Source organism: Trachypithecus francoisi, unplaced genomic scaffold (assembly GCF_009764315.1).
Source record: "Trachypithecus francoisi isolate TF-2019V2 unplaced genomic scaffold, Tfra_2.0 Lachesis_group13, whole genome shotgun sequence".
Lineage (NCBI taxonomy): Eukaryota > Metazoa > Chordata > Mammalia > Primates > Cercopithecidae > Trachypithecus > Trachypithecus francoisi.
The window spans coordinates 98,537,124-98,609,212 of record NW_022681458.1 but is presented as its reverse complement, the minus strand read 5'-3'; positions in this window follow the sequence as shown (position 1 = coordinate 98,609,212).

The following is a 72,089-nucleotide window of genomic DNA, read 5'->3' as shown; positions in this document are numbered from 1 at the left end:
GAAATCCCTTTGGGAAGTTTCAACTTTCATTTATACAATGAAAGTAATATTTATCTTGCCCTTTAATGTTATTTTGTAAAAATCTACCTAAAAATAACACAAACAGCAAATATTTCTTCTTTAAGAGGCACTTTTTAAAGGGAGTGAAAACATAGCTGTAATGTTACTTTTGTGTGGCATGTGAAAAGAAAATCCTGGAAATACATGTTTATTTTTTTCAGTTCCTGACCACTGTGTTTGGAAAAACTGCCAAGTGTGACTTAAAACTAGCAAATACAGTAACTTGCTTTGAAATTTGGACCCATAACGTCTTGGGCTGTTTTTTTTTTTTTTTTTTTTTTGTAGAAAATGAATTGTTATGTTAACTTTGACTTCTTCTGATCACTTTGCTTCCCTGAAATCAGTCGCATGCAGATTAACAATGGATTCCAATGAATGAATACACTAAATGTAACTGACAGTCCTTAATATACAAATACTGAACGTGGGACATTATCAGTTCTCCAAAGAAGTACTCTTTATGCTTTTATTCAAGTGCTTAAGAACAGACTTTGAAAAAGGACGTTGAAAACTTGCCAGAACTTCTCTGTATTTTGAAAGCCCACACCAAGAAGGGGTAGTAAATAGTCGTTGAGTATAGGAAAAAGGAAACTATTAGCATTGTTTTCTTTTAAAGATAAAACGAGAGTCCCAAGGAAAAGCTTTATAATCTTTGAAATATTTATATGTTGTTTAATCAGTTTAAACAAATGACAGCTTAAAATTTATGCTTTTGTGTAGCTAGACAAAATAGCTCATTACCTGCTAATTTAAAAAAAAAAGGGTAACTGACTGTTTTATTGAGGGCATATTTCAGGACAACCATTTCTAATTTACGTCATATGGCAAATTGCAGGCAGAGTGAGATAGACATTAGTTTTGAATTTTCAAAGTTAAGAAAGAATATATGTATATTATATAGTCTAAATCCATCTGTTTGTTTTTCAAAATACAGTAGCTACTCTTTGAACTTTTCCTTCTCAGCTCCTTATTTTTATCTCATAGAAACTGGCCTGTTAAGTATTAACATATTAAAAGGTTTTCATCTTATTTCCAGACAGACATCACTGCTGCACATTTTTGACCAGCATGATAATATAAAAATATTTGTAAAATTCTCTGTGATACAGTAATGGCAGTCAATATGCTCAATTTCTAAAACTCAAGGGGTTGCTGATATATAGACTTTCTCTATGTAACAAGAATGAATTTTTTTAAAAAAATTATTTTTATTTTAAATTGTGGGGTACATGTACAGGATGTGCAGGTTTGTTACATAGGTAAACGTGTGCCATGGTGGTTTGCTGCACCTATTAACCCATCACCTAGGTATTAAGCCTAGCAGGCATTAGCTATTTTTTTAAATGCTCTCCTTCCCCCCACCACACCCCCTGACAGATCCCAGTACGTGTTGTTCCCTTCCCTGGTGTCCATGTGTTCTCATTGTTCAGTTCCCACTTATAAGTGAGAATATGCGGTGTTTGGTTTTCTGTTCCTGTGTTAGTTTGCTGAGAATAATGGCTTCTAGGTCCATCCATGCCCATGCAAAGACACAATCTCGTTCCTTTTCATGGCTGCATAGCATTCCACGGGGCATATATACCACATTTTCTTTATCCAGTCTATCATTGATGGGCATTTAGGTTGATTCCATGTCTTTGCCATTGTGAATAGTGCTACAAATAATGCTTCATAGTTTACTAAGGACTTTGATGTGTATTATCTCATTGGAGTTTAACAAGAGCCCATACAGGAGATGTTATTATTCCCTTTTTACAAATGAGGAAAGGAAATAAAGAAATTAAGAGAGTAGGTAGAAATTAATTCTCTCGCTCTCTCCAAGTTCCTGCTGCCTTTAACAAGCAAAACCAAAAACAAACAAACAAAAAACAAGCAAACAAACTTGTTTTTATTATTTATTTATTTTAATAGCTTTTGGGAGTACAGGTGGTTTTTGGTTACATGGATAAGTTCTTTAGTGGTGATTTCTGACATTTTAGTGCACTCGTCAGCCGAGCAGTGTACACTGTAAACAATATGTAGTCTTTTATCCGTCACCCCCTTCCCACCTATCCTCCATGAGTCCCTGAAGTCCATTGTATCATTCTTATGCCGTTGTGTCCTCATAGCTTAGCTTCCACTTCTAAGTGAGAATATATGATATTTTGTTTTCCATTCCTGAGTTACTTCACTTAGAATAATGGCCTTCAGCTCCATCCAAGTTGCTGCAAAAGACATTATTTCATTTCTACTTATGGCTGAATAGTATTCCATGGTGTATATATACCACATTTTCTTTATCCACTTATTGGCTGATGGGTACTTAGGTTGGTTTCATATCTTTGCAGTTGCTAATTGTGCTGCCATAAACATGAGTGTTCACGTGTCTTTTTCGTATAACGACTTCTTTTCCTTTGGGTAGATACCTAGTAGTGGCATTGCTGGATCAAATGGTGGTTCTATGTTTAGTTCTTTCAGGAAACTTCATACTGCAAATCCATATTTTAAATCATCACTTCTGTTCTTTCTTGGGAGAATTCAGAATGCGGAAACTGCCCTGTCTCTTCATATTACTGGCGCCTAATAATGGAAGGAACAGGGATTTGTCTGACTGCTAATACGGCAGCTCTCATACCCACTGGTCCACATATCTGTGGTGGGGTTGATGTGTTTATTTGACATGTGTTCTTGAAACTGTAAAATGCATATGGATCACCTAGGGATCTTATGAAAATGCATATTGTGATTCAGTAGGTTTGGAAGGGGGCCTGAGTTTGCAATTCTAAGAATCTCCCAGGGGCTGATGGTCTCGGTCCAAGGATGACACTTTAAGTAATGAAGTCCTAGTGTGTCTTGCCTCCTTTTCCTAGAGCTGCCCCCTTCATGCAATGTTCTACCTATTTTATCCCTGTGAAAAAGGTCTATGATTTTCTAGGTCCTCTCCCTGTGATGCTTTAGGGAGTTGGTTTCAGGGATGGGTAGTAGGAAAGAGGTAGAGTTCCCATTTTGCCGGGGATAGAAGTGGCGTTCTCTAAGGAGTTTACCAGGAAGAAAGCAAACAAACATATTAGTGCTTCTTTTGACGTCTGATCCCATTTCTCAGTTGGTTCAGAACCGGGAGGGAAGAGGGTTGGGTTATGGTCAGACCAGCAGTGCATTTCTCAAGAATCTGATTTTCTGCCCTTGTGGAGTTTACCTTCTGAAAGAGAGACATGAATAGTAAACAAATAAATAAAATACATGATACATTAGATGGGGGGTTTGAGCTTTGTTAGGGTGCATAAGGAAAATCTCACTGAGCAAGGGGTAGCTGAAGTATGTGTAAGACAATATGATCAAAAGAGGCTAGTGCCTGATGAAAAGCAGGTGCTGAAATGTAAATAGTTTTCCTTCCCTCTGCATGCCTGAAGGTGTGGCTTGTTTTTTTTTTTTTTTTTTTTTTTTTTTTAATGTTCAGGGCAGGGAGGAGACTTTCGCTGTTTGTGGGAGCTTTTGTGTGCTGTGTATCCTAGGTTATATCTTGGGAGTTCAATGGCAGTTGGGAAAAATCCTGCACTGAGACCTTACCAGGTCCCCCGGACTTTTAGTTCCTATATGACATATGAGTTTCCTTATGAGTCTGTCATCAGTGTCACCCAGAAAGAAATTCACCCATTCTGCCAAATAATTAAAAGGAAAATACATGAGGGTATATTGTTAAGCAAGTCAGGAAAAAGGCTTCCAGCTCCTTCACTGATAGACGTTCTCCTGGACTCCTCAGGTTCTCCAAGTTGAGAGAACGGGTTCTAGAGATTCGTGGATGAGTAATTTGATGGAGTGCATAGCACAGGACCCAGCACATGAAAGGTTCTTAGTAATTATTTTTGAATAAATAGAAGGGTGGATAATTGAATACCAAATAGGCATTCTCTAATGAGCTAGGCACTTAAACTTCCTCTCTCATCCTGGGCCAGTCTGGCTAAGGATGTTGTTTAGGAAAATATGGTGCTAGTGCTGCAGGAAAATGGTTTCTGATTTAAATGAGTGATATGCAGTTGTTAGGATCATCACTATCAGTATCAGTTTATTAGTATGTATACCTTGGTCTTAAGTGCAGAGCCTCTTCCCATTTTCTATAATTGTACAATAGAATTAGGCTTGTCACACTTACATGGGAGTTTCACAGAGTCATCAACTAGTCACCAAAGAACTAATTCTGAAAACCACTGTAATAGCTATTTGTTTTAGGATTGACTCTACTATTTGAATATGTCTTTCACTTTGCTTTCATTATAAATGTATTACACATATTTTTAGGTCAACATTAAAATAATGTACAACTAACTGAGCTAATTTGGCACCCTGACATATAATGTTCTAAAATGGATGCATTCTGAATTTCTTCTTCCCAGATTTGAAATGGTTTTGAACTGAATTTGAACTGAATTTGAACTAAATTTGAACTGAAATACTATTGACTTTCTCTTTGATTTCTTCATCTATAAACTGGGCATAGTGTTTTATTCTTACAGAGGAGGCTGCAACCGTCAATTAGGTATTTGTTGTAAGGGGCTTTGATAGCTTGAAAAAATGACCTTTTATAAAAACAGGATACATTGTATTTATCCTTACAGTATTTTCTTGATTTTAATTATAACTCATTTTTTTCTTCTAACCATAGGAGAATGGAAAAGGGAAAATGTGAGGACAGAAAGTGGCACTGACTTCCATCACAAAAGAGATTCTACAAAGCTATGGAGGACAGTCACATCACACATAGGATGACCCTGGGTGGAGCTTGTATTAAATTTAAATACTGCCTTGAAGTGGGACAGCAGGAACTCCTTCAGAGTCTTTCTAAAACCAGGGAAAAAAATCAACAGTTGATGTACGATTTTATATTTGTAAACAAAAATCCACAAGTTGTCATAATTAGAAGAGGCTCCATAAATCTTTTACTTTAACCTCATCCTGTCACAGATGAGAAAAAAGAGTTTTAAAAGTTTATGTAACTTGCCCCCAATTATTATTCTCCTGATCTCAGTCTAGTGATCTTCACTTTATGCATGGCAGAGTTGATAAACGTCATACTCGAAAGGCCTAATAATATTAAGATAAATTCTAGTAAGCCAGCTTGAGACTTTGTGATCTATTTTACTACAGCACGTGACTATGAGTTGTTTGGTCTGTTTCTTTCAGTGAATTTCCATCTGTCTTATCAATGCTTGGCGTCCCTGTGTCTCTCTGTGTTCTTGGATTTCAGAAATGGACTCTGGCTAACCTAAATACAAATAAACAAAAATAAATACATACATAAATGCAGCAAAGATGTTATTGGAAAGACATAATATGGCCCAAAGAAGAAAAGAGAACAAGCCAAACAACCAGGGCTCAGAAAGCTCCAGGCCAGCATAGCTACAGGAATTCGTGTAGCAGAACCAGGGGAGAGCCTGCTTATGGTCCCAGGGGTGAATGGAATAGCTCAAGCCATTTCTCCTGCATCTTGTCATCCCAGAAAAGCTTCGTATTTCAGGGCCAGAGCATCTGACTAGTCTAGCTAGGGTGACTTGACCATACCTTGGCCAGGCATAAAGCTGGGTGGATAGGGAGCAAATGGAACATTTTGATGGACAGATTACCAAGACTAGATGCATGGAGAAGTGGTTATTCCCAAAAGGGAGGAAATTGAGTCACAGTTACCAAAAAAAGGGAAGCATGAATTTAGGGCAGAAACAAGGATATGTCCTGAAACCTTTGCATTACCATAGATATGAAAGAGTTCCATGTGTACATTTTTTTACTTCATAAAATAACTTTAAAAATTCAGATATGGGCATTCAGTCTTAGTTGATACTTTTTACCTTTTCATTTCTCTAAGTCCAATTATATTTAGATTTTCATATTCCATTCAGTTCAATTAGAAAAAATACCATAACTATAATGAGGATTTTGTTCAGTTTGGTTACAAGTGTTCATTCATGCACTTGGACAATTCATTTATTCAATATATATTTTTTTAATTTAACTTTTATTTCAAGTTCAGGGTACATAGGTAAACTCGTGTCATGGGGGTCTGCTATACAGATTATTTCATCACCCAGATCATAACCCTATTACCCATTAGTTATTTTTCCTGATCCTCTCCCTCCTCCTAACTTCCACTCTCTGGTAGCCCCCAGTGTGTGTGTTGTTCCCCTCTATGTGTCCATGTGTTCTCATCATTTAGCTCCTACTTGTAAGTGAGAACAGGTGGTATTTGGTTTTCTGTTTCTGCATTAGTTTGCTGAGAATAATGGCTTCCAGGTCCATCCATGCCCCTGCAGAGGACACAATCTCATTCCTTTTCATGGCTGCATATTATTCCATGGTGTATATGTACCACATTTTCTTTAGCTAGTCTATCATTGATGGGCATTTAGGTTCATTCCATGTCTTTGCTATTGCAAATAGTGCTACAGTGGACATACAAATGCTGTGTCTTTATGATAGAATAATTTATATTCCTTTGGGTATATATTCAGTAATGGGATTGCTGGGTTAAATGGTATTTCTGCCTTTAGGTCATTGAGGAATTGCCACACTGTCTTCCACAATGATTAAACTAATTTACACTCCCACCACAGTGCATAAGTATTCTTTTTTGTTTGTAACTTTGCCACCATCTGATTTTTTTTTTCTTTTAATAACAGCCATGCTGACTGGTGTGAGATGGTATCTCATTGTGGTTTTGATTTGCATCTCTCTAATGATCAGTGATGTTGAGCCTTTTTTTCATATGCATGTTGGGCACATGTAGGTCTTCTTTTAAAAACTGTCTGTTCATGTCCTTTGCCCACTTTTTTATGGGGTTGTTTTTTCTCATAAATTTGCTTAACTTTCTGATAGATGCTGGATCTTAGACCTTTGTCAGATGCATAGTTTGCAAAAATTTTCTCCCACTCTGCAGGCTGTCTATTTACTCTTTTGATAGTTTCTTTTGCTGTGCAGAAGCTCTTTAATTTAATTAGATCCCATTTGTCAATTTTTGCTTTTGTTGCAATTGCTTTATGCATCTTCATCATGAAATCTTTGCCCATTCCTATTTCCAGAAGGGATTGCCTAGGTTTTCTTCCAGAGTTTTTATAGTTTTGGGCTTTACATTTAAATCTTTAATTCATCTCGAGTTAATTTTTGTATATGGTGTAAGGGAGGGTCCCAGTTTCAATCTTTTGCATATGGCTAGCCAGTTATCCCAGCAGCATTTATTGAATATGGAGTACTTTTCCCATTGTTAATTTTTGTGAGGTTTGTGGAAGATTAGATAGTTGTAGGTGTGTGGCCTTATTTCTGGGTTCTCTGTTCTGTTTTATTGGTCTATGTGTCTGTTCTTGTACTAGAACCATGCTGTTTTGGTAACTGTAGCCCTGTATATAGTTTGAAGTTGGGTAGTGTGATGCCTCCAGCTTTGTTCTTTTTGCTTAGGATTGCCTTGGCTATTCGAGCTCTTTTTGGTTCCATATGAATTTTAAAATAGTTTTTTCTAGTTCTGTCAACACATATTTAAAATTGACTTTCTCACAGTATAGAGTTCAATTTATGACACTGAGTTGGCAGAAGGGAGAAGTAGAGATTTTCTTTTTATTAAAATACATATTTACATGACAGAGTAAACCATTGGCTTTTAAACAGTGCTCTAGAGTGGCTGAGAGTTTCCAGTGGTCTTTGTCAGAGTGGGTAGGGACTTAGTGGCTGGACTTCAGTTCCTTTGTGCTTCTGCCCCTTCTCACCTGCTTTTCCCTATCTCTCACCTCACCATCTCCAGCTACTTCAATCAGAAGAGCTTCACTTTTATTTGTGGGGTTTCTCTGCAAGATTCCCTTTTATGAAAAAAAAGTTTGAAAATTACTGGCTTCAACAACATGTAAATGTTATATTAACTGTTAGCACACCTGTTTGATTTATTACACCAGCATCTTCTTAGTCCAAACCCCAAATAATGGAACATCTAGGCAATCTCATCTTCTTGATTAAAAAAAAGTTTGGACCAATCTGGAATAAACAAATAGAGAATGCTCACTGTGGATGAGGCTCTGTATGCTACATTGTTTCAGGGAATAATAAAACAGATAAAATACAGCTCCTTAGCTTCACTTAGTTGGAAAGATAAAACAAACATATACAATAATGAAAAGTCAACAGAAGAACTGTTTCACTAGGCAGTATCCAATAATTGTGAACTAGATCACTGCATGCCAGTCCAGAGGGAGTTAGAGGAGAGAAAGCTCACGTCTGATCCACCCTCTAGAAGGCAGAGAGGGCCTTCTAGCTGACGGCACATTATGTTTAGGTTTCAAGTTCTATGAGTCTAAGGATTAAAAAAAAAGCCGGAAAGTCCTTTTATGTTATGAATTATTTCTGCATCTTTGAATTATCCAAATTCCTAAGTGCCTTTGGAGACCTTTTGGGAAAATACAAAAAAAGTTTTAATAATGATCTCATATTCTTTTTCCTCCTTTAATCTGATAGCACGAGGTCTGACACGAAAAACAAAGTCACAGAATTTTATTTTTGCATATAGAGGGTGAAATGTTTTTATTTGGACTGTTGCACTAAGCAGATGCACTGTTAAATTAATACATAAGAAATTGCACAGAAAACTGGAGTTTTTGTGTCTACATGTTTTACTTTGATTTTGGTCCCTGTCATTGCCTGTTAGGTGAAGTTTGATTCTGTTTTTTTCATTATGTCTGGGTTTGAAGGCCTTAGTACTATTCTAACTTCATTTAAAACACTCTTAAAGCCATTTTTCAGTGAAATCCCACCTGGTGAACTGACTCACATCAAAAGGAATTCCAGAAATAAGAATAGTCATACCCTTTCTGTCATTGATGTAATGGTGTTTTTCAGCATCCTTTAATAATCATGAGTGGTGTTTTGGAAATCCTAGATATCTGAGTGCGTTACTGACCGCTACCTTCTAAGGGGGACTCAGGGGAAAGAATATCATTTTAGGAATATTATTTACTTTTTAACTTGAGAATGTTATTTGTTACCACAATGGTAATTTAAAAAGTATAGGATTTTTAAAAGAGTGTTTCTGAGGAATATAACAAAATATATTCAACACACTCGTTCTAAAACATACAGATTCCTTAAAGTAGACTGGTATAAGCATTTTGATAACTCTTCCGCTTGTTTTTTCAGTAGCTTAAAATTGTGGGATTATTAACATAGTTACCATCTAAAGTGGCAGTGTTAACGTAAAGATTTACATTTACAAATTCGCCTTGCTTTTATGTATTTTTTTCTAGAAATTATTTCTTCCCACCAATTGAGCTAAAACTCTTAATTTTGTTTTGTTTCATATTACAGACGATTTGTATAGCTCTCCCTGTCTTCATTTTGCATATTTTGGAATTCTTCCTAGGAACTCTTTTGATCTAGATGTTTCTTCTAGGTAACATGAAACTAAATATCTTAGGTTATAAGCTTACCTATGTTCAGCTCAGTTAATTAACTTAGCTTCTTCCTTAGGCAAAAACTGTCTCTTGGCCTAGAAGTTCAATAAGCTTCACACGTGGTTGCACGTGAATTGGGTTTGTGTAAAACCAGATTGTTTTAGTTAAAGTAATCAGTGTACTCAATGTTCTACCTGGATGTTTGGCAGAATCGGCAAGACGATCACCAGCATTCCATTCAGAGGCAGTGTCTATGAAGCTGTCAGGTTTTGTTTTGTTTTGTTTTGCCTCTTTGCCTTTGTCACAGTTCTAAATTTCTCTTCACTATTAGGAAATCAACTCTAGTCTTGTAGTTTCATATTTTATTCTAGTTTTAGTTTTAAAATTAGTATTTTTTGGAAAGTTTTTTTTTTTTTAAGAGAAACAGGCATTAATTATAACTATGGTTTAATTACAATTGGTTAAAAGTTGAATAATCCCATTTTTGGTCAGTGTCTAAGCCAAAGTGCTCTACATATTTTATCAGCTATAAAAACTGAAATACTTACCCTAGAGACAGGCAGCAAGTATCTGACCAAGAGCTAAAAGATAGTAATCATCTTAACAGTAATTACCATAAGGAATGTTAAACGACCTGAAAATAGTCCATTGTCTTGATCAAAAACAAATTACAAGCTTGTTCATAATAGGTCATTGTCAGCTGTTTTTACTGGAGCACAGTGTTTAAAAGTAGAAACTCTGGAGGCAGAAAATTCTGGATCAAATCTCATACTGCCCCTGACTGGCCATGTGATACTGAAATAGTTACTTCAGCTCTTAAAAACCCCAGCTTCCTCATCTAAAATATAATGATAGCCTGCTTCATAGATGGATTAAAGTATTTAGTATTATACCTGGTTCAAATCAGAGTTCATTAAATATCAGCTCTTATTATGACTACATTCAGTTTATTTTGCATTATTATATAAATGTATTTCACAATTTAAAAACCTTTTGTTCAAAAATGCGTTGTCTAACGATCACATCAGTTAAGAACATGGTGGCCATTGCCAGCTGAATATTTTGATATATTAGGAGTTACCTGTAAAATGGGCTTCTAATTCTGTAATCAGAACTAATTTCATTAACATATTTGCAAATTTCATTTTATTTTTTTCTATGACTATATTATGGATTTATTGTTTGAAGAGGGCGGCTTATATTGTGTATCTACCTTTTAGTTTTCAGTGTTATGTTGTGAAAATGATTTCCTAAAATGGCCTTCAAAAACACAATTTTAAGTGACTAAATAATGTTCTATTATATAGAATAATAAGAATGTAACTGATTTAAATATTTCCCTATTGTTGGATATTTAAATTGCTTGTAATTTTATTCATCATGAATAACATTGCCATGAACATCCTTCTACATACGTATTTAAAAGTATAATAAATACATTCTAATATATGAATATTTTAAAGGAATTTGACATATCCTAAGTGCTTTGCTGGAAATCTGTAGCAATTCACCTGCCCTTTAGTATTGCCTCATAGATTTGTGAACCCCAAATGAAGACTTTCTTTTTTTCTTTTTCATTTCGATTTGTTACTCCTACATAATAAATGAGTGAATTTTTGCTAATTTTCCCGAGTTAATGCACACACAAAATCTGCCCTAGCTTGTTTGACATTTAGCTGCATATCTTGAATCATGTGGAAGTTTCAATAGTTATAATTCATTTCTGAAGGAATTTTAAGTGCAACAGAAAAAGGCATTGAGAAGAGAATTATATTACTGAATCTAAGAGATACAGGAATTTTAACATGGCTAATCATTACAAAGAACAGAAAGGCCGGGCTACAGTTATGTGTATTTTCTGTCCCAGTTTCAAAGGTGAAAGGCAACCAGAATGAGAAAATGGGTCATTATTGGTCCAACTGCTTTGTCCTTTGTGTGAGGTATATTTTCTTTGCATCATAATTCAAAACTATCTTTTCAGCCAAAGATGTTTACTGGATGTCAGATTTAATGGGCATATGGCCAGTGGAGTTTATATGAGAGTGCACATCACACATATAGCCTGAGTATGGGATTCAATCATTCATTCTTCAAATATTCACTAGCACCAACTGGGTTCTGGGCCCCACTGTGAGCACGTCCATGAGATGAAAAGAAAAAACCTTTGTCCCCCTGGAATTTATATTTTGGTGGGAGAAGACAATAATACACAAAATAAATACATTCTATAATACGTTTGGAGGTAATAAGTGCCACAGAGTGAACTAAGACAGAGAAGAGCAATAAGAATCTTGGGGTAAGAGTGAGGGTTAACACTGTTGAATGAGTGGTCAGAAAAGGCTTCCCTGACAAGGTGGTTTTTTGAGCTAAACTCGATGGAGGTGAGGAAATGAGCTATGCAGATGCCTGGGGCACGTGTTTCCACTGTGTTCACTACTGGGGATTCAGGCATGTTTGGTTGGCTGGGGTATTGGCTTCACAAAAACCTTTTCAAAGCAGGTCCAAGAAATCTGAAAGAAAATGGATGTTAAGAGAAGAAATCTTTACATAAAATGAGCTTGATCCACGTGCCATTGAAGAGGTGGACAAGAAATCCTGATGGGGGCTCTTATTTAAATCTGGTTCTGGATATGTCTAGAAATAACTTTGCTGCCAATGCACCGTTAGTGCAGTGTATCACAATAGAAGAAAACCCATGTGGTACTTGAACTGTGGATACTGGGGGGCTTGATGGGTCTTGGGGGATAAGGACCACCACCAGTGAAGAACTACTTCTCTGCATGAAGAGAGATGGAGGAGCCAAGTGGTTATGGTGGCAGGAACCCTGAGCTAAAGCTAGCACATAGCAGAGCACAGTAGGCTCCAAAGGAAGGGAGGACATAGGAAATACCCTTTGGGAACTCGCAGAGATGAATGGGTGTGGGGGCTTTATAGGCATAGAGGTTCTGTCAGAGTAATTTACCTATGAAATTTACTTACATCTAATATGTCTGCAAAGGCAAATACATAGATTTATTGGATAATGTCTTAGCCTTTTTCAATGTTGAACCAACATTTCGATGTAAATACTTTTTCAATAATTTTTTCTTTCTTTAGCCCAAGGATATTGAAGACCAGCTCATCAAGTTGGCAACAGGAAAGATCAACAGTAAAAACCAGTACTAATCTCCATAGCAGAGGAGTGGTGACTAACAGCACAAATCTGTAACTTAGCAAACTCACTTAGAAAAACTGAACGTGAATGATCACAGCTCTTATACACTGACGTTTTTACCTGGTTTTTGAAGACCAGGTCATCAAGGGAGACCTAGGTCAGGGACAAAAGACTTTGTTGCTAACAACAGCAAACAGCTGGAGCATTTGCATATTTGGTGTCCTATCTCCTCACTCTTCCTGGGTCACCAGGTGATACCTGCATGTGCAATAAGCTGTGTTGCAGCATAGAAATCCTGCGCTTAGGCAACCTGAAGATTTCACACAGGACAAGAAGCATGTGGGCCCATTGTTTGAGAGAGAGACTCTATCTTCCATGACGGTTCACTACACAAACATCCCCCATGATTGCTCACTATGCAAATATCCTTGCAAAGGTAGTTTGGAACAAAAGCAGATGATGAGTCTACTTGTAAGACATGCAGAAAAGTGAGAGACAACAATATACTCCACTGATTTTAAGAAAGTAAGTCAATTGTGCACAACAAACTTTATAATTTTCTTCTTTTCAAGACTACATCTTGCCTGGAAGAAACTCTGCCACAAGAAGTTGCCACATGGCAAATTCTCAATTTGGCATGCCCTTGGGACTGTTAGCCACATATTTCAGGGCAGTGTGTCTTTTCTGCTGTGGTACTGAGAACAGCCCCTGTGAGCAAGTATTGCCAATGTTCTTCAGCTACAGTCATTATAGCTGAACAACTTGTAAAAAGTGACTCCTTGCTTATTATTTTCTCTCATGTACTCTGCTTCATATTCTGTAGGACTGAATAAGTAGATCTAGCTATCTGGTTACCCAGTGTTCTGGGGTAGAGCCTGAGATGACGAAGAAGAGATTGCTGGAAAGGGCGTCTGACACAATGGTCAAATCATAAACCATAACTCCATTATGTCCTATTTTCATATTGAATAGGCAATGAAATTGTATTACCTGTCTCTACAATGGAAAGAAAAATCAATATTTGCTGTTTTTTTCATTTAATGAATGTCCTTCTTGATCTGTCCTGCTGATGCTACCCCCAACACTTTACATTAATATGATAGGAAACAGTGAAAATTATGAGATGGGCCTGTGTCTTTAGAAGGTGATTTCTCATATAAGTCAGTGAATATCGTTTTTAAACAAGTCATTTGTCATTATGGCAAAAAAAAAAAAGTGCATCATCAGGATAAAGCAACATTATGTTATTGAGCAAATATTTCTTCTACCGCCTCCTAGATTTCTGGGAATTGTAGTTAAGTGTGTATTGTGTAATGGAAAAAGTGCTAGATCTGGAATTCACTTCAGCTCCGCACGACTTACTTATGTGGTCTTGATTAAGCCACTTAATGTCTCTGACTGGCAGATGTTGATATTTTAAATAAGGAGAATAATCTTTGTTCTATTCACCTCACAAGTTCATAATGATTGTTAAAATGAACAATGTACTATATACATAAGAAGGTGCTTTGATAATCAAGTCTGATATAACTGTAAAATGGTGTTACAATTACAGTCATATTTAAACAAAGTAGGACCTTTTCTTAATATTGATATTGAGGAACAGGTTTAATATGTCCTCAAATTTTAGTCTTTTGCAACATAGGAAGCATAATCTGATCCATAAAAGACAAAATCCATGTAAGAATGAGTAACATTCTAGAGTATGTTAGGAGAATCTAAGTAACAACTGGACAACGTTGCTCTCACTTTTCAATAACATGTTTTTCTTAGTTGCATAATCCCCAAATGTAACCAAGAGTGGTGACTGGGTAGTCTATTCAAATTTCCTGGAATGTCCTCTACAGTCTCTTCATCTGAACCTTCTGAGATAATATCACCCCTCAGTTTATGACTCCAATCATAACACTAATGTTTTTTTTTTCTTCTTAACAATTGGAAAAGCTTAATAGGAATCAACAAATATACTTGGGGTGGGTTGTAGAAAAAAGAGCTTTGTCTCTCTACAAGCAACTAGAACAATTCATGGAAACCATGACCTACAAAGCAACCTACAATATCTGCTTTTGTTTTAAACTTAAAGATAAAACATACATCCACAGTTGATTCCTTGGATTCTAGTGACTTAACACAGAGAACTGGTACTATATACACAAGTACTGACTTTTAAAAAGTAATTAATTCACCACTTATGTAAGTTCTCATCTTGAAACTAGTGATGGCTGACACAGAAATATTTCTAGGATCAAAACTGAAAGCAGGTAGATGCCGTGGTTGTGTAACTAAGAATATCAAATCTGTTTGAGTTGAAGATGTGTTGAGGTTGCTGAGATTTGGTTCATTGAACAACTGGCTGAAGTAAATGTCATAGTTTAGATATGACTGCACACTTGGAATTTCTTTTAGCAGCTCAATAGGTGCTGTGTGTGTGTGTGTGTGTGCACGCATGTGCGCATGCTTAATTTATAACTCAGGTGTTAGTTCTTTCCTTGGACACCAGGAACCAGTGGTCTCACTAGAATAGTATTAACTAAATTTGAAGGAACAAATGAGAATGATACAGAAGGTAAAAGGAAGCTCAGTGAAGCAAATATATTCAGTCCTGTTTCCTGGATAAACTTAGATTAGTCAAAGCATCTCAGCATATCTGGAATGCTGTCTAATACCCAACTTGGGGAGGTCAGAGTCACCTTTTGGACATTGTTCAATGCCTAGACTAAGTATTCCCAAGGTCACTGGCTTTCCTGAGTGATGCAAACTCATGATAGAACAGGCATAACTCATTTTATCATACTCTGATTTATCGTGTGCCTCACAGATACTGCTTTTTCAAAAAAAACAAATTGAAGGTTTGTGGCAACCCTATGTCATGCAAGTCTATTGGTGCCATTTTCCCAATACACACGCTCAGTTTATGTCTCTGTCACATTTTGGTAACTCTCACACCATTTCAAACTTTTCCATTATTATCGTATCTATTATAGTGATCTGTAATCAGTGATTTTTGATGTTACTATTTTAATCATTTTGGAGTGCCAAAAATCACAAACTGAATTGATAAATTCAGACAGCAAACTGAATTGATAAATTTTGTATATGTTCTGATTGCTTCACTGACTGGTTGTTCCCCTATTTTACTCCCTCCCTTTGGGCCTCCCTTTTCCCTGAGACACAACAATTTTGAACTTAGATCAATTAATAACCCTACAATGTCCTTCAGGTATTCAAGTAAAAGCAAGAGTTGTAAGTCTCTCACTTTAAATCAAAAGCTAAAAATGATTAAGCTCAATGAGGAAGGCATGTCAAAAGCCAAGATAGGCCAAAAGCTAGGGCTCTAGCAGTAAACAGACAAGTTGTAAATGTAAAGGATAAGTTCTTTAAGGATATTAAAAGTCCTACCCAAGTGAACACACAAATGATAAGAAAGTGAAACAGTCTTCTTGCTGATATGGAGAAAGTCTGCGTGGTCTGGATAGAAGATCAAACCAGCCACAACATCCCCTTAAGCCAAAGCCTAATCCAGAGCAAAGTCCTAATGCTCTTCAATTCTATGAATGCTGAGAGAGGAAAGGAAGATTCAGAAGAAAAGCTGAAAGCTAGCAGAGGTTGGTTCATGAGGTTTAAGGAATGAAACCATTTCCCTAACATAAAAGTATAAGGTCAAGCAGCAGGTGCTAATGTAGAAGCTTCAGAAAATTTTCAAGAAGACTTAGCTAAGATAATTGATGAAAGTGGCTACACTAAGCAATAGATTTTCAGTGTAGCCAAAACAGCCTTCTGTTGGAAGAAGAGGCCCTTTAGAACTTCCACAGCTAGAGAAGAGGCTTCAAAGCTTCAAAGGACAGGCTGACTCTTTTGCTAGGGACTAATACAGCTGGAGCCAATGCTCATTTACCACTTTAAAAATCTTAGGGCCCTTAAGAATTATGCTAAATCTACTCTGTCTGTACTGTGTGAATGGAGCAACAAGGCCTGGATGACAGATCATCTGATTACAGCATGGTTTACTGAATATTTTAAGCCTGCTGTAGAGACCTACTGCTCAGGAAAAAAAGACTCCTTTGAAAATATTACAGCTCATTGACGATGTACCTAGTCACCCAAGAGCTCTGATGAAGAAATACAGGAGATTAAAGTTGATTTTTGTGCCTAACACAGCATCCATTTTGCAGCCGATGAATCAAAGATGAATTTGAATTCCAAGTCTTATTTAAGAAATATTAATACATTTCATAAGGCTATACCTGCCATTGATATTGGTTCTTCTCATGGATCTGGGCAGAGTAAATTGGAAACCTTTTGGAAAAAATTTGCCATTCTGGTTGCCATTAAGAATATTTGTGATTCATGAAATGAAGTCAAAATAGCAACATTAATGAGAGTTTTTGAAAGAAGTTAATTCCAATCCTCATGCATGACTTTGAGGGATTCAAAACTCCATTGGAGTTTTGAAAACTTGAAAAGGTAAGGAGTTGCTACTTATGGATGAGAAAATAAAGTGGTTTCTTGAGATGGAAATTACTCCTGGTGATGATGTTGTGAACATTGTTGAAGCGACAAGAAAGGATTTGGAATAGTATATCAACTTAGTTGGTAAAGCAGTGGCAGGATTTGGGAGGACTGACTCTAATTTTGAAAGAAGTTCTACTGTAGGTAAAATGCTATCAAACAGCGTCATGTGCTACAGAGAAATCTTACATAAAAGGAAGAGTCAATCAATGTTGCAAACCTCATTGTTGTCTTATTTTAAGAAATTGCCACAACCACTCCAAACTTCAGCAAGCACCACCCTGCCCAGTAGCCATCAGCATCCAAGGAAGACCCTCCACTAATAAGCTTATGTTTTGCTAATAGCATTTCTTTTTTTTTTTTTTTTTTTTTTTTTTTTTTTTTTTTTTTAGCAACAAAGCATTTTCTTTCTTCTTTTTTTTAAATTAGAAAGAAAGGTGTTTGCTGCACCCATCAACCCATCATCTACATTAGGCATATCTCCTAATACTATCCCTCTTCTAGCCCCCAACCTTGTGATAGGCCCAAGTGTGTGATGTTCCCCTCCCTGTGTCCGTGTGTTCTCACTGTTCAGCTCCCCCTTATGAGTGAGAACATGTGGTGTTTGGTTTTCTGTCCCTGTGTTAGTTTGCTGAGAATGATGGTTTCCAGCTTCATCCATGTCCCTGCAAAGGACATGAACTAATCCTTTTTTTTTGGCTGCATAGTATTCCATGGTGTATATGTGCCATATTTTCTTTAGCCAGTCTGTCATTGATGGGCATTTGGGTTGGTTCCAAGTCTTTGCTATTGTGAATAGTGCTACAATAAACATACGTGTGCATGTGTCTTTATAGTAGAATAATTTATAATCCTTTGGGTATATACCCAGTAATGGGAGGCTGGGTCCAATGGTATTTCTGGTTCTAGATCTTTGAGGAATCGCCACACTGTCTTCCACAATGGCTGAACTAATTTACACTTCCACCAACAACATAAAAGCGTTCCTATTTCTCCACATCCTCTCCAGCAACTGTTACTTTCTGACTTTTTAATGATCACCATTCTAACTGGCATGAGTTGATATCTCATTGTGGTTTTGATTTGCATTTCTCTAATGACTGGTGATGATGAACTGTTGTTCATATGTTTGTTGGCCACATAAATGTCTTCTTTTGAGAAGCATCTGTTCATATCCTTCACCCACTTTTTGATGGGGTTTTTGTTTTTTTCTTGTAAATTTGCTTAAGTTCCTTATAGATTCTGGGTATTAGCTATTTGTCAGATGGACAGATTACAAAAATTTTCTCCCATTCTGTAGGTTACCTGTTCACTCTAATGACAGTTTCTTTTGCTGTGCAGAAGCTCTTTAATTAGATCCCATTTGTCTATTTTGGCTTTTGTTGCCATTGCTTTTGGTGTTTTAGACATAAAGTCTCTGCCCATGCCTATGTCCTGAATGGTATCACCTAGGTTTTCTTCTAGGGTGTTATAGTTTTAGGTCTTATGTTTAAGTTTTTAATCCATCTTGAGTTAATTTTTGTATAAGGTGTGAGGAAGGGGTCCAGTTTCAGTTTTCTGCATATATCTAGCCAGTTTTCCAAACGCCATTTATTAAACAGGGAATCCTTCCCCCATGGCTTGTTTTTGTCAGGTTTGTCAAAGATCAGATGGTTGTAGATGTAAGGAGGTTTTGGGCTAAGACGATGGGGTTTTCTTCCAATACAATGTTGAAAAGGAGTGGTGAGAGAGGGCATCCTTGTCTTGGGCTGGTTTTCAAAGGGAATGCTTCCAGCTTTTACCCATTCAGTATGATATTGGCTGTGGGTTTGTCATGAATAGCTCTTATTATGTTGAGATACATTCCAACAATACCTAGTTTATTGAGAGTTTTTAGCATGTAGGGGTGTCGAATTTTATTGAAGGCCTTTTCTGCATCTATTGAGATAATCATGTGGTTTTTGTCATTGGTTCTGTTTATGTGATGGATTATGTTTATTGATTTGCGTATGTTGAACCAGTCTTGCATCCCAGGGATGAAGCTGACTTGATTGTGGTGGAAAAGCTTTTTGATGTGCTACTGGATTCAGTTTGCCAGTAATTTATTGAGGATTTTCGCATTGATGTTCATCAGGGATATTGGCCTGAAATTTTTGTTGTTGTTGTTGTGTCTCTGGCACAACAACAGGTATCAGGATGATGCTGACCTCATAAAATGAGTTAGAGAGGATTCCCTCTTTTTCTGTTGTTTGGAATAGTTTCAGAAGGAATGGTACCAGCTCCTCTTTGTACCTCTGGTAGAATTTGTCTATGAATCTGTCTGATCCTGGGCTTTTTTTGGTTGGTAGGCTATTAATTAATGCCTCAATGTCAGAACTTGTTATTGGTCTATTCAGGGATTGGACTTCTTCCTGGTTTAGTCTTGGGAGGGTGTATGTGTCCAGGAATTTATCGTTTTCTTCTAGATGTTATAGTTTATTTGCATAGAGGTGTTCATAGTATTCTCTGAGGGTAGTTTATATCTCTGTCATTTTTTATTGTGTCTATTTGATTCTTCTCTCTTTTCTTCTTTATTAGTCTGGCTAGTGGTCTATGCATTTTGTTAATCTTTTAAAAAAATCAGCTCCTGGATTCATTGATTTTTTGAAGGGTTTTTCGTGTCTCTATCTCCTTCAGTTCTGCTCTTATCTTAGTTATTTCTTGTCTTCTGTTAGCTTTTGAATTTGTTTACCCTTGCTTCTCTAGTTCTTTTATTGTGATGTTAGGGTATTGAATTTAGATCTTTCCTGCTTTCTGCTGTGGGCACTTAGTGCTATAAGTTTCCCTCTAAACATTGTTTTAGCTGTGTCTCACAGATTCTGGTACATTTTATATTTGTTCTCATTGGTTTCAAATAACTCACTTATTTCTGCCTTAATTTCATTATTTACCCAGTAGTCATTCAGGAGCAGGTTGTTCAGTTTCCATGTAGTTGTACAGTTTTGATTGCGTTTCTTAATCCTGAGTTCTATTCGATTGCACTGTGATCTGAGAGAATGTTTGTTATGATTTCTGTCCTTTGCATTTGCTGAGAAATGTTTCATTTCCAATTATGTGGTCAATTTTAGAACAAGTGCAATGTGGTGCTGAGAAGAATGTATATTCTGTTGATTTGGGGTGGAGAGTTCCGTAGGTGTCTATTAGGTCTGCTTGGTCAAAGACTGAGTTCAAGTCCTGAATATCTTTGTTAATTTTCTGTCTCATTGATCTGTCTAATATTGACAGTTGGGTGTTAAAGTCTCCCACTGTTATTGTGTAGGAATCTAAGTCTCTTTGCAGGTCTCTAAGAACTTGCTTTATGAATCTGGGTGCTCCCATAGTGGGTGCATATATATTTAGGATAGTTAGCTCTTCTTGTTGATCCTTTTACCATTATATAATGCCCTTCTTTGTCTTCTTTGATCTTTGTTGGTTTAAAGTCTGTTTTTATCAGAGACTAGGATTGCAACCCCTGCTTTTTTTTTTTTCATTTCATTTGCCTGGTAAATATTCCTCCATCCCTTTATTTCAAGCCTATGTGTGTCTTTGCATATGAGATGGATCTGCTGAATATAGCACACTGATGGGTCTTGACTCTTTATCTGGGCTGTGTCTTTTAATTGGGGCATTTAGCCCATTTACGTTCAAGGTTAATATTGTTATGTGTGAATTTGATCCTGTCATTATGATGCTAGCTGGCTATTTTGCCCATTAGTTGATGCAGTTTCTTCATAGTGTCAATGGGCTTTAGAATTTGGTATGTTTTTGCAGTAGTTGGTACTGGTTTTTCCTTTCCATATTTATTACTTCCTTTAGGAGCTTTTGTAAGACAGGCGTTGTGGTGACAAAATCTCTCAGCATTTGCTTGTCTATAAAGGATTTTATTTCTCCTCCACTTATGAAGCTTAGTTTGGCTGGATATGAAATTCTGGGTTGAAAATTCTTTTCTTTAAGAATGTTGAATATTGGCCCCCACTGTCTTCTGTGAGAGAAGAGAGGCTTGAGGGTTTCCACTGTTAGTCTGATGGGTTTCCCTTTGTGGGTAACCTGACCTTTCTCTCCGGCTGCCCTTACCATTTTTTTCCTTCATTTCAACCTTGGTGAATCTGACAATTATGTGTCTTAGGGTTGCTCTTCTCGAGGTGTATCTTTGTAGTGTTCTCTGTATTTCCTGAGTTTGAATGTTGGCTTGTCTTGCTAGGTTGGGGACGTTCTCCTGGAGAACATTCTTCTCCTGAAGAGTGTTTTCCAACTTGGTTCCATTCTCCCCGTGACTTTCAGTTATACCAATCAAATGTAGGTTTGGTCTTTTCATATATTCCCATATTTCTTGGGGCCTTTGTTTGTTCCTTTTCATTCTTTTTCCTCTAATCTTGTCTTCGTGCTTTATTTCATTAAGTTGTTCTTCAATCTCTGATATCTTTTCTTCCATTTGATTGATTCAGTTATTTGTACTTGTGTATGCTTCATGAAGTTCTCATGCTGTGTTTTTCAGCTCCATCAGGCCATTTATGTTCTTCTCTAAATTGGTTATTCTAGTTAGCAATTCCTCTAACTTTTTATCAATGTCCTTATCTTCTTCACATTGGCTTAGAACATGCTTCTTTAGCTCGGAGGAGTTTGTTATTACCCACCTTCTGAAGCCTACTTACTTCTGTCAATTCATCAAACTTGTTCTCTGTCCAGTTTCGTTCCCTTGCTGGCAAGGAGTTATGATCCTTGGAGGAGAAGAGGCATTCTGGGTTTTGGAATATTCATCCTTTTTTTGTTGGTTTTTCCTCATCTTCCTGTAATTGTCTACCTTTGGTCTTTGATGTTGGTAACCTTTGGATGGGGTTGTTGCATGGATGTTCTTTTTGTTGATGTTGATGCTATTCCTTTCTGTTTGTTAGTTTTCCTTCTAACAGTCAGGCCCCTCTGCTGCAGTTCTGCTGGAGTTTGCTGGAGGTCCACTCCAGACCTTGTTTGCCTGGGTATCACCAGTGGAAACTGCAGAATAGCAAAGATTGCTGCCTATTCCTTCCTCTGGAAGTTTTGCCCCAGAGGGGCACCTGCTAGATGCCAGCCGGACCTCTTTTGTATGAAGTGTCTGTCGACTCCTGCTGGGTGGTGTCTCCCAGTGAGGAGTCATGGGGTTCAGGGACCCACCTGAGGAGGCAGTCTGTCTCTTAGTAGAGCTCAAGTGTTGTGCTGGGAGATTCCCTGCTCTTTTCAGAGCCAGCAGGAAGGATTGTTTAAGTCTGTTGACGCTGTGCCCACAGCCACCCCTTCCCCCAGGTGCTCTGTCCCAGGGAGATGGGAGTTGTATCTATAGGCCCCTGACAGGGTCTGCTGTCTTTCTTTCAGAGATGCCCTGCCCAGAGAGGAGGAATCTACAGAGGCGGTCTGGCTACAGTGGCTTTGTCAAGCTGTGGTGTGCTCCACCCAGTCTGAGCTTCCCCTCGGCTTTGTTTACACTGTGAGGGGAAAACCACCCAGTCAAGCCTCAGTAATGGTGGACGCCCCTCCCTCCACCACCTTGAGCATCCCAGATCAACTTCAGACTGCTGTCCCCTGGCAGTGAGAATTTCAAGCCAGTGGATCTTAACTTGCTGGACTCTGTGGGGGTGGGATCTACTGAGCTAGACCATTTGACTTCCTGGCTTCAGCCCCCTTTCCAGGAGAGTGAACGGTTCTGTCTCACTGGCATTCCAGGTGCCACTGGGGTATGAAAAAATAAACTCCTGCAGCTAGCTCTGTGTCTGCCCGAACAGCCATCCAGTTTTGTGCTTGAAACCATGGGTCCTGGTGGTATAAGCACTAGAGGGAACCTCCTAGTCTGCGGGTTGTGAATACCATGGGAAAAGCATAGTATCTGGGCTAGAATGCACTGTTCCTCAAGGCACAGTCCCTCATGGCTTTCCTTGTCTAGGGGTGGGAATTCCCCGACCCCTTGTGCTTCTTGGGTGAGGCAATGCCCCACCCTCCTTCTGCTTGCACGGCACCCACTGTCTAACCAGCCTCAATGAGATAAGCTGGTACCTCAGTTGGCAATGCCTTCTGTGTTGATCTTGATGAGAGCTGCAGACCAGAGCTGTTCCTATTTGCCCATCTTACCAGCCACTCCAGCATTTTCAATTTTACTTTTAATTTGTTCATTTTTAGATAATGGTATGAGTATTTTTTTTTCACTTTTAATGAAACACAATTTATATAGAGTAAAATTCACCCATTTTGATATACAGACCTGCAAGTTTTGGCAAAGGTATACAGTTGTTTAACCACTGCCACTGTGTACAAGATATAGAACAGTTCCATCACCCCAAAATATTTCTCATGCCCCTCTTTGTAGTCAGTCCTTCCTCCCAACCCTAGACCCCAGATAACAACTGATCTGTTTTCTGCTTCAGTAGTTTTAACTTTTCCAGAATGCCATATGAATGAATTTACTCAGTATACATAGCCTTTTGCATATAACATCTTTCACTTAACATGATGCATCTGAGATTCTGTTGCATGTATCAGCAATTGCTTTCTTTCTGTTCCTGAACAGAATTTCACTGAATGGAGGTGCCGTAATATTTCTGTTCATTCCTCAGTTAAAGGACATATGATTTTTTTTCCCAGATTTTAGCTATTTTGAATAAAGGTATATTTTCTTTAGTATAAGTGAATAAAGTGAATAAAGACAAATATTCACTTATAGGTTTTTGTGTGAACATAAAGTTTCATTTAACACAGATAAATATCTAGGAGTTGAATTGCTGGGTCATATGGTTAGTTCATGTTTAATTTTACAAGAAGCTTCCAAACACCTTCCAGTGAGATTTATCAATTTGCATTCTCACCAATAATGGATGAAGGATTCTAGTTTCTCTGCATTCTCACCAGCAACTGGTAATGTTAGTTTTTTAAGAAGTCATTTTAATGCCTGTAATCCCAACACTTTGGGAGGCCAAGGTGGGTGGATCACTTGGGGTCAGGAGTTTGAGACCACCCTGGCCAACATGGTACAACTCTGTCTCCACCAAAAAATTACAAAAAATTAGCTGGGCATGGTGGTGCATGTCTGTAGTCCCAGCTACCTGGGAAGCTGAGACAGGAGAATTGCTTGAACCTGGGAGGCAGAGGTTGCAGTGAGCTGAGATCACTCCATTGCACTCCAGCCTGAGCAACAGAGCAAGACTCTGTCTCAAAAAAAAAAAAAAGCCTTTTTAACAGGTGTGTAGTAGTATCTCATTATACGAGAACTAGACATTGCAACAAAGTATTTTAAAAGTAAAGTATGTACATTATTGTTTTAGACAAAATACTATTGCATACTTAATAGACCATAGTATAGTGTGACCATAAGTCTTACATACACCAGAAAACCAAAAACCAAACCAAAATAAACTACAAAACTGCATGACTCTCTTTATTGCATTGGTCTAGATTAGAACCTGCAATATCTCTGAGGTAGGCCTGTATATGTGAATGTTCTGATTTAGCATGCATTAGAACCACCTGGAGAGGCTTTAAAACACAGATTGCTTGGCCCATCTGAAGATTTTCTGTTCAGAAGGTCAGGGGCAGAGCCTGAGAATTTGTAGGTCTAACAGATTCCCAGGTGATGCACATATTGCTGATTGGGGATCACACTTTGAGATGGAGAGCCCTGAGGCAGAAGTTGGTTGGAGTGGGGAGAGGGAACCAAAATCTCTCTTTCGTTGTATGCGTATTTTGAAACATTTATTTGACATACAAGTGGAGACATCAAGTAACAGTTGAGTCTAGAATTGTGGGGAATGATCAGGTTTAGGAGAGAGATTTCGGATTTGTTAGCATTTGGATGGTGCTCTCTATCCAACAGTGGATGAGCTCACTAGTGAGAGGGCTTAGATAGAGAAGAGGGCCAGGAATGAGCTGGGCACTACCAGGTTTGGAAGCCTGTTAAAAGGAAGAGTCAGCAAAGGAGAGTGAACATAGGACATGACAGTCTGGTGTTAGAGAAGCAAAGAGGGGTGTTTTGAAAAAAAAAGCAAAGAGGGGTGTTTTGAAAATTCAGCACAAGCAGTTGTGCTGAATGGTTCTGAGAGGTTGAGAAAGATAGGAATAGAGAAGAGAATATTGAATCTGACAACATGGAAGTCAGCAGTGACTGGCCAAAGCAGTATCAAAATGTTGGGAATGGATGCCTTTAAGAGTAGAGAGAGGATTTTGAGGTGTGTACAGACAATGCTTGCAGACAAATTTTTCAGCTTCTGGGAGGTAATATAGTTTGGCTTATTTGATTTGTGCTCAGAAACCAATGACCTCTCTGGATTTCTCCTTCTGCCATTATCAAATTCTTAACTCTGTCCTTCCAGATACTTGGAGTACAAAGTTCCTAGCTCCTAGCCATTGTCTTCGAGAAGCTCATAATCTAATGACAAATGCACATAAATAATTATAATGTTCTGATAACTCTGTATTAGAATTACAGGGGATTATAGATTGAGAAGAGAGTTAACATTTTTTGCTTATGTTATGCTAGGCACATTGCGTATGCTATTTGAGGTACTCCTCATTGCATTCCTGAGGTTATCCCAATTTTTCTGATGGAGAAATGGAAGCTCAGGACTCGTTGTTGTGTCGAAACTACTAAATAATGAAGCTAGAATTTGATCCCATGTTTGCTGACCCCTGTGCCATACTCTTCACAATACCATAACGTTGCTTTTCATGGTTGAAGAGGGGATAAAAATTATGCTTACTAGACTGTGAGTGATCCTTCACAAATTGCAATATAATTCCTTACTGTATTAATACAGTAGAGTTATATCTTATTCAGTGTTTAGATTCTAAAGCCAGTTTACAGGTGTAACATTTCAATTGGTGAAAATTATCCTAAAAATTCTGTCGTATCACTTGTACATCCCTGAGAAATTTTGATACAATTTGAGCCACGTAGGAGCTGAAGTCCAAAGAAGAAATGTCAGACTTGTGTCTCCCCTCTCATTCAAGGAAATACAATCATTGAGGGGACTCATCTGTAATACTATCATTACCATTATTTTTGCTGTGTACATATGGTTTACTCAACATATTAGATTAACAGAGCATGCAAATCTATTAATAGCTAACATCAACTGAAAACTTACCACGTATGATCAGTGTACCAGGGACATTGCATTCATGGCTTTATACAAACTTTAATCCCTACACTAACCCTGTGAGGCAGGTATTTTTATCCCCATTTTGCTGATGGGAAGACCGACTTGTCTAAGCTCACAGACCTGGTAAACTGGAGAATTGCTTTCCCAGTTCCAAATGATTCCACCGTGGGCATTGCCTTTCACTAAGTACATGGTTTTCCTGGCTTGCAATCTCAGGACCAATCAAGCAGATCCTTCCTGTTAGCTAACTCTCAGGGTTCCTTAACCCTGTGGACTGCCCATTCTTCATCATCACAGCTTTCTCCTTAATCTCTATCTCATACTTTCCCTCCTTCCTTTACTAAGGCTCCGTGAGGTTTACTTTCCTTCCTAAGACCCTGCTGGAGCTCATCAGTATCTGCGGATCAGCTAAGGAATTTGCATAACTGTTAAGTAGGAAACTAATTCCTACTTCAAAAGTCATTTAGGACCATGTGATCTGTTTTAATGTAAACACAATAAATACATATCTGTCAAAGTAAAAATTAGCTCTTCACCATTCCAAGTTGTCAGAACCACTATTATTTAAAGAGTTTCAATATTTGCAGCTACTACCTAAAATGCTCAATAAACATACTGCTTAGTTCAAGTCAGATATAATTTGACATTTTTATTAACATATGCCCCATTTAAAGGTTATTTACCACTTTTTTGTCGGGTTGTTTTCAATCCTCCTAAATGACTCTGGATAATGCCCTATTTCTGTAGATGGCTAATGGGCATTTGCTCCTGTGCCTGCTTGGATAATGCAAATCTGAGTTTTAGGGTTTTATCGATGGGATTTTCCCCACTCTTTGACTCTGGCCTGCTTTTGAATGTTAGTTCTCTCTTTCTGGAAAATGTCTTGAGCATTATGAACAACCATTGTCTTCCAAGTCTCTCTCTTGGTGGAAAAGAACAGCCTGTGATATTACTTAATTCACTTCTTTCAAGATTACAGTGTAAGACTCAAGGGAGTCAATGATGAAGAGCGAAATCAGAGTTTGGCCAGCAGTCTGGAGTGACTTCTGCATCTTCATTTGCTAGCTGGAAGAAGACAGCGATGACAATTATATATATATATATATATGAGATTTGGATTGGAAATTAATTCTTTTTTTTTTTATTTTTTTTTTTGAGACAGGGTTTTGCTTTGTCACCCCAGCTGGAGTGTAGTGGCACAATCATAGCTCACTGCAGCCTTGAACTCCTGAGTTCAAGTGATCCTCCTGCCTCAACCTCCTGAGTAGCTAGGACTATAGGCATAAGCCACCATGCCCAGCTAATTGTTTTCATTTTTTGTAGAGAGACAGGGTTTCACTATGTTGCCTAGGCTGGTCTCGAACTCCTTGCCTCAAGCGATGTCCCTGCCTTGGCCTCTTAAAGCGCTGGAATTACAGGTGTAAACTATCATTCCCCACCCTGGAAATCAATTCTGAGACATTGTATTAGATCAGATAGGCTAACTAATGTTGTACTAACAAATAACATGAAAATCTCCATGGTTAACCGAAACAGTATATTTTTAGTCATGCAAAGCTTCTGCTGGCCCAGGAATCTCTCCAGGGGTTCTCTGTGTGGGGATACAGCATTCCAGTTGCTTCCGTCTCATGGCACTTTTCTCTCAGCATGTGGCTTCAGGGTTTGTCTAAGCAGAGCAGGAGCGCATTGAGGATTACACATTGGTTCTTAAGTACTTCCTTACCAAAGTGCCCCAATTCACTGGTCAGACTTAGTCATAGTCTCACCTAACTATGAAGGGGTCTAGGAAATGTAGTTTTCTGTGTGTGTAGGAGGGGTTGGAAAACCAAGGTGGGCATTAGTAATGTCTCTTACAGACACCTTTTAAAGTGTTCCTTCCAGCCGTATGTTATTGGACATTCAGATGCCTGGGGTGCATGGTATGCGACTGGAGGTAGAGGAGTATGTAGGGAGAAAGGTGAGGCATTTGTTCCATCTTGAAGATAACAACTAATGTCTTTATCCACAAGCCTGGATGATAAACTTCAAAAATGTTGCTTGTATGCCACCTTGGCACAGAGACAACTAAAGGAAAACAGACTAATCTTCTTATAGGCCAGAGTAAATAAATACACTTTTACGAGATATTTTATAAGGTAGCCAAGGACTTTATATTAAGGGCTTAGTTAGATCTGGATCCTACTACTAGGTACAAAATAGACAAGTGAAGATTTATATATTTTGAAATTCTCCTTCATCCAAGGTTTGTTTTAGGAATTAAAAATTAAAATGGAGTTCAGGCAGCAATGATGAATCAGAAAGGGAATGTAGAAAGCTTGGACGCATATGTGATGGATAAACTATAAATCTGTGAGCCTTCTCTAAGAGACAGGAATGGAATCTTTCATTTAACAGTTTGTTATCCTAGGAGCAAGTTTGGTATCAGTTTCTCATTATAGGAATGGTGATCAGGCCCTACTGGCTTACAAACATCATATATGTATGTATACAGTCTCACCTCTAAATTTTCAAGGTAGTAGAAAGTAATCTAATTATGTGGATAATTAAAAACAACCAAAGTGCAAGTTTAAAACTTGTACTTTTATGACTGCAAAGCAGGCTATCAAAATGACAGGGTGTCTGGATGGGATCGTAGCACGCACCCAGATTAAATGAGTGCATTAGTTGATTGTTTCTGGTATGAAGATAAGCAGAGAAAAGTATAATAATGCTGGCATTTAAGTGGACCTAATTAGGCTTCAAGTTTAACACTCCATTAAGATGAATGGGAAAGGGTCACCCCCATTCAAGCTGTGGCACTGTCTTAGTGTGTCTGGATATTGCCTCTGAAGACAACAGTCTGTCAGCACACATTCTCACAGTCACCCCTGTAAAGCAGACTGGAAATTTAATTCTTTTAAAATTAAATCTCAGGTTCTGGAGGCCACAGTAAAATCCATGGGGAGATCTTAAATCCTCAAGTTCTGCAGCTGTATTAGTCAGAAACAACAACAATAATAAGAATAATACATTCCCACGTCTATAGGAACTATCAAGTACAGACTTCGGTGTTTTGTGAATATGATCTGGTGAAACTAACAACTGCCAGTTTACCACTTGAAGGTCCTTGTTCATAGAGGGTGAATGACTTGACTAAAGTTACAGAGCATGTCACTGGGAAAGCCAGAAATAACATGGAGGGGCTATTCAGTTTTTGTTGCAGTAGTCTGTCATCCGTCAGGGAAAGGGAGTAAGGAATAATGATCTCATCTACTAAACAGAGTGCACATACATTTGAAAGAAAATCCAAGAATCAAAGGCAGCACGATATAGTAGACAAGTTTGCAGAGAGATGACTGGGTAAATCCTGCCATCCTGCCATATGGAAATGTAGCTCAGCAGTGTGTGAGTGGACAAAAAAGTTTAGTTGTGGCAATGGCCAAGGTGCATGGATGTGGCCTTAAAGTTATGTGACTCTGGAACCACATTGACAATCATCACCCAAAGAGCCACAGGGTCATCCTATGCCTTTTAGGATGAGATTCAGAAACTAGATGTCTGAAGATTGCATAAGCAGACGTTTGGTGACTGCATATTGAGAAACCACAAATGGCTTGAAATGAGTGTTTGGATGATGGTTGTCATGATTTTCTGACACTTTGGAAGGTAATATGGCTACATCTCCAATTGCAGTCTTGGGACTGGTAACTTCTCCAGTTGTTTGTTTTTAAAATTAATAAGGTGAAATATGGTATGCTTATCAAAATCCTAGGTTTTGTGACTGTGTTATTCGGCAAGATTGCAGAAAGAAAGTTTTGGTGTACAACTGGTGCTGAGATAGACTCATTACTATGTCTTGTCCAACTCCTTCCTAAATAGCTCTACTTGTAAAATTGTAGAACAAATTTTAGAACTCTTTAAGTGAGTCCAGTTTTGATAAGATAATGCCAGTATTTTTCTTTATTAAAAATAGACCATGTATGAAATTACTGATCTTAGGATTTTGGAGTTAGATGGAAGAAAATGTAGTTCTTGCAGCCAACTTCCTACCAAGTGCTGGGATTCTTATTTCAGATCCCTGACTCATGACATACCATAGCTTTTTGAGCATTTCTGATAATGGAGAATTGAGAATGGGATATTCTTTCTCAGTATGGGTCATATTGGGTTGTTGTTGGTTCTTTTCATTCTGTCTTGGAATATTCTATACCAATTGATATTAAATCTTGACTCTGAGCATGGAATGTCTATTCCTTCTACTATTTGACAGCCTTCAGGTATCTTAAACAAGTGGTCATGCTAATCCCTTTATTTTCTGTTTTTCATTCATTATAGGGCATACAGAAGTTTTCAGAAACTTCACTGCTTCAAAGGCTTCCCTCAGGCTTTAAAATTATATGAGAATTCAATTTAGCTTTACAAATGTCCTGTGTCATATCATTTTTATTTACTTATTCCCACTAATTGAGAATAAATAAGTTATATTTGGAATGTGTTCCTTTTCCACAGTATATTTCACCTTTTAAATTATTTTTGTCTTAGGAAAAACTCAAATTAATTTGGGTTTATTCTAATTAACTTTAATATTTATTTATAGCTTGCTTTACTCCAGATTTAGTCATTGAATGCTACTTTCAATAATATGTTGACAAGATAAAAAATATGGAAATGGCAGAGGGAAAAAAGAGGAAGAAAAGATTAAGCTGGGCAAAGTTCATTACATAAAATACATTTATGAGGTTATTACATAGTTATTTGTGGTAAGTCTCAAATTCAATTTGAACTTGCTAGCAGCCAACTCAAAGAGAGAAACAAGATCGGTTACATGTCTAATAGCATTTAAAACATTTTTAAAACCCAATTAATTGGAAGAAATTTAATAATTTTTAATCCAGAGTCCTGAGAGCATTTTTTTCCCCTTAAGTTCTCATAGTGAGTATGCTCTATGACAAAACAAAGAATATCTTCAGTAATATTCTTTATTTAAAATTTTTTATTATTACTGGCTGGGCACGGTGGGTCATGCCTGTAATCCTAGCACTTTGGGAGGCCAAGGCGGGCAGATCACTTGAGATCAGGAGTTTAAGACCAGCCTGGCCAACATGGTGAAAGCCCGTCTCTACTAAAAATATGAAAAAAAAAAAAAATTAGTGGGTGGTGGTAGAAGCCTGTAATTCCAGCCATGCGACTGAAGCATGAAACCCTTGAATCCACGAGGCAGAGGTTGCAGTGAGCCGAGATCGTGCCATTGCACTCTAGCCTAAGCGACGGAGAGAGACTCTGTCTCAAAATAAATAAATAAATAAATAAAATTATTATTACTTACTTTTATTTTTAAAAAGTTGATAGATAAGTTCAGCAACATTCTTATAGTGAATTTCACAACAGACTTTATGGGATTTTTTTTTTTTACATGATAAAATGTCCAAGTACAAGTGGCTGATACTTTGTAAGTGCTTGCTGTGAGTTTGTGTCCTCCCAAAAGATGTTGGAGTCCTAAACCCTGGTACCTGTGAATGTGACCTAATTAGAAAATCAGGTCATTGCATATGTAATCAGGTTAAGATGAGGTCATAATGAATTAGGGCGTACCCTAATCCAATGTGACTGGTGTCTTTATAAAAAGAGGAGACACAGGCAGACACAGAGAGAAGACAGCCATGAGATGATGAAGGCAGAGATTGGAGTTATGCTGCCACATGCTAAGGAATTCCTGGGGCTATCAGAGGCTGGAAGAGACAAGAACATGTCCTCCCTTAGAGGTTTTGGAGGGAACGCAGCCCTGCCAATACACTGATTTTGAATTTCTAGCCTCTGGTAGTGTGAGAGAATACATTTCTGTCGTTTTAGGCCACTCAATTTGTGGTACTTCATTATGGCAGCCCTAGGAAACCTACATTGCTCAATAAATATCTACTAAGTGTATGGATGAATTTTATGTACCAATTGGCTGGGAGAAGGGGCTCCTCAGAAATGTACAGACAATGCTGTGATAATTCAAGAAAAAAATTGGACATAAATAATCCCACTAGATATATTTATATCCATTTCTATTTTTACTAAAGTCAGTATTTCTGTATGGAAGATTGATTTATTATGGAGTTCGTAATTACTAACCCATGATCAGGAGGTCTAGTGTGTAGATTCAGCCACTACTATGAACTATTTCCAGTGACATTCAACTCTTCTAAGAACCTAGTGTAGTAACTAACCTTTACGTGTTCAGTAAATGTTTATAGAAATAAGATATATGGTAAATTCTATTGTTACATGATTCATTTATCATGAGGGTAGGGGATGGTCCTGCCTCAAAATATCATCAGTATAAAGGGGGCACATTACTCTTGACAGATTTTAATTAGCTGTGTCACAGGACTCCCATAATCTCCCCTTGTGAATGTTACCTATGAATGTTCCTGATTCTTTTGCATGGGTCCGGTTCTCAAACGCATACCCATGACTTCAGTCCTGATCATCGGTACTCTTCTTTAATGACTCCTTGAATGTGGAGAAGAAAAGAAAACAAAAGATGAGTCAAGAGGAAAAACAATGTTCTGATTCTGCTTGGAACACAGTCTACCAACGTTGTGGCAAGACCAGTTTCAGCCTCTCCAGTACTGGCTTCCCCTCCTGCTCTATCCTCAAGGCAGTCAATTGTTAAGATAAAGGCAGCAAGTCGTGGGTTATATACCCACCACAAATTATGAAAGCCCAAAAGGTCTCCAAACAGATAAATATCATGGATGATGAGCTGGTTTGGAAAAAAAATTCATGTTCTTCTCAATAACCTAATATTTTATTTGAACTAACAAAACTTTCAAGAATCATTTAACTACTATGAATGATGATGCCTTCAATTTAAAAAAACAGAAATGAAGTCTCTCAGGTATCATTCTGGACCAGAAATGAAAAAGAAAAAGAAACCCAAACTTAAGCAAGCAAATTAAACAAACAAAAACCCCAAAGCGTGGCCAGCACTCTCTAGCAGACCCACGGAAATATGGAAGGCCTCAGTGTTCACATGTCTGCAAGAAGTTCTGCTCTATTCATCTTTCTTTCCTAGGTTCATCCCACCGGCAGTTCTACCCCTGTCAGAAATATAATGGCTCACAGTTGCGAAGCTGCCCTGTGCTTGTAGGTTCTCTCTCTCCCCAAATTTGAGCTGTGGCACTTTTCCTTTCTAAAGAGCAGCATCTGGCCTCTTCGTGCGCTCATTTGCATGCCAATACTCGATTGCTCTCCCAGCGCACAGCTATTTAATAGTGATGCTGGTGTCCGAGCTCTGAGAACAAACCAAATGGTTTGGGTGTGCTTTTGTGTGCAGTGCGGGTCGTTGCTACAGTGTGCTTATTAAGAATAGTACACATTCATTATAACAAGATTGCTCTTTTGCTCAGGGGCCATCACAGCGCATTCTGTAAATGAATTAACAGTAGCATGCATTTGTATATTATGGGCCCAGAAGATGCATTTGTTTATTAAATAAATCTGCAACACAGAAAGTATAGTTGAAAAAATATCTAGAAAATAATCAGAGTGCGCATGTACAGTAGGTAATCTTTTTTTGTTTGCTTTGAAACCTCAACGTCTTGGTGAGTTTTCCTCCTTTGTTTCTTTTAAAACAACCAGAGATCACAGGCCACACTATAGATTAACAGCCTCCAGAAACTGATGTGAAAAAAAAAAAATAGAAACTGAATTTAAGTTACAGAAGCACAAAACATTTCCAGAAGTGGTATTGTAAATAATCCCATACCTTTAAAATAATTTAATATCATGATTCTTTTGCTTTTCTTTAAATTTTTTTGTTTTTCTTAAAAATAGTTTTTCCCTAAAAACTGTTCTTATTTTTTAAATTTAATTTTTATTTTTAGCTAAAATTTAGTTTGCATCATATATGTAATTTTTTCCATTGAACTTCGTTTTCTTTTGAAATACAAGCTCTGCTTTGGGGGCATTCAGCTAATATTGATTCATTTATTTGTAACCTTTTTGTCCAGGTATGGCTAGTATAAGAATATTAATAAATGTGAGTCAGTCTTTTTATTCTAGTTAACTAATTTTTTTCTAGTTTTATTCTAGTTAACTAATGATTTTTTTTAAAGCCCAATGGCAGTTCACAAGTATACTGAGAACTGAGAACGTGTTTTTAACATGGCTATTGTCTATTTCTCTCCATTTATATTTTGTATCTTGCTGTCTTTACGTGTAATCTAATATGCTGAACACAAAGTATAATGGAAAAAAATGAAATATTTTAAAACAGGAAATGCTGAAAGAGTCTAAGGCCATACCAGGGATAGTAGGAAGTCTATTAAAATGAACCAAGGAAATAAGGAAAGAAGAAATAGCATAAAATTTTTGAAATTCTTATTTTATTAAAAGAACGAATGATTTTTAAAAAGACAAATTGATTTTGCACTTGATTTCCTGAAATCTTTCTATGAGATCCAAGGGCACTAAGTGAAATCTGCTGAAATATTTTAAAAGAGAAAACCTGGTAGAATGAGCAGATTTGGACTTCATAGATTTCTAGCTTAGAAAAGATCTATGACACTATTAAAAAGTACTCAGCTAATTAGTACATATACAATATGGAAAATATGTTGTATAAGAAACATAGCAGGACTTATAAAGATATTCCATATGCAGTAAAAGTACATAACAAATTGAAGCAGGATTACACTTTTCTCCCACATGGAATCTCAAATACTCACTGTTTTGTTTTTAAAGAAGTAATATTCAGCCTGCTATTTATTTAAAAAAATCACCATGCTACTATTGATTTAATAATTATAGAAAGGAAAATAAAATATTTAAAATCCCTTTCTTTTCTTTCATCTTTTTTTTAGTTTTTATTTTTAAAAGCTCTATTTTTCCAGAGCATTTTATTTACTCCTCTGCAGCTTTTAGAGAGGCCAGCCAATCAGAAAGTCTGTGAAGGCCCAGGCCCAGGCTCAGTGTTGAGCTCCAAATGCGATTCCAGTCCTGACAGGGGGATTATAGGAAACAGATGACTTACGCTTCTAATTTGTGGCCTTAAATTGCAAACAGAATTTCAGGAGTCGAGCAGAGTAATAAATGGCAATAGAAAAAGCCACACACAGCCAAATCAGTATGTGGTGGTTGTAGGTTAAACTAAATGGGAAGAGACAGGTTATGATGGTTCAGTGTATTACAGAGAAGAAAGTCTTAAATTACTAGCGCTGAGAGGTATTGCTCCATGGCAGACAGTATTGCATTGTGTAGTCTACGGACATCACAAGCAGAACAATAAAAAAGCAGGTTTAACATAGAACCTGTTGCTAGAGGAATTGTGTTTTTTTTTCTCTCTGTCTTTTAGAAATGGAAGCGGTGTTTTATGTTTGTTTTGACCTCTGCTGTATACTTGGCCCCTTAACATCTGTTTTCTACCGTTGCCGTTTTTCACACCAAATTAAATGTCGAGGAGTCAGATAAAATAAGTTCAAAATATGTCCAAATTATTTTTGTTGACTTCCAACAAATGTCTCAGTAACTCTTTTCACACAGAATGATACCATTTAAATGCCAACTTAGAAAATTATTTTCCCTTCAAGATTTTAAGAGCTAAAGAAAGGAATTTTGAGGTGTACTTAAACTTGGGAAATATTGTGTTGGCCTTTTTGGTAACTCATATGACTGTTTTAGACTTGCTTTAAGGCTATTCCATTATATAAAGTTATGTGTATTTGTGGGATAAAAATTCCAGAAAAATTGTTTAACAACAGTATATAAAAAAGCCATTATTCAGAGCTACATCATACCATAAATACCAGGTAGACTCAAAAGAGATCCACTGTTTATCAGGTGGGATCCAATATGTATTTCTTTTCCTTTCTAATCTTTATATGTATGTGTTTCTGTGTGCCTGAGTGTGTGTGAAACACACTGTAATTAAGAGTTAAGATGGTAATGACACAAATTTCCACTGCCATAAGAAATCTAGCCATCATAAATGTGTGGTATGAAAATTTAAACATGGCATTGCATTTTCAACTTCCTATGCAATAAATGTTTTAGTAAAAAGTCTTTCCTTGAGAAGAATACTGCCTTCTTTTAAGAGCCAACAGATTTGTGTATCTGGGATTGACAACTAATTCATGATAAAGAATGACTAAGAAATAATTACCCCATCCTGTATTATTTATTGCCAGTATATCAAAATAACACTTTCTTAGCAAATGATAGAAACAGGGCTAACTTTAGTCCAGCATGCTGTGCTTGAAGTGGGGCCATCTAGAATCTCCAGTTTTTCTTCCACTTTCTTTATGAACAAGAAGTCTCTCACACTAAAATTCAGATCTTCTAAACTACTATGTTAACTTTAAACTCAAACCTTTTGTTTTACACGCTGAGGAAAACCTATTATCTGATGGATAACGCGGGGAAAAATAAATGCTTTTCATTGTGATATTAAGCAAGTCTGTTGATAATCATTGAAGATGACTGGCCAAATAGCTTTTGATTAATCACTTGCAAAAATTATGCTTGTTAGAATCACTTTATATTCTGTGTCATGGTGATATCAATGTAGGTTGTAGCTATTCCTTTGTAGATGGTGTGTTTTTTGTTTTTAAATCACCTGGCAAAAGGAGAAAACAAACCTTAGTTGAAAGCTTTTGTCTCTAACACAGAAACCTCTTTTCATGCCTGTCTTTTTTTTTTTTTTTTTTTTAAGAAATGCTCAATTATTATTTGTGTCATAGTGGGAAGACTGGGTCTCTATAGGGCCTGAACCTTTTCAAAGAGGAGATAGCTTTTGTTTTTGTACCCCATCAACACCGATCACCTAATTAAATCTGATATCTCTGGCTGAAGCAAAATGATTTGTAATAGTTCTTTGGAGTTTACTTAATTAGTTTCGATGTCTTTTGTGTGGTAAACGTGGTGATATTTTGTAAAATGGGGCTGAAAAAAAGAGAAGGAAAAATGTAGTCTTGCAAGGGATGGGAGAGAGGAGAGGTGACAGGGAGGCCAAACCAGTTTGACCAAACCTTAAAGCAAGGTGTAGTTCCAACACCAAGGGTTTGCAGACCGGAGTCATTCATTAGTTGAGATCATCAAGCAGATCTGAACTGGAAAAAGGCTTCCTGTCAAATGTAGGCCTGGGTGTCTGTCAGGGCCTCAGATTCTACACCTTGATCAGCCCAAGACACTGACACCGTTTTCTTTAACAAACACCAACAGCCTTTTTTCTCCTTCATTTTAACATTTCTCAGGGGTTGGATTCCCTTTCTTCTCCCTCTCTGTAGAGAGTAAAGGGAGCTTGTTAACTTGCTTAGATATTTTGACTGAGGATGCTCTTTGGCCACTTGCCTGTGGTAACAATGTCAAAGCATAACTTGGTATAATTGCTATATTTGCAGTCAGAAGAGTGTTCCGTCTTTATGTTCAAGCTGCTGAATAAAAAGGAAGTGTCATTTTGGAAAATTCTGTAAATTAGCCTCAAAGTTCAGGCAACATACAATGCAAGACATACCTGGTATGTCTTGCGTTCATTGCCAAGACACGGAAGAGTACAAGAATGGGATTTTAACTATGTCAATTAAAACCTGGTAAATTTCTGTGTTTCTTATGCTGAGATTGAATAACAATAAAATAAAATTAAACTTAAAATGAAAGCAGCAGAACTGGGCTCTTTATAATTTAAAAAGTAACTGGAAAGCATTAAAATTTTTAATTATCCATTGTGTCACAATTTATATAAAATATGGATCAGACATGACCATTTTTGATGGACTTCCATATAACAGAGACATGCATAATTTACAGACATTAGTAATACCCATTCTGCAAGTGGAAATTAAGATCGTAATGGAACTTTATCTTATTGATAGATAATAATATATGGCAACCTGAAATCATATTTTTTATAAAATGCACATTTAATGTGATCGAGTTGCTTCACTGTGTATTTAGTACGCTTTCAAATAATTGTTATAGCAGGAAAAATCTGCAAAATGGAACTTGTGGCTTTTTTTCCCCCCTTAATACATAGCATTATGAAATTTGAGGTGATGATGGAATGGCAGAAAACTGTGGATATTCCTCTGGTCTTTTCCATGCAAGATGCATGTGTGCACATCCTCAAGAATAATTTTGACAGAGGGAGTACCAGCTACATGTTACGTCACACTGGTGGGCACAGAGCTGCCAAAGCTGGCATTCTTTAGTGTGAGAAAAATGATCCTTCCAGTTAAGTAGAGCCTCCCTGTGTCTCACAAACTGTACAAAACTGTGTGCTGCTGGCAGGTAATGACTTGCAATTAGCATGGCAGGCAGGTAATGACTTCAAAGCACCTGCCAATTGTTTCTGAATGTTTGCTGTGTTTCAAAACTCTGGATGAGGAAGAAAGTCATGAGGGGCAGGGGCTATAAAGATGCAAGCAGAGAAATGGGCAGGGACACAACCGAGGAATCTCTCAACAGAATGTCTCCCCACTTAGTTCTCATTTCACTTTCAGGTCTTTCCAGAGCGGCTCCAAAGAAGTATGGAGAATTGGCAGGTTGCTTTACCTGCCTGCTGCTCCTACTGGGAAAGATGGTGCCTGTTGAGAAATTCTGCGTTGTTTTGGAATCAAACCAACCTCCTTAGAGTCAGCCTCTGCACTAGGAAATTGGGATTGAGAGAGCAATCACAGTTCAGCTTATTTTAAAAAAAAAAACCCACGAAAAGCTTAAAGCCAGATTTTACTTCCCTGTTACGACCTACTTCTTTCTCTTTCATGAGCATGCCCCAACTTCATGCAAAGCTGTTGGTGTTGAAGCAAGAAAAATTGGGCAAAAAGCCTGTGCAAAATTGAGGCTGGACCACTTCTCTAAAGATCCCCACAAATGTTTTAGAGTAATGCTCACACACAAAAAGACATATAGGGGCCAAGTAACATTGAACATACAGATGGTCCCTGACTTACTATGGTTTGACTTAAGATGTTTCAACTTTACAGTGGTACAAAGGCGATCCACATTCTGTAGAAGGCATACTTCGGGGTTTGGAATTTGATCTTTTCGGAGGCTAGTGATAGGCAGTGCGACAATACCTCGAGATGCTAGGCGGTGGCCATGAGTCCCAACTCTCTGTCAGTCAGCCATGCGATCACTAGGGTAAATAACTAATACTTGACAGTTACCCAGGCAACTGTTTTCACTTTCAGTACAGTATTTGATAAATCACATGAGACATTCAACACCTTGCTATAAAATAGACTTTGCGTTAGATGATTTTGCCCAACTGTAGGCTAATGTAAGCCTGTTCTGGATATGTTTAATAGGCTAGGCTAAGCTATGATGTTTGGTAGGTTAGGTGTATTGAATACATTTTTTTGACTTGTGATATTCTCAATTTATGTGTTTTTTCAGGCCATAGCTCTTTTGTGAGTCAAGGAGCATCTGTATGGGAGGTGGGTAGGGAGGGTGGAAGTAGTGGCCAGCTGGACGGTATGTGGCCTTTCTAAACTTGAACGACATCTATTCTGCTCCAGGCATTTGCTAGAATATAGGTACAGGGTGGCCAGATTTCCTAAATTCTTAAAAGGAACTATAAATCTGGAATTTTGTGTAAAAATAGTGGCTCAAGCCTGTAATCCCAGCACTTTGGGAGGCCGAGACGGGCGGATCACGAGGTCAGGAGATCGAGACCATCCTGGCTAACACGGTGAAACCCCGTCTCTACTAAAAAAAATACAAAAAATTAGCCGGGCGAGGTGGCGGGCGCCTGTAGTCCCAGCTGCTCGGGAGGCTGAGACAGGAGAATGGCGTAAACCCGGGAGACGGAGCTTGCAGTGAGCTGAGATCCGGCCACAGCACTCCAGCCTGGGCGGCAGAGCGAGACTCCGTCTCAAAAAAAAAAAAAAAAAAAAAAAAGTTCTGATTAGCATTGAAAACTGATTTAAAAAACATTAAATCTTAGTGTAGGTGAAACAAAACCAGTGGCTTGATTTCAGGCTACAGTCTGCTAGAGGATGACAATCTCTCTTTTAAATTGTATTGTTTTATTTTTTATCACCTTTTCTTTTTGTAATCTCTTTAGACCAGTAAAGAAAAAACAAAAACGTAAACAAAAAAACAAATAAAACAGAGGAAGACTTATCCATGCAACAAGTGTTACTGTGCCTTTATGCTTCTTGAGATTGCTATGTCCAAAAGCTTGGAAAAAGATCTCTTAGGAAATTGTCCTCCATAATGTCTGCTTGGCTTTTAGTTTTCCCTAAATACTGAGGGCTTTCTTGGGCCAATGCTGTGGGGTCCTTTCAAAACCTACTTTTAAAGAAGAACCTCTCTGGACAGGGACTGACTGAGTCTAACAAGTCATTGTTAAGGGGAATCAACTGACCTGGGCTTCTCTTAGGTTAGCAGTCCCATAGGCTCCAAGGAACACAGTTTAGGAACCTGGGTTTCATTTAATTTGGGTTCTGCCTACTTACTACCACTGTGACCTTGGGCAAGACACTCCATCCAACTAAACCTCCATTTCCTCACTGGTAAAATGAGCAATGTACCCATCTTGTAGGTCTGTGGCCAGGATTAGAGAAAAATGCTTAAGTTATTTCTTTTATTCATCTTCCATATAACATAGAAGAATAGATTGCAGTCATGGGACTCAATACTCAGATACATACTTTACATTGGTTAAAATCCAAACCATAAATACATTTTATGTTTATGTGAATTCAAACCCTCCTATGCTTTTCCAGAATTATTTAAAAAGTTAGTGAGCCTTCTTTGTAAAGCTCATTTTCAGTTTAAATAGCATCAAATAAAATCATATTTTGACATCTGGAACACTAACACAACTATATGATAAGTTTTTAAAAAAATGTTCTAAAGTTAAATTGAGAAAAATAAATCTAGCTCCTCAATGTAAAATCTGAAGGGAAAACTTTGCCATCATCTGATTTTTGGGCTTGGTCTGTTGGACAACGTGATGAGAGTAATTTTTTAAATAACTAGGTTATTATTTTTTCACATACAGATAAGAAATCATCTAGCAGATGAAGGTTAGTAGGGGTTAGTCATGCATAAAGGAAATTTCTTAGGTTTGTATGGGAGTGGCAGCAATAAGTGAGGCTGGTCATTCCGAAACAATGAGAATAGATCTCTTCCGGTAAGAGGGCCAAATTTCTAAGGTGGCCTCAACGCATTCTAAAAAATAATTATGGCTATACTTTAGATTTTCCTTCTATGCAATTACAGTAATTTTAGAGGAGCGGTTTCTAGTTACATTACATCAAACTGAAAAGTTTTGTTTTCTTTTTCTTTTTTTGAGACACAGTTTCACTCTTGTCATCCAGGCTGGAGTGCAATGGTGTGATCTTGGCTCATTGCAACCTCCACCTCCCAGGTTCAAGCGATTCTCCTTTCTCATCCACCTGAGTAGCTGGGATTATAGGCGCTCGCCACCATGCCCGGCTAATTTTTATATTTTTAGTAGAGACGGGGTTTTGCCATGTTGGCCAGGCTGGTCTCGAACTTCTGACCTCAGGTAATCTGCCCACCTCAGCCTCCCAAAGTGCTGGGATTACAGGTGTGAGCCACCATGCCCGGTGCAAAATTATTATTATTTGTTTATTTCTTAGTCGGCTCACCCCAACCCCCTCCCCCACCACAGAAGGCAGGTAGTAGAAAAACTAAAAACTGTTCTCTAAAACTGACATAGAAAATTGAATCTATGTGAAGGCAAAGGTGCAACTGGCCCCATATGTCCTTCTTTCCAAATAAATTTTATGTATAGGTGATTAAGCAGCGTATGGACAGCTTTATCCTCTTTCTACCTGCCATCAATTTTGTACAATAAATTCTCTCTAAAAATAAGGATATTAAAATCAGTCTTATATTCAGCTGCTGGCTTTCAGTTTTTAGACTTCGATTGTTCAGTTGCATGCTAATTAAGACAAACTTCTAGCCATAAAGTTCTTTGACATATCTTTCTCAGGGTAAAATGAATGTGGCACCTAAATAATTTGAAGATCTAGTTTAATTTAGAAAAGGCAAAACCAAACCATAGGTATAGAGACCTAGAAGTATTATCTAGATTTACCAGTTGAATTACTTGTGCTATTTAAAGACAAGAAAAGTTCCGTTTTAAATACATTATTGTTATTTTTTTGAAATATCTGACTGTAACAGAAGGGGTTTATAATAATATATTATGATTTGCTCATAGTCTGATGGCTACAGATCCTGAGATATTACTCATCTTCTTCATCTGTTTGCCTTTATGTATGTTAATCTCAGTATTAAATAGAATATTAAGTGATAGATTTTTCATAAAGTAGGACTCTAATAGAATTTAAACAGGGAAATCCAAACACACATTATGCACAGTTGCACATAAAAATTGCAATTCTTATGTAGTTTATCAGGATGAAAATCAAACAATAGCTCATCATCACTATGTAAAGCCATCAGGTTTATGTGATGTTAGGAAAAATCCTCTTAAGGTCTGATAATTATTTTGTGAAATAAGCAGAATTCCCTATTATAATATGTGAAAACTTTAAAACTAGATGAATTGATATTAGGCTTCTAAAATATATTTTTTAAATTATTTGCACCCAGAGTCTCATGACTCCTTAGTCAGATTTTGTGCATTTTCTCCAATTAAATTATTTTCTTTTAAAAAGCTAGCCTCAGTGGGGCTGAGAGAATTCAAGAGGCACATACATAAATTGTGTTAATTTCTGAGAAGTGTGGTTCTGACAATCATTTAAAACAATATAGTTGATATGGCTGTCAGGACCGACTCTTTTCAAAAGAATGTTTTTATAGAATATCATCATGATACTTTGCTCAGATGGATGTCTTTAGCAGTATTTGATTAATGTAACGTAATAAAAGAGATGCACACCAAAGTGTCTGTACATGTCTTGTTAAGTATGTTTGATTCATTATATGTGATTCTCAGTTCTTTCCTCTTTCTACAGTTCATTTTTTATCATTTCAATAATATATCTATAAATATGAAAAAGTTGGCCCTTTCAAAGTCTTTGACATATATAGCTATTAATTCATAACTCTAAAAAATTGTATCTTTCAACCTGTCATTTTAAAGCTTGTAGAGTTTATTATAGCAAGTAACCTGTGTTAGAAATTAGATTTTGAACTTTAGCAGGAAGATAAATAAGCTCATGCACCTAAATGTTAAAGAAAAGATACCTAGACATAGTTCTAAGTTAGAATGATATGAAAATATCACTTATTAAAGATTATAATTTTAAACTCCCTGAAGATAATATTAAAGTTTATATTGTTTACCAGTTTCTCACTTATTTTGTTTTCCATCTCCAGATATCAATCATTGAGCAAGCTTGTTATAGACAAAGCTCTCCAATTTCAGTTCCATGATCATCTTTGTTGCAATGAGTTGAGGAGTTCAACTTCATGGTTTATATACCAATGACACAGAAGGTTTTAAGTAAAAGTATTCTGATGGCATACTAATAGTAGTACAATTGAGTATCCCTAATTTGAATGTCTGAAATCTGAAATGCTCCAGAGTCTGAAACTTTTGAGCACTGATAGGACACTGGAAGGAAACGCTTATTGAAACATTTCGGATTTTCAATTTTTGGATTAGGGATGCTGAACCAGCATAATGCAAATAAAGGAAAAAAAAAAAAGGTCCAAAATCTGAAACTCTTCTGGTTCTAAGCATTTTGGATAAGGGATACTCAACCTGCATTTATTTATATACACATTTTAAGTGTTACTGTTTTAACAGGGGTAAGCCCTATATGGTAGACGCTCTTTTACTTGCATTTCACTGATGAGGAAGCTGAGGCAGAAATCACATGCTCCAGATCATATGGATGCTAAGGGGCAGAGCTGGGCTTAAAACTCAGCAGTGTGGGTCTGAAGCTCTTGACCTCCTTGAGAGAGAGTTAAACTTGGAATGTTTTCTTCTTGGTGCCTTTGGTCCTGCTTCATATTCTTTAACGCATAGGTAACAGCTTGGCTTCCTCACTTCCCACGCTCCTTTTCTTGGTTCAATTAAGCAAATCATGGCCCAACATCAGGATAGCAAGCCTGCAGTGTTCCACGTAATGAGCTGTGACTCATGGATGATTTGGGGGTTTTGGGTGCCAGGCTAGCACATCATGTGTGAATAAGCTTGTGGCAGGGGCTGAGAGTGAGGTCTGAGGACATGGTTTATGTTGGAGCCTCGCGGTGTTCTGGGTGACTCATGTACACTCAACCGCAGAGTCATGAACCGCTCACACACACCCAATGTCAGGTTCACTCCAAGGCTGTTCTCCCAGAGCCATTTTACAACACTGTCTCTGAAAAGCACAGAACATATTTTGAGCTTTTCACTGGGGAATCCTGAAGGGGACTGAAAGAACAACCTTCAGATCCTGCTGGTCCCTTCCTGGGAAAACTTTTATTCGCTCAGAGCTAAGAAAGACACCTAGATGGTGCCTTTCTCTCTTGTGCTGCTTGGAAGGCATGGGCTTTGGGGTCAGCTAGACCCTGGGCTAGGTCTTGGTTATGTTTCCAACATCTTTGAGACCTTGGGCAACTGACTTATTGTTCTTGGATGTGGCTTTCTTTGAAAATCATAACACTTATAGAATGGGATGGGAGCATTTTAAAATACATTTATGGGAAATTAACACAGAAGACTTTGTTTAAACACTATTTTTAGCGGTCACTAAGCCAATGGCTTCAGCTTAGGAATGACTGAGGCAAAGGCACTAATTAAGGATGGTAATTTTATTCATCTTTGTATCTGTTTAGTCAAGTTGGAGGAAGAGAGGGTTTAAATATGAGTTAGTAATCCCCCCTACACCCTGAGACTTTTTAAAACTATGAATAAAGTTAAGAAAACTATGCAAGAACTAAGAGAAGGTCAAAGGAAAAGAAGTGATCGACACTGTAGGCTCGAAGCACACCAGGCATCTTCTAGGAGAGGAGGAAGTTTGGAAATGTGGTCCTCCCTGCACTGCAAATCCCTTTGTGGCCCCTTCAAGCCTCTAAGCTCTTCTACCTCAGCTCATTATTAATGCTGATCTCCCCAGGTAGAGGAGAGGAGGTGGACTTAGGAGGCTTAACTACATTGCTTAGGATTGTATATTCAGAGACACTGACTGATGTGAGTCATACAATTATAGTTCTGAGTCCTCCTCTGTTCTTGAATATAGAGATTGGAGAGGAAAGCTGTGTTTGTGATTTTAGAGTGTCCAGGTCAGGCACTTCCTTTTCGTATGTGTTTTGGACAAGCCCCTTACCTTTAGGAGCCTAACTTACCACCCCTGCCAAGTAAGGGAGCTGAACTTAGTGTTCTCTAAGGCCCTGTTTGAGTTTGCATGCCATTGACTCTGGACTTTTCTAAATAAACAAGTAAACTTACAGTTACCATGGAGAATGTCTGTGCCCTTGCTGATCGTTGTAAATGTCCCTGATGTCAAAATGCAGCATGATAAAAAGTGAAGTTGAAAAATGAGGAAGGGGTGTGACAGGGAGTGATCTTAATCGTTTTGCAGGGTGTGCACTTTTTAGGCTGCCTAAGGTCAGAATTGAAATATATGCCTTCTGCTAGCATATTTCAGAGTCAGCCAAACTACATTTTGGTTAGGAACTACCTTGTCCAGAAAGAGAGGGGATGATACTCAAAGCAAGGGCAGCCCCAGAGCTCAGATGATCCCTTTTTCCTGGTCAAGGATATCGTCGAATGGTTGTTTTTCTATTGAGCCTTTAAAAGAGAATGCTAGGCTTAACAAAGGCTCAAGAGTCCACAGCTGAGGAGGCCGAGAGGAGCCAGGGAAAGGAAGTGGTTTAAAAGACTTACTGCTATTATATTAGTAATAAATTATGTCAAATTTATTATTGAAATACGTATATATATTTAAAAAATATACCAAAATAGAGTGAAGTGTATAATGGATCTCTACACTCCTATCAAGAGTCAACCATCAATTCATGGCCAATCTAGTCTAATCTGTATCTTCATTTAATCTTGTTTTAACAAAATTCTTTTGAGACAAGTCTTGTTCAATTTCATCTGTAAATATTTCTAAATTTATCTCTAAAATTAAGGGCCTTTTTAATTTAAAAGGCAAATGCAATAATGTTAACACACTTAAAAATTAACAAAAAATTTTAATTGTATTCATTAACAAGTTAATGTTTAGATTTCTCCAATCGCCTCATACACATATTTTTTAACAATTTGTCTGAATCTAGAGCCTAATAAGGTCCATAGAAAGCTATTGGTGAACATGTGTCTTAAGTCTCTTTTACTCTATAGGTTTACTTCCACCTTTCTTGCTTGCTTGCTTACTCGCTTTCAAATATTTGGTGAAGAAACCAGGCCATTTTTTTCTGGTGAATTTTCTGATTTTCATGATTATATTTCTGTGTTATCTTTTCATATGTTCCTCAGTCTTTTCTGTTTCCTGTAAATTGATATCTAAATGTATGATTAGATTCGGTGAGGTTTTTTTTCTTTTTTTGGCAAATATATTTCATATATGTGTCATGTATTCTATTAGGAGGCAAACAATGCTTGATTGTCTCTTTTTTTGCAGTATCAGTAGCCATTATTGATCATTGTCCAGATCCCTTAATTCATTAGAGGCTGCAATACAGTGTATTAATTCTATGAATATAATTCCTTTTAACCTAGTAGTTGTAATATTTCTAGGAGAAACTTTTCCTGTTTGATTACACTGAGGAAATATATGTTCATTATATTATCTGTATATAAAACCCAGGATAAATACTGGATTTAACCCTTTATTTCCACTTTCAGCTTATTTTGTAGCCTTCTTCAAAAATGACCAATGATAGTTGTATGTGTTTTAAATTGTATTTTTTTGAATGCATGGACTTAAAATATTTAGTCTGGAAACTTTCGAGTCAGATGAATATAGGTTTGAGCTCTGGCCCTGCCTGGTACCTCAGAGAGTCTTTCCCTTTCTTCTCATGGCTAAAGCCTAGACACTTTGGGCTCTCGTGGGTCTTCTGCAGGGAAGCTTTCCTTAACTTTCCTGGGAAGTGCAAATGAATCTCTCTGAGACTCAGTTTTCTCATCTATAACATAGGGGCCATACTACTGATGCCATCTGACATAGTTGTGAAGATTAAGTGAGATAGTGAGTACAGAACTATCCATTATAGGCATTCAAAGGTCTCCAATTTTATTGTTCTTTTGCATCTAACAACTTTGGACACTTAACTCCGGTGGTGAATTACTTTGCTATTATCTCTATCTTGAAAGTATTGTTGGAGAAACAATTATGAAAAATATTTGTGTACTTCTGTTTATGAAGACACAATGTCACATGGCAAATTATCAATATTTACAGAGCTCTAAAATGTTCTGAAAGGTGGAAGAGAAAGAAACAGTATTCAAGAGTCTTGTCCCAAGGTGTTATGGGGGAGACAAGGTAATAATTGAGAATTATATATAAAAATAAGTACAAATAATTACATGACACAATTAAATCTGATGGGATGGATGGACTTGCTTACGTTAGGGAAGGGTGTCTAGGTACACTGGATTCAAAAGCGGAGGAAAAACCTACTTTGGAGGAGTCTTTGTGAGTGGAAGGGAAATCCTGAAGTTAGGGTTGGTCTCCTTCTCAAAAAAAGGAAGTTGTTGCTTTAGGAGGGTTGACTAAATACCCTGACAATACTCACTTGACTAAAAATATCTCTTCCATGGGCTAGACGTCCTAAAGCCAGAACCAGAAGCGTAGCTTGTTCCTGCTGCACACCGTTCCATGTTCCACCTCCGGAATCTTGCCCAGGCTTATCCTTCCTCGGGAATGTCCTTGTTTGCCTTCTTCACCTGCTTACTCCCATTTATTTTACACCATGCCAGGAGTCAGGGCTTTAGAGAGTCTTTCTCAGCCCCTTCCTTTACTCCACCATTGGGGTAGGGCCTCAGTGACGTTTTCCCATTGTATCCTGCACACGTTCACATCACAGCATTCATCATACTGTTCATATCCACTGACTTCTCTGGGCTCCAAGCACCACAAGGGTAGAGACTCTCTTAATCTTCTCTGTAACCTCAGCACAGTGGCCAGCACATATGTATGCTTAAGAAATAATAAATACAATAAATGTGTAGCAGGGTACAGTGGCTCTTGCCTATAATTCCAGCACTTTGGGAGACAGAGGCAGGAGGAGTGCTTGAGCTCAGGAGTTTGAGAGCAGCCTGGGCAACATAGCGGGACCCCATCTCTACTAAAAATAAAAAAAAAAAATCAGCTAGGCATTGTGGCTCGTGCCTGTAGTCCCAGCTACTTGGGAGGCTGAGGCAGAAGGATCACTTGAGCACAGGAGTTGAAGGCTGCAGCTATGATTGTGCCACTGTACTCCAGCCTGGGCACAGAGGGAGACCCTGTTTCAAAAAGAAAGAAAGAAAGAAAGAAAGAATAAATGGGTGATTGAAGTTTTACCTGTTTATTTGTAAATTTAAATTTGGACAAGTTACCGGGAAGTGTAGACCAGTAATGTGTTAACACATGAACCTAAATGAGTTATCTGGTTGACTCCTGTATAGGGGCAGGAACAGAGTGGTGGTGAGTTAGTATGGCCCAGCAAGCTGGTTTGGGGGCAGGTAGCAGAACAGGCTGGCTTTCAGCCCTGGTTGAGAGGCAGGTTTGAAAGAGCAAAGGTGAATGGCCTAGATTGTATTATTCTTAGTCTTATTTTCCTAGTACTGCCCTTGGTGAAAAGTGGGAGAAAGCAAGAAATGTTTAGGGAACAGCAATTAGTCTTTTGGATTTTCTTGAGTAGATTGTGGAAACTGAGCAGATGCAAACCATACAGAGGTTAGATGGGCCTGGATGATTGCTGGGGAGCTTTGGAAACACGGCCACGTGACAAGGTTACATGCAGAAATGGCCATCTTAGGAATGCATAGTAGTCTGTCCAAGAAAAAGCCATTTGCTGTTAGTGGGGTGTTTTGTATATTTGCACAGAGAACTTGCTCATTTATCGAGGTTCTTAAAACACTCATTATTTGCCTAAGAAAGATGCCTTTTCACATAAACAACGGTCTACCTGGTGTCAGAATTTCTCAACAGATAAGACACACTTGTGCTCAGGAAGGAACTTCTGCAGGCAGATAGCATACCAAACTTTTATTGTTAATATGGGAAAAAAGGCATGCATCAGAATAACAGGAAAACCTGCTCTGGTGTGTTTGCACCTGAAGAGGGGGAGGGGATATCATTTTTATCAGGCACACTAAAAGCAGCCGTTCATTCTTGCAAGATGGACTGTTTTCGATTTTGCTGCTTTGTGAAATTTTTGGTACATAATTTAAGTAAGCTTTTGGCAGAATTTAAGTAAAATCCAGGATTATTTCAGACAGTTAGAAATGAACAATAACATGTTTATCATTAGAATCAGACTCTCCTTGTAATATTTCATAGGGTTTAGCACTTGTCTGTTAATACCCATCTCACTAAATGTCTCTATTCATAACATAGGTTTTTTCCCCTGGGTGAAAGGATGGGGAGGAGGGAATCTTTTTCTAATTTTTTTTTTCTTCCATCATGTTTATATGAATAAAATTTCACAGACCGACATTTTCTAGAACCTCTGTATTTGCTGAACAAGTTCATTTAAATACAAAGATTTCTAAGTGACATTTTGACTTCTGATTTATATGGAATCTTAATAAGTTATGCCCAATAAACTCTTAAATTATACTGATTAAGAAGTCTGATTAAGAAGTTTTCCTTCTCAAAAGAAAAATAAATATTTTCAATTCTTTCTAAAACATGTTTTTGTGTTTGGCAGTGCCTCGGTCTCATAGCAGTAAAGAGATTAAGTAAAATGCTAACTTGTAGTAACTCTGTATTTTTACATTTCTTATCCTAAAAACGAATACAGCGATAATTCTTGGGAAACTTCATTTCCCTGGCAGGTCAATAGCTTACTTTGCTTCTTGTTATTTACTTTTAATAGTGACAGGGATTTTTCTTCTTCTTTTTTTTCCTTTTCTTTAATTCGCAGAGTCAATTAAACTGTTTAACCAAATAGATCTTAATAGTGTTGATAGATTCTTATTATATTCCTGTCATAATTATTTTTTAAAACTGGCAGGAAGCATTCAGTATTCGACATCATTTATGACCTCAGTGAATGGTCATGTAAATGGACAATTTGCAGAAATTCCAGCTGGGGTTAACCTTAGAACAGGGTTGTTCCAATATAAAGCTGCTGGCTTTCTTTACATTATTAGGGATTTCTGTTTGTTTTCTTTTTACTTTTGGGCAGGCTTCCCCTGAGAGGTTTAGATGGACGATTTAAGGGAGGTGTGTTTTCAGGAGGATTTAGTGGTGATATTGGGAAAATCTTAATGAAATGACAGCCGAGGTCATTATAACATGGCCTTGAGTCTCATAACTTGGGAGGAAGTAGGTAGGAGGTGGTGGCAGAAAGGGAAAGATACTGAGGTGTTTCTAACACGAGCACAGGAATATGTGGCAATAATAGAACATTACTAAAGTTCTCCTCTAGAATGAGTCATTGACAAATATAATTTGAGGCTTTCTGCAGCCCCCCAAAAATATCAATTTCTATGATTTTTATAAACTTGCACTTTGGAAAGGTTGGCAAATTGATAGACAATGAATAAACGCATTTAGAATTCAAAGGTGACATTCATATTATGGCCTCAGTTTAGCTAGGTGAGATATTTAGTGACACTTGGATGTCTTTCCAAAGGTCAGATTTGTTAAAACATTATACTAAAACAATCTGAGAGATAACTTTAAGTATTCTAGGCTTAACTAGAAAGCAAATTTTGCATTATAGTTCAGGAATAGAGAGTAACTTTGCAAACCCAAATCAAGAAGTCTAACCACACTAAAGAAATGAATTTTGTTGTAAAGCTAAAATAATTATATACTATATTCCTTAACTTAATGAGAGAGAAATGCACCTCTGGTCTAATAAGCTCCACATTGTTAAATGTCAATGTTAGCATCTCTCTTCATCAGTGTTATCCAAAATTTAATGCTAATATTATTTTACTGAATCTGTGAAGAGATTTTACTATTTTTCTTTTCTTTCTTTCTTTTTATTTTTCGAGGTTGGGGTGTGTGGAGGGATGGTGTTTCAAAGTTTGGTGTTGAGATTGTATGTATTTCCAAAGAGTAATACTGAAATAGTTTGTGAAATTATAACCAGAGTTCTACATCCTCAACTCTTTACATTCAAGAAGTTTTGCCATTTCAAAGAAAGACCAGAAGTTTTAAAAAAATAATTATGACAGGAATATAACACGACTCTATCAACACGATTAACATCTATTTGATTAAACAGAGACAGACACTTTTTCCCACATGAACTATTTTTTGATAAGTATAAACTATGATAAAATATGAAAAAGGCAAAATTCAGAATACTTTTGTAGGTTGACACATGTCAGATATTATATAAAATTAGCTTAAATATTCAAGCACTGTAAAATGAGAGGCAGATACGATATTGTCTCCAAAGAGGACATAGTAAAAACAACACTTTGAAATGCCAAATAGTCAAATATGGGCATAACTTTTTCATATTAGAGAAACCTTATTGCCTAGACAAATGTAGTAGTAGTGTGTATATTAGTTCTAAGAATTTAGTGACCAAAGTACAGTGCCTTCCGCATCAGGTTCTGATAATACAAGCTCATATTCTGTGAACATTTTACACTTTTTTCTTTTGAGATGGAGTCTCCATCTGGCGCCCAGGCTGGAGTGCAGTGGCGCCATCTCGGCTCACTGTAACCTCCGCCTCCTGGGTTCAAGCAATTCTCCTGTGTCAGCCTCCTGAGTAGCTGGGATTACAGGCACCTGCCACCACGCCTGGCTTAGTAGACACACTTTCGCCATGTTGGCCAGGCTGGTCTCAAACTCCTGACCCTAAGTAATCTGCTGGCCTCGGCTTCCCAAAGTGTTGAGATTACAGGCGTGAGCCACTGCGTCTGGCCTACACTTTTTAATCCTCTGATTTCATGAAGAGTTCTTAACTACCCCCAGCTAATGCTAAAAAGGAGGTGTCCTGGTTCTTACACAGGCACTGCTAATAACGTGGCAACCTGAGCCTGTTTCCAGGCTCACTTCACAGGAGCCCATGTTCAGTGGTTATTTAATAGCTTTGAAATGCCATTCATCCGTGGCCCATTTCAAGTTTCCCATGATTCTTAGGACGACCCTGGCCTCCATCTTGAAAACGGAAGATAAAAACGGCAGGCCTATGAAGGTCAAAGGGGAAGATAAGAAAAGCTGTATCGATTGTTGAGACCTGGCGACTTGTTTAAATTTCATCAGCCTTACTTCTATGAACTCTCAGGTAAGCACTGTTCTGATTTGTAATTTTCCTGCGAACTTTATAAAGCAGAGGAAAATGGCAGACATGGTGAAGTGCTTGGTTAGCGTCTAAGCTGCAGTGTTGGTAATTAGCTCAAGGAGGGAGGGGGAAGACAGTCAGGCTGCTTGCTGGAAGTTTGAGTGCAAATTTGACAAGGCAAGGAAAATGGATTGCACTCCAGTGAGAACTGGTTTAACACTTGAATTCAGAAGACTCTAGAGTTCTTCCTTGTTGAGTACTGCAAATAAAGAGGGTAAGAAAGACGTAATTCTGAAAGGGGGGGTCGGAGAGTAAACTGAAGATTTCCATGGAAATAGCCGTTTTTTGTGTTTTTTTTAATGACTTTTTAAAGCCACTTTTAAGCTATAATTCAGTTTACTTCAATGCACTCACTGAAGTAAGCTTAGAAAGAAATCTTTGATATGCCAGATCAACCAAAAGTTTTAAAATATCCTTTTGTGTCTCCATTTATAATGCAAATAGTAAGATGGTGTTTTGGATTCATTTCACCATGGTCTCTGAAGTGGGTTAACATACACAGAATGAGGAAGTGGAGGGAGTCCCAAAGAGAGCACATCTTTGATAGTTCAATAATAATAAAAAAATGTATTTAGGTCTTTTCTAAATACCTTTCACCTCCTAAGAATATAAAACATGAGAGGAAGATCTAAGAAGAATAAATTGTGGTTGCCCTCTATGTTAGCTGAATGACTAAAGATATCGTATTGTTCTATGAATTATCCACTACTTAAATATTCCTTAAGTCTAGCCTTTATGAGCTCATAAAAAAGACTTTGCTTATGTGTCTAGGAAAGCCAGTATCTTTATATGCTGTCAGAACTGAATTTAACATACTGTTTCAATATAACTTTGAAAACCAGCAGATATTTTGTTATAGAAAGCAAGCTAGGCAAGCACCTTAAACCCATGTTTACATTTTAGTTTTATCAAACATAAACATTTCCTAGTTGGAATAGTTTAAAATGTGGTAATCTATGCTTGAGAATGATGGAAAGAGACGGAATTCTGGTTGAAATAGTATTGCCACTGTAATGTTTTATTCATGAGAATTTCCAATGTTTTTTCATATATACTAAAAAAGCCAAAATTAATTAATGTCAGAAACACAAATGACGATTGGCAATGATCATCCATCCATACTGGGGGAGGGAAGGCTGGGCGTTCTGTGTGGTATAAACTCCAGATTCTGCTTCCCCACTGAACACCTCTGTAAAGCCTCCTGCGCATTTGGAAGCTTCAGAATTTCTTCTGGGCAACTAAAGTCAAATAAAATGTTTGACAGATACCAACCCCTCCCTCAATACAACCAAGAGCAATAATGTTTCAGGAGCTTCAGCTGAAGTGTTAGTAATAACCATCAAATAAACAGAAGTTTTACCATCTTCTGTTTCATGATTGAGCTTTTTTCAAATGTAAACAATTTATAAGGAAAAAAGTGGGCCATGTCAGATATGAGAAACAGAGAAAAGTTTGGTGGGAAAAATCAGAGGCATTTTTTGTCAGGAGATAGAGTTAGGACATGCCTATGATTGCACACAGTTTGGGTAGATTCTGGTATTCATCCTTCCTCTCGGGTTATAAGTATCACCTTTTCTTCCCCTTTCTTCCTTCCCTTCTCATTCTCTCTTGGGCATGGGCGTGGACTTCTCTTACCTTTGCTTTTCTCTGGGACCTGAGTTGACAGCTGTGTCACACTCACCTTCTCCTCTTCCTATACTGCTTCCCCTACCCTTCTCCCAATTGGGCTTGTTGAGGAACCGCTGCTCCCCAGGTGCCCTGAGTGCCTCAGCTTTGCCTAGGTACTTCTGGCGTATATTTCTTAATGGCTGTATGTTAGGAGCAAAAAAGTCTCCCAGTGACCCCCTTTCATTTGTTGTCTGACTTGAATTAAGCTGTACAACTCTGATTAGAGACAAGTCTTTCTTTTTCCACACTGTTGCTCTTTCTGCTGTCTGATTTAACACAGCTGGTATAAAATGCTAGCACTATTTAGCATAACAAGACCTATTTGCAAAAATGATGAGAAAATACCATAAAAAAGGCAAGAAATATATCCCCTGTAGGAGATGCGATTGTTACCCTGCTTAGATACCCTTCAGTGGCTGGTAGTTGCTTCCCCTGCCTCCTGCCCAAGCTGCTTTGAGTGTGGCTGGTGACCTCATAGCTGCCTTCTTCCCTGGAGACTTGTCCTCTGGCCAATGACTGACAGGGATAGGGGTCAAGGTAGGGGGGAGCAGACAAAATGCCAGCCTTTTTACCTCAAGGTAGATGTAATGCTGTGATGTGATTTGTGCTCCAGAACTTCCGGATCTACTGAAGCTAGCCTCCCGCTGAGCCCACACTTGGTCAACATTCTTTCCCTCTCATCTCCTCCCCTTCTCCTTAGAACACTCCCTCAGTAAATCACTTGAACCAAAATTTTAACCTCAGGCCCTGTTTCTAAGGAATCTCACCCAAAGACGTATATATATATATATATATTAAATTGAAAAGAAAACCTTGGAATTATTTGGCTAAATCTTAATATATGTGAAGTGACCAAAGATGGAATTGATATTGATCCAAAGCGTTAGATTTGGCAAAAATGGCACAAAAACTTAAGATATTTCATAGCAAAACTTAAGAACTAAAGAAATATTATCTTTTGGCTCATTAAAAAGGGAAATACATTTTGAGGAGTTGCAAATATTTAAAATGATATTAGCCTGGAGAAAAATCCATGAGTGGGACTGCAGCAGTCTCCTTATTACTTACATTATGACTGGTTTTATAGTTTCCAAAGTAAGTTTCAATTTCATGACTCTGAGTCAATCTCATGACAATAGTGACAAACAGGGATACTTATTAGCTGCATTTTCCACATACCAAGATTGTGTCCCAGAAAGGTTAAATGGCTTGACCATGTCTCACAGTTATTAAGTACCTAGTCCGTAGTTGGTGCTCAAACCCAGGTTTCTGTGAGAAATATGAGGGAAGATTTGCTGATTAATTTAAATCAAATTCTTACCTTTATCATAGATGGAGTTTTCATAATTCTGTTATTAAGTCTATAAAGGTTGCACTTGTGATATACCTACTGACCTAGACTTAATCTTGGTCAAAGTTGTCATTTTCCTATTAAATGTGTGTATTATCCATTGTTACATAACAGATTATCTTAAAACTTAGCAGTTTAAGACAACAAACACTTATTGTCTCATAACTTCTGTGGATCCAGAATCAATAGGTAGCTTAAGTGCCTGTATCTCAAGGGCTCTCACACAGCTACAATCAAGGTGTTGGCCAGGGTTGTGGTCTCATTTAAAGGCTTAGCTGAGGAGAGACTAGCTTCTAGCTCACTTAGTTGTTAGAAGGATTTGATTCCTTGGGAGCTTTTCGACTGCAGGCTCCTTTTCCTCACTGGTTACTGGCCAGAGGCCTTCCTCAGTTCCCTGGCATGTGACTCTTTCCATAGGACAGCTCACAATACAGCAGCTGACATCCTACAGAGTGAGCAGGCGAAGGAAAGAAAAGGTGAGCAAGGTGGAATTCAGAGCATTTTTGTTACTTGATCTTGGAAGTGAGAGCCCATCAACTTTGCTGTATTTTCTTGGTAAGAAGTGAGTCACTAGGTCCAGCCCACACTCAATGGGAGGGTATTACACAGGGACATGCATACCAGGAGCCAGGGTGTCCTGGGAGCCATTTTAGAAGTTGCCTATTGCAGTGTGTCACTTGGCTTCCTCATCTACAGGGCCCTGCAACTTGATCCAACCACTGTTTTCTGTATAAGGAAGCACTGGATTATTTTCAATATGTTAATTTCATGGGTTTAGGCATATGTGCTGTAGTTTAATGCGCTTCTCACTTGTTCTTCCTCCCACCCACTCTTCAATTTCTCTTCTCCTTTTGCTCTTCCTTTCTTGCTTCCTCTGTCCTCCTGCTTCTAACTCTACTCACTTCTCTTTCAAGCTCCCTGTTTTCTCTCTCCTCCCTTCTCATGCTCTCACGGTCACCTTCCTTTCAGAATCCAAATTCTCTGTATCTGTTCCTGCTACCATGGCCCTTGTTGCTCCTCCATCTGCTCACAGGGACCATGGCCAACCAGCAATTTTAGATGCTGGCTCTTAAGTTTCTGAAGAAAATGATTCAATTCAACTCTTGGGTCTAGTCTTTCTACCAAGTTCCTCTAGGAAGATGACACCATGATGAAGTGAGACAAAGTGTTTTTTATAGAACGTTGAAAATCCTGTTTTAGAAGGTGGGGGGAGGATTTTTTTTTTCTGTGTTTCTCTGTGCATAATGTCAGATCTGAATTATATCTAGTGTTGTGTGTTTTATGTTAAATTACTTTAAAAGATAAGATGATGAGAATGATGATGATGATGCAGGTTAAAGTACACCATCATATCACATATCTAAAATTAGTTTTTTACTCCTGATGGTAGAGACTGCAACCTTTGTCTCTGTTTCCAGTATCTAGAATCATCTGAATGAATAAATGAATGAATGAATGAAGCACTATAGCAGAACTAAGTAGATTGGATAGGTTGGCTATTTTAGCCACTGAAGATAGAGTAGAAATAGTTTTCCTGAATCTTATGTGAAATCCAGGGAACATATTAGTAGTATCTCATTTGTGTTTTTCAGCCATAGAAGATGCTGTCAAAGAAAGAAGACAAATTTGACCCAGCAGAGAGCACATTTCATATGTGGGATTAATGTGTAGTAATTAGCCTGTTTTGGTCTAGGATGACTGATAGCAATTCCATGGCCCATTTTCCCAATATTAGGCAAAGATTCTTGGGGCAAAAATGTGATTAGAATATGTTCAGCTTGATGACATGTATGTTAAAGCTATTGGCACATACCAACCAATTTTATTGCATGACCTATTGCTAGAAAACCTCAAAAGTGGAGGTCAAATCATTTGAAGAATAGTTGTTTAGTGAGTTAGAATGAATGAAGTCTTTAGTGAATGCCGGCATCAAATTCTGTCCTAGTTTGTTGCTTGTCATGCCCTATTCTCCATCTGGGATGCCCCAGGCACTCTTTTTGAGGACACTTGACCTACCAGTCATATTTCAGAAACTACTGATTTGGTGCTTGCTGATTGAGTTTAGACTCCAAGGAGTCCGATTGCTGGATTACATACAGACTAATGACCCATCAGACGCTAAAGGCAAAAGCTTAAAGTGCACTAGTGAATTAAGCCATAGCATTGTCAGAAAGGAAGAATTTATTATGTCATTAAACTTGATTCAGTAAGTTTTGCTTCTTTAGATACACTTCACTGAGGGAAAAGTAAGAAATTAATTTGAAACAAGTGTTACCGTTTTTCTTCCACGTTTCCAGGTAAAGGATATTCATGTGAAATTAAGAGACAGAGTATTTCTTTGGGATGAAAAGGGAGCCATTAAAAGGAGTAATAAATTGTGAAAACTGGGCATGACTGCCTAGCCAGCCATGTACTTGTAAGTTCAGAGACTGTGTGCTTCAGTTAGTAAACACAGAGGAAAACCGGGCTTGCCTAATTTGATGACACCCTGGGTGAAGTTTTCAGGGCTTTGCATACAATCTCAGAGATTCATTGATATAAAGATGTCAACAGTAATCATGGTTGATGCTTAGAATTTAATGTGAAACTTAGAGTGGGCACAAAATGGAAATCACAATGGAGGTTTCCTGCTTCAAATTTAGGAATTACAATGATATAACGAATATTCTCTTAATGTGAAGATTAACATAAGACATAACAATGTAAGCCATTTGTTGAATCTTTCTACACATACCCCATGGTTGCTTTATAGCAATAGATAAAATGTTTATAAATGGTAACTTGAGGATAATTGAGAAAATTGCAGATTGTTTGTACCTTTTGTAATTTATCAATCAAAGTACTCTGACAATCCTCTCAGGCATTCTAAAATGAATCTCAGTGTTGTTGAAGTAAGTGGTAAATAAAAATAAAAATAAAAATACATCATATCTATAGTGTCAGTTCTAATAATGGAGGGACTTTTAGTATTTATATTCTAGGGAACAAAATATACTTTCTGTTAGTATTATGCAGTGGGATTACAGAACAGATACTGGTCATTGTTTTAACTGAATACATTCCATAGCATATGACTTACGTCAAAAGATAACGAACTACAAGCGAGGTGTGTGTCCAAGGGGCTATTTCAGTTTTATTAGAATTCTGTCCTATCACAGGATATGCAATATTCTGTGCTCTAGATGAACATAGAAACAATAAGCAAAGCAGATTTTTTTTCTTTCATTGACTCCTAAAAGGTGATGGTTTTTTACAATTTTACAAAGTAAGGATTCTAAAGTCCATCCGATTTGGAATTTTCTCTTTTTTTCCTTCTTTCCTGCCTCCCTCTCACCCCATTTTCCTTCCTCCCTCCCACTCTCTTTCCTCCTGCCTCTTGCTTGCTCTCTCATGATGGAGTCACAAAGGTTATTTTTATTAGTAAAATTATTTTAATCTTGGACCATTACCAAGAATAACAGACCAAAACATCTCCCCTTCTAGTTATTCAATATGCTTAGTAATGCAAGGAATATATATAATATTAGCTTTTCCTTAGGATGTTCCCAAATTTAAGGTAAGACATACTTTGGGAGGAAAGAAAAGCTGAGGCAGAAAATTTGTCTGCTCTTGGTAGAGCTCCAGTCTCCTCAAAAGATACTCCTTCACCTTCTCCCCTACCCCCCACCCCATGCCATAATTCCAGGATGAACATCTGGCTTGATTTCTGTGTCAACTGCTTCTTTGCCAAGAATAGAAGGTTATAAAAAGAGGTTACAGACCAAAGTTACCATGGCTGCCCACAGAGATTTCCTAAAGAACCACTAGGGCCTACTAGGGAGTGTCAAAAAGGAAAACAATTTCCACTCATAAATACCATTTAAACATCTTCATGTATTAGAGAAACTAGGTTTTAATTCATATGTTTACACTTGTGGTCTTTATACCTACCTCATTGAATTTATTGTGGGGGTTAATTGCATAAATGCATATAAGCTCTTAGAAGAGTGCAGGGAAAAACACTGTATTTTCTTTCTTCCTTCCTTCCCTTCTCCTTCACTCCTTCCCTCCCTTCCTTCCTTTTTTCTAAGTTCAGTGCTTCTAAAATTTTAATATTCATAAGACTGATCTGGGGATCTTGTTAAAATGCAGATATTAAGCCAGTAGGTCTGGGGTGGGCTCCGAGATCCTGGATTTCTAACAAGCACCCGGGAGACCTCACCCATGAATGCCAACCATTTAGGTAGTGATTTACCTGGTGGTTTAGTTTACAACAGTGTCATTAAGTCTGTAAGGTTTTAGTTCTGATTGGGTCATGGTTGTCTTATACTAATGGTCTAGAGGCCTATGTATGAAAAGTTACATAATATTATTTTATATGTTTCTTGACCATAAACTCATTTGCAATCTTAAGGACTGTGTGATGCAGCATAGGAATAACTGTAAAGTGTAATCCATGATCTAAAGTCTACCCCATAACCCCGCCAACCCTCCAGGTGATTCTTATTTTCCTTTGGGAACCATTGAGATACTTGGGAGAAACGGGTGCTTTGTAAGAGTAAAAATTTGTTTTGTAAATTCAAAGAACATGTTTGGTTTTGGCAAATTCTGGTTTTATTAAAAGAAAGTGTTCACGATGAAGCCTAATTGGTACCTCTCTGAGAAACCTCTTAAGGATTTTTCTGCAGGGAAGGTATTTAGTGAGATCCAGGTGCTCTCCCTGATCAGCAATAGGTAGCTGCAGGAACATTGATTGCACTGTTATTCATCCTGGCACAAGCTGTGACTTGCCAACCAGTGTTGCCTATATTGTTTATTTCAGGTACTCAGTTGTGAATATTATGCACAAGGCTTTTCTCTCTACAAGATTTTCATCCGTTTTTCTTACTGTGTTGCACATATCCTTAGATATCAGTAGGAACTTATCACTCTGATTTAGCATCTTTTCTTGCATTGTAGTTTCTGTTTCACTTGATTCTCTGTAGCCCCAGCTTGATTGTACTGGTTGCTAATATAGGGACAACTTAATTTGGAAAAGCAAACCAAATAAAACTTGTGAAACAACAGCATTTTTTGGTCTGATCCTGCGTCTCTAATGATGAATGACTATAGAGAAAATCCAGGTGGAAATTAAGATTTTAGAATGATTCCCTTCTGGAAAAACAAACAAACAAACAAGCATTGCAAAGATAAAGATAAAAAAATCCAGCAGCACTACTACCTTTTTCCTGAGTGTCATATCCTTAAATTTACCTTAAATATATTATTCTATGACCAGCCCCCCCACCAGCTAATTATTTCAAATGACCATGATAGAGATATAGATTTTCCTATTACCTGTGTATTTTTCACTATGCTAACAGCTTATTATCCTGGGATGTGGATCAAATATAATCAGAAGATTGTCTTAAATAAGGAAGCAGCTACAATGCATATGTCTCATGCATGTAATAGACTTACGTAACTCATTCATTGACAGCAACCGTAGACCTTCACTCATTAAAAGTTTAGTTTTCTAACTTGGGTATCTGGTTTCCTGGCTAACATTATCTTAGAAGCAACAAGTTGAAAGAGAATAAAGATTGCTTTTAGAATAGCTTGCTTTATGAGTAACATGGCAGCTTCTGGAAAGGGAGAAGATTTTTTGAAAAGCCTACAAAAAGACACAAAAATGGAAAAAGAAGTTGTAATCTTAAGTATTTGCTCTGGAGGCAAATGGCTGGCTATATATCGGGGCTATATTACAATACAGTTCAATCATTAATGGCCATAATAGTGGTCTAGAATAATTAAGACAGGCTAAACTTGTCTATGATTTATTCCTATTTTGGGAACTAGGACATTGACTATATAGTCTTAAAACGTTTCTCTACAAATTATTTTTAAAATGTGATAGAGGGTTTATTTTTTAAAGAAATAGATCTTTTTTTGATGCTGCCAGATAAATCAAGCATTAATGTGTTTTTTTTTTTTCAGTCTAAAGAATAGATTATGAGTGAAAGAAAGAGGGTTCGAAGTTTCAGTTCCATGAGTGTTTCAGTTTTCTATTTATATTCAAACTTTTGTGGAAAAGTAAATCTTATTCTTATCCTGGGAATGGAGTAAAATGGAATTAGGGAGGAATTCTGAAGCAAAGTTGGAGTTTTCAAACTCCACACATCAGCAAACCTGACAGGATTTGTGAGTTAATATTTATCCTGCACCTTGATACCTTCAGATGAAAAGTACTACGCAAATAGCAAGCCCTGTAGACTCTGTGGAATTTTCAATACTTACAGTTTTCTAGCAGGAAACCACCCAAGGGCTTGTTGGAGAGGCGGCTTCTTGTGCAGAATCACAACAGCATTGGTTTATGCTGGTGACAGTTCTTACCTGTTTTCTTTCGCAGACTATAGCTAAAGTTTTACATCACCGGTGGTGTAAACTATTTTTTCCCTTCAGAATATTTTGGCAGAAACTTTAGGTATGAGTAGCCTGAGTAAAAATTATTTGTAGTCAAGTCCCATGAATTCTGTAAATAGAGTCTATACTACCTGGTATTGGTTACATAAAACTCAAGGTTTGGTCTTGCTGCTAGTGCCTGACTCTAACAGTAGCTGCCTCTCTGAGGTGGGTCTCTGAGATGTCCATCAGGCCTTTCTTTACCTGTAGAGCTCAGACAAGGGAAGGCTGCTCTAAAGAACCTTTGTGAGCCGGTGGTATTGTGGAAAGAGGTGTTTATTTATTTACTTTTTTTTTTTGTTTGTTTAACTGGAAGACAATCCATAATGTACAAACACAGCTCAGAAGGCAAAATAGTACAGAAGAAATCTTTCTTACTTCTGCAACAGTTGCATTAGTTATGGTCTATTATATATTTTTAGAAATCCAGCATTCTAATGACCACAGTTCAACAGTTTAGGAAGTAGCCCGTCAAACACTGAAGCAGTGAATTTTGATAGCTCTTTCATAGAAATAGGATGTAGCATTACCCACTTCAGTAAGTAAAAAATAAACTAATAACATTCTCTCTCTCTCTCTCTCTCTCTCTCTCTCTCTCTCTCACACACACACACACACACACACACACACACACAGAGTCTGACACATTCACAAACATACTGGTTCTTGCCCCTAATTTTTTAAAAGTTAGATTAAGACAATAATGAGCTGATATTAGTAAGTAACTGACAAGTTAATAGTGCTTGCCTAGATATAGAGGTTTAAAGACTTTCCCAAAATGTAAATACCAGTTCCAACTGTGTCCCTGTTTCAGGCATTGCACCCTTCTCCCCACCCCACCTCAGAAAAAGAATTATTTTCTCCTTCAGACAAAAAGAGTTTCCATACATGTGGTCAAAATACAAGAAATAGGTATTGGGAAGCTTCAGGAAACCAGAAAGAATAATTACTGTAAGTATAACAGTTAACCTAATATGTAGCATATGGCAAATACTGCCCCAGTCTCCCACTCACATCTCCTTGTCCTGTCCCTCACTCCACCTGGAATCATACACACAAATGCAGAGTATTTTTGTTGTCTTTGCTTTAGGGTACCCACAGATCATAATCCTTTTTCTGACTACAACTTTTGAAGTGTTTTGCTTTCTCCCTGAAGATTTTTTTTCCCCAACACTGTTTGCATATAGAGCAGTTGGTCTTTCAGACTGTACTCTATATTGTTGTCTCTGAATCTTTCTAACATTGCAATGCTAGTTGCTGAAGCTTGGAGTTGCCCAGGTGGTAGTTATTAACTGACGTGTCATGGTTCACGGTGAACAAGCTAGGTCAACAAACTTGTTTTTCATCATGGCTGGTTTTAATTTGAAAGGAAGCTTGTTACCTATTTGATAATGCTTCACTGAGGTTCACCTATTTCAGGTAGATTAATAGCTTGTTCAGGGATGAGGAGCCCAGGGGCCCTGTTGTAACCGTGTGCTGTAGGTTCAAGGTTCAAACTTCAGAAAGTATAAAAGTCCTTGTTTGTCTTCTACCTATTTGCCAGTGCATGCCTCAGTGAACTTTTATACTTGGTAACACTTGAACAATCACAGGTTTGGTACCTTATAGTCATATTAGAAGCTGTGTTATATAATTAAGGAAGAGATGTACCCTGTTAGTACTTTCCAGATTGGAAGACTTTTCAATTTTGAAGAACATGGAGTTGGTGGGGGTTTAAAAAATATGCATATATTCCTGATCATTTGCTAGGAAAAAGATTAAACTCTCAGGTGAAATGTTAAATTCCAGACAAATTTATAAACACTATAGGTAAGTATTAGATTGAAGTAAATAGATGAGAAAAGGCTGTTCATGTCTGGGCCAATTCACAATGGTGACAGATCAATAATACCTAAAAATGAATGTCTATAAAACACATTTACACTACATTTTAAAACTGTAGTAAATTATTTACTGAAAAATTTTCTTCTTTTTAGAAAGGGGAGTTTTATCACATTTATTTCCTTTAAGTCATCGATGCAATAGATCAGTGGGCATGAAAGGCATATCAACTGGCTCTATCCATCTGAAGAAGAAAAAAATTCAACCTTATAATGTGATCCTTATGAATCTCAATGCAGCTGAAGTTCCCACTCAGATTTTGCTCCTGAAGCATTTAAATTCAACTCTACTATTTGAAGATTAGACCACAATGGAAATACGATGTCTCTGTACTGAGAGCAGGTTGGCAGTCTTTTAAATTGATAGATTTCTAAAGAAACTCTCAATTTAAAATAAGGATCTGATATTTGGATCTCCTAACCAGTCTGAAATGTAGTTTACCTACATAGATTGGCTATCTAGGAGCTTGTGAACAAATTCATAAATTTGTCATGCTGATTATAGTGTTGGCAAACACAATGGCTGATCATGTTATAAATGTTTATCAACACCCGCACTCACCCACCTGCTAAGAGGTGCTACGCTTTAATGAAATTGTTTGAATATCAAGGCTGGTTGCTAAGATACAATGTTCTTGTTACCAGGGATGTGATGCTTGCAGATTTCTGTTATCAAATAATGATTAGAGATGTGCTAACCTCAAGGTGCTCAGTGCAGTGAAAGGTTTACTGAGCTACAAATTAGTAAACTGTCTGCTTGAGCAGGCACTGGCAGAAGAAACACGTGCCTCATCCATACACGACTGGCATTTTAAAAGAAGACAAGAGAGGACAGGGAGTGCGGCCATAAACGATGGGTCCTTGAAAGTTTGCCATGGAAAGGTTTTACCTACTCCATTGCCCAGCATGATGTATCTTTAGCCAGCCGAGGAATTTGTTGAAATCTATTGCCAACACTCCTTTCTTATGAAAAATCTGTTCTTCACATTTCTGTTAATTGGTTGTTATGGAATTATTAACATTAAACACATCACATCTTTTTGTGAGAAATAAAAGTAAATAAAAGTGTAATCCCACAGACTGGAAATGTATTTTAACACAAACACATTTTCAGAGATGACACCAGGCTTAAGTGACCTCTTGGTATAACTGTCATCTTTTGCGTGATGAATTCTGCCAGTAGTGATCATAAAATGTCATGTAATATTTTATGTTGAGAATTTAGTCTTCCAGAATATTTAATATGATATCAAATATCAATATGTGAGTGTTGAAATGTTTCTTTTTGTTTTCATCTTATCTCAAATAGTACAGTGGTGATGACTGAAGACATATTACCACGTTGGTCTGATATTTATCTTATTGAATTAGGACCTGAATTGCAGTATTACACTTATACTGGGAGACTTTGAACACAACACTTTCACACTGAAAAAAATCTATGTGATTTTATGACAGTCCCTGTAATTCCTGATGTTCTACTCATAAACAGTATTATTTCAGAAATGTGTGGGTAGCTCTACTTCTAGTGTCATGTATAACTTTTGTTACTTTGTAAGAAATTTCAATTATTAGGATCACAGACCTAATGGATAGTAAATTGACTCTTGAAAGTTCCACTAATAAAAATGGAAATTGTAGGTATATTTTAAAAAAAGGTTTTAAAATAAAATGATTGCAGCTGTAACATGTGGGCTTCCAGTAGATCATGAATCCCGGGAAGAGCGGAGACTGAGTCTGTTTTTACTCACCACTGTCTGGTCATTCCCCAGAAGAATGCCTACACAAAAGAGATGTCCTGTGAATGACTGAATGATACCTACCTCTAGGAAAATTTCACTGATATCCATAGCAGATAATTGGGAGTTTTGTCAGTTAAACTTTCCTGCCTTCTTTATGGAGGATGAAAAGATCTGCAGGAAAATATGACACTATTTTATCTTTATGAAATAGATTTTATGTATGTCAATTTTACAGATAAGGAAATTGAAAGAATAAGCTAATGAATTTCACAATGTCACACAACCAAAGTGAGGCAAAGCTGGATGCAAAACTCAGGTATTTTGCAAGCCTAGTCCTGTTTTCAGGAACCCCACCTGTCTTTCTGCTATTGTCAGAGCTGAGTGGAGAAGATAAGGCTAACGATTATGTAGCCGTGGATGAGAACACATTTAAATTTAGCAAATATTGTGTATCTACTTGGTATCAAACATATAGATAGTTATGTGAAGGTTAGAAAGAAATAATTTATAAAGCCTTTGTCCATAAGAAGTTTTCAGTTTATTTGTGGAGATATCATAGGTTGACACAAAAGAACCAGTGGACCAAATATGAGTGCCAGGGAAAATATGTTTAGCCTGAACTCAATGTGGGTGAGGTTAGGTGAAACCAGCTTAAAGGATAGGTATTTGGGTGAAAGATGGTGGCTCTGTTACCAGTGAGATCTAGCTTTGAATTCTTGTTCTGCCACACACTGGCTACTGTAAATTCAGCCAAATTTCTTAACCCCTGTAAGCTTTTCTCTTTTTGTTATACTTTTCTCACACATCACATTAGGTCAGGCAGGTAATGTGCTTCACACATAGTAAGCAGTCAATACATGTAATTCATTTCTAAGACATACTTGTTTTGCCCTACAGAATTGAGCTTTCTTACACTTTCTTTAGCCCCAAAATGACTTCTGAAGCTTAAATTTCTCCTCTCTAATTAGATGCTTCATTTGTTTTTATACTGTCCAAATTTGAGTTTGATGGAACAGATTCATATTTATTGATGAATACAAAAGAGACATTGTAAAAATATTCCCATGTTCTTATCATATGACATTTGCACTTCAAATAGATTTATGAGCTAGCGTGTGGTTAATTATAGCTGTGCAGAGATGGATATGTAAGCATTGCCTGGGCGGGTTTGTGCTGTCGTGGTGGGAGTGACCAGAGCTGGGTGGGGTTATCTGAAGAGACTTGTTCTTTGCCTACTCCTGGAACACTTCTGAGGCTTTAATGAGCAACTAGATCTAAATGTCAGCAGTGGATCCAAAGTCAAGATAATTCAAGTTACAATGTGACACCCTATTTCAAGGAAGAAGGAGTAAGCAAAACAACCCAACAAACATCTTAAAGTTTTCAGGACTGTTGTGCTTGCCAGTGATGCCACATGTACTGACTTTTCTTGGAAATTAACCATTGTTGATTTTAGCAGCACATTTCTCTACTTTCTCTGATTTCTTGTTTTACAATAATTCAATGGTGTTTTCTTTCTTCTGGGCCTTCTCAGTGCTGTACTTGCAGAGTATTTTATCTTTTGTCTAAATAAGAACACTAAATATTTGGCCCACTGGCTCAGAAGCCAGTTTATCTAAGCCAAAAATTGTCTCTACTGTCTAATTTTTAAGGCTATATTTTAAAATGCTTCTTATTCACTAGTGAGAAAATTACAAAATGCACTATTAAAAAAACATGAGGTTTGCGCCACTTAGAGAATGTATTCTATGCACCAAAACACCCATTGTTCATATTTAGAGATGCCCCTAAATATAGATGTACTGAACTACCTACATATAATTCAGATCATGTCAAAGCACAAACCCCTCTCAGTGTGGGGTAGTGTGGGCATTTTGTTATCTACAGCAGCTGTTGCCTCTTTTTGAGGGTGAAAAACCTACTCCTGTTTAAATTTATGTTGCATTGAGCAAGTTGTATTGCTTGCGATTATATGTGGCTCAGCTGTGTCACGTGGCATGACCTGCTATAACCTGCCTTAATGCAGTCCACATGTTGTACTGAATGACACACATTAAAACATTCCACTTCTCCACAGAACTGTGTGAGCAGGTGATTTCTCTAAATGGCAGACACTCGCATGCTTGTATTTTAAACCTCCACCAGTTTAGCTAAAAATATCTTCAAAAGCCCACCCAAAACATTTCCCGTGGTTATTTTTGCAAATCGTTGGGTGACTTACAAAGAGCAGGGAGGGATGGATGCATAAGAGGAAGTTTTAAATTATTTACATAATTTGATAGAACGGTGCCTCCTTTAAAAAATCTACTTTGTGGAAGTCACAAAAAAGAACTTTACTTCACATAATAAGAGTCCTAAAGAGGGGACCCAGTCATATGATTATTAGCTTGCTGCTGCTTGGATTCCAGCAAGTTGATGATTATATTTCTCATCAAGCTAAACGTAAAAATAATGAAAAGTTACTCTGTCCCAGCAAACAACCCTCATAGGAATGCACACTATTTTTACCAATATTTTTATCCCTCTTGTGTGAGAACAGAGGGCACCATTTGTCCTGAATTCACCTTGAAGTGTTTGGTCAACAGTGATGAAATTTTGTATTGAGCCACTGGTTCATTCAGTGACCAAAGGAACACATTGGTAGCAGAATTCTTCTTATTAAGCAAACTAACCTAAATGAGATCTAACATATATATATAGTCCTGGTTTCTCCAGCATCATGCTCTTACCAAGTGAGGCAATTAGCCAGTTGTATGGCATGGAAAAGAGATCTGAGCACAGTGAGCAAGCACCAGTCTGGGAGTTGAGCATAATGCTCAGATCCCAGTTGTAGTTCCAGCATGTACTAGCTGGGCAACCTAGTGCAAATCACTTAACCTCTCTGAGCTTTCTCCTCATCTAAAAAATGAAACAATAACATTATGCATACTGTGGGATGGCTGTAAAGAGGAAGTTAGCTAAATTATGTGAAGTGCCCTGTAGAATGCTTGATGTATAGGAGCCATTCAAAGCAAATGAGTTGTCATTAGCTTTGTTAAGTTCAAATAGAAAGATAAAACCAACAACTACTCTTAAGTAATCTGAGTAAGATAAATCTACACATTTACAAGAAACTCTAAGATCGCCTTTGTTTCTTTTTTTCTAGACATGTTTGAGGCCCCAGTGTATCATTTAAGTCAATTTTTCTGGGCACTTATTTTCTGAGAAATCTTGTTTTGGGTTTTAGAGCTTTTGTTTCCATTCTCCTTTATTTTTATCTAAGTATTTGAAAATGTGAAAGACTAGAAGACAAAGTGTCACAGCAAAGAGAAGAAATAAAACATTTGCTTACTTGAGACATTAATTTTCATGATGTAATGTATACAGTTTTAGCCCAGTGTTGCCAAGATCTCCAATACTGTTTGGCTCACTGAAGAAAAAATACTAGGTTAATTGAGCCTATTAAGAAAGGTAATTATTTCTCAGTAGAGTACCTATTAATGATTAATTATGATTTGGAAAGTGCGTTTGTACCAAGATACGTCCATATTAGGTGGGGCATAGATGTAACATAGCAAAAACACAAATCTAGTGGGTTGGATTTGGTTGATAGTTAACATAAAGTTGAATGGGAAAATGGCCACTGTATTGGAAAATTTACTCTTTGCCTCTAGAAAAAAGATATAACTAACTTAACAGTTACGGTTCTTTCCTTCAAATAAGAGTATAAGAGTAAGGGTGATATGGAATATTTTTCAGTCATTTCTGAGGCTGTAACTTTATCATTATTATGAACCATTATTTTCTCACGTGCGGGTGAAGTTCACATTTTCCCCGCTCTTAGTAGTTTTCTTTTTTTTTTTCCCTTTGACTTTTGGGGGACTTTTCTCAAGTTAAATATAAGGTTTTTCTGCTTTCCCTCCATATTTACATTTTCTTTCAGCTGCTTTTTTTTTTTTTGCCTTTTATATAGTATGTTCTAGAAACAAAATAGTTTACTGCATTTCATCTAATTTGACAAAATTGGAACTAAGCAGCTGGCTTAATAGCTGATTCATAGTAGATGTTCAGTAACTCATATTGAATGGATGAACAGATGAGAAAATGAAGCAATGAATTAAGGAAAGCAGTATGAAAGAAAAATATGGTTTGTAATGAATGCTGTATGCCATTGTAATTGTTGTATTTCTCACAGTTATTGTTATGCTGCTTTTTGAGTTTTTCTTGTGACATGCAGCCTTCCATTAATGTATACATTTCCTAGATTAATAATAAACCTGATAAAAGCCTTCACTTAAAAAATGTGAATTTGGCTGGGCACGGGAGCTCACTCCTGTAATCCTAGCACTCTGGGAAGCTGAGGAGAGTGGGTCCTTTGAGCCCAGGAGTTCAAGACCAGCCTGGGCAACATGGTGAAACCCTGTTTCTATAAAAAATTAGCTGGCCCAGCACTTTGGGAGCCCAAAGCGGGAGGATCACGAGGTCAGGAGTTCGAGACTAGCCTGGCTAACATGGTGAAACCCTGTCTCTACTAAAAGTATAAAAATCAGCTGGATATGGTGGCAGGAGGCTGTAATCCCACCTACATGGGAGGCTGAGGCAGGAAAATTGCTTGAACCCGGGAGGCGGAGGTTGCAGTGAGCCATGATCACACCACTGCACTCCAGCCTGGGCAGACAGGGCAAGACTCCATCTCGGGTGTGGGGGGGGGAGGCGGGGAGAAATTGGCTGGGCATGGTGGTGCATGCCTGTAGTCCCAGCACCTAGCAGGCTGAGATGGGAGGATCACCCAGGAGCCCAGGAGATCAAGTCTGCAGCGATCCATGATAGTACCGCTGCATTGCAGATGGAGCAAGACCCTGTCTCAAAACAAACAAACAAAACAAGAAGGAAAAGGAAAGACAGGATAGTTGGTGAGATGAAAGTAACTGGTCTAAGTTTTACATGTAAACATGTTATTTTACTCCTGGAATGTTATGCACAGGTGGTAGTCTGAGTTTCATAATAGGGAACACGATTTTCACTAATAAATCACCTTTACAGAAGCACATATGTTAAATGTATGAGGGTAGAAGTTTGGCAGTTTGGTTTGGAAAACTGGCTATAATTTGAAAAGAGCTTCCTGTTAATGTCTATGTTTTATATAATACATCTACTAGACCTTATCAATGAAGTGGAAGACACAGAGGGGAGAGTTGTTTCTGAATGGGGAAACTTTGGTGAACCTGGCTACAAAAGTGCATGACTACAATTATAATTTCTTAAAGTGCATGACTACAATTATAATTTCTTTTTGTCAGGAATGCAATTTAAAATAAATAAGGATAAGCATTCTGTTTATGTATCATCTAGTCTGAGCCCTTTCTTTTATAGGTGAGGAGAGTGAGATGTAAGGAAGTTCTGTTACTTACCCAAAATAGCACTAATAGTTTATGGCATAAAATGTCAACTGTGGTCTCCTCACTCCCAGTCCATTGCAATTATCAGCACCTAAGGTTTTCTCTCAGCTTATTATGAAATAGTCGATAGCACTTTCAATAGCAAGGTAGCCTTTGTGCTATACTTATTACCTGTCAACACTGAGGAGGAGGAGGACTGGGAAATTCAAGGAAAACTAAAATAAAATAATTTATAATGTGACTGAGATTGAAATAATACTCCAGTCAGAAAGCAGTACAAGAAAGGACATACCCCAAACTACACTCACAGAAACCAAATTGTGCAATTCACATTGAGAAAGGAAGGGGCTGGTGGGGAAGTGAGACTTAATGTAGAAAATGGCTTTTGAAGGGACAGTAATGTTTGCATAGTTGGGAGGAAGAAGGATATCCAATTAGGGGGAAAAACCTGATGTGAAAGTATGTATACTGTCAATGGGCCTATTGCAGTACTGGCTGGTCAGTAGCCAGGAGTTTGGCAAAAGGAAAACTGGTTTTGATGTGTAGAGACAAGTGAGATTGAACCATATGGTGTGTTGGGAAGATTACAGGCTTCAGACTCAGATACACCTGAGTTTAAAGCTGCATCTATCATTTAACAATTTGGCAACTTTGCACAAGTTACTAAACACTCTGAGCTTTGGTTTCCTCTTCTGTATAATGAACATGATACCCACAGAGTTCTGTCAAGATAACGTATGAAGTGTTCAGAGGGCCTCCCGCATAATAGAGGTACAGTAAACATGCCTCTTTACCTTCTGCCTTCCATTGGTTTCTCTCTAATGCATGGCATACAATTCTAAGAAATATAGATCAAATGTGAAGTATATATCAAATAATGTATGTGAGATATATTAACAAATATATATCAACTGTATAACGTGAGACAGTCACTATATTGGCGCTGGGACTATTACAGGAACAGTGCAGAGAACTGTCCAAGATCAAAAGTATATTCTGTAGCAGCACTAAAGAGTGAGAATGACTGGGCCATCTAGCTAGAAGTATACAAGCTTCACCAA